This window comes from Oryx dammah, unplaced genomic scaffold, assembly GCF_014754425.2.
Source record: "Oryx dammah isolate SB20612 unplaced genomic scaffold, SCBI_Odam_1.1 HiC_scaffold_29, whole genome shotgun sequence".
Classification (NCBI taxonomy): domain Eukaryota; kingdom Metazoa; phylum Chordata; class Mammalia; order Artiodactyla; family Bovidae; genus Oryx; species Oryx dammah.
Window position 1 is genome coordinate 46,607,034 of NW_024070213.1, and position 71,928 is coordinate 46,678,961.

The window sequence follows — 71,928 nt, forward strand, 5'->3', positions numbered from 1 at the left end:
AAGTAAAATGTTCCTGAATGGAGTCAGGGTACCGTGGTTAGTTCCTCATAATTAAAGTGGAGGGAGAATACAAGAGACTATATTGTGAAGTTTGTTGGTTTCTACGATAATGGAGTCCATGTGTTATTGCCTGTCTGTGTGGTCCATGAGCAGAACTGCTACAAAACTCAATCTGGTGCTCCCAGATTTAGAGCAGTGGCCTCCAACCTTTTTGGCACCAGGAACCACAGGAAGACAATTTTTCGTGGACCAGGGGATGGGGAGGGGAATGGTTTCGGGTTGTTTCAAGTGCATTACACTTATCGTGCACTTTATTTCTATTATTATTACATCAGGTCCACCTCAGATCATCAGGCATTATCACATCCTGGAGGTTGGGGACCCATGGTTTAGCAAATTTTAGGCAGAAGTGTCGAAGTGATAGTTCTTCAGACAGAGGCAAGGCAACTACTGCGCTCTCGAATTCCATAACTGCCCCCAAAGTTGGAATTGTGGATCCTGTCGATATGCACAGTCCTGGAGTTGGGAGAGTGTTCATGGATTAGGATTAGGAAATTGGTATGACTTGTTAGAGCACGAGGACCGTTCATGGGCCCAGGGAAGGAATGTGGTGGGATGTACCTGGCGGGGAGTTAGAATAGGAAAGAGAACCTAGGACAGAGGTAGCTTGAGTCAGATGTTATATTGTCACCCTAGTTGGAGTTGTTTGTATTGAATTTTTAACTTAAATTCATAAGAATTTATAGATTTACAAATTGTAGATTTAGACAGACATTTCACTAAATGTGCCTCTGTTTTCACAATGAATGGATTAAACAGAACAGAGTACATGGGAGTTATTGGGTTTATATAAAGAGGTCAATAGAGCAGAGTGGTTAAAACCTGTGGCCCCTAGGGTCAAAGTCCCTGTTTCAAAGGTGGATTCTGGACAAGTTTCCAAACAATTGCTTTGCTTCTGTTTCATTTTCTATAAAGTGAAGATAATAATAGTAACAAATATTATGGGCTCATTGCGTATTATGTAAAATGAACAGGCAAAGCCTGATACATAAGAAATTCACAGTAAGTGTTAGCTATTAGTCTTGTTGTTGTTGTTTAGTTGCTAAGTCTGTCTGACTCTTTTTGACCCCACAAACTGCAGCACACCAGGCTTCCCTGTCCTTCTCTATCTCCTAGAGTTTGCTCAAATTCAAGTCCATTGAGTCAGTGATGCCATCCAACCATCTCATCCTCTGTCATCCCCTTCTCCTCCTGTCTTCAATCTTTCCAAGCATCATGGTCTTTCCAATAAGTCAGCTCTTCGCATCAGGTAGCCAAAGTACTGGAGCTTCAGCTTCAGCATCCATCCTTCCAATGAATATTCAGGGTTAACTTCCTTTAGGATTGACTGGTTTGATCTCCTTGCAGTCCAAGGGACTCTCAAGAGTCTTCTCCAGCACCACAATTCAAAAGCATCAAATTTTTGGCGCTCAGCCTTCTTTATGGTCCAACTCTCACGTCCATACATGATTTGCTGGAAAAACCAGAGCTTTGATTATACGGACCTTCGTTGGCAAACTGTTGTCTCTGCTTTTTTAATATGCTCTCTAAATTTGTCATAGCTTTCCTTCCAAGGAGCAAGTGTCTTTTAATTTCACTATTGTTTATAAATCAATAAATTGAGATTCCTCAAATGATGAAGTTATATATAATAGGATGAAATATTTGCATTTTTTTCTTAAGCTTCTAAATAATCACCTCTAGAGTAAAGTCTGTTTCTTTCTTTTGTGCTAGGGTAAGTTATTCTACATATTATGGGAATGAAATAATTAAAAGCGTATTAAAAACTCAAAATCAAGCTTGAAACAAAGTAAGCAGTTTTAATATCATTGCTTTTATTGAAGGAGGAAACAGAACAGGTTCTATCTTGAAAGCAGGGCTCCATCTTGGGCCGGACTATGGACTTTGAGCTATATGCCCAGTATCTATGGAAACGACATACCAAGAGGAAAACCAGCACCCCCGCCCCCCAACCAAGGAAGAGCCCCAGGGCTCTCCATCGCCTAAAAGAATACCCTAATTATCTGTGTAACCAAATAGAATCATACATTCTATTATGCTTATTGGGATATGACCACAAGCCTATTGATAATTGTCCACTGTTAACTACCTAGGCTTAAGGCTAATGAGTCTCGGGTTAACTTTGATTGCATCTTTCTTTTTCCTTTGTTCAGACTAGTTTCAGGGAATTTGGGGGAGGTGGCTTTGGGCACGTTCGCTTAGGGTGTATAAGGTTTTCACAAAAACTGGTCGGGGTCCTTGACTAAGAGGAGACTCTGCCTTGGGCCCACCGGTGTAATAAACTGCAATCCACTATCTACATTGTCCTTCTGAGTGAGTTTGTTTCCCAGAACTCCTGGCTACAAGATTATAAGGAATTCTTATTTGTAATTCCCATGAAGAAAATTCCTCCTCCTTCCCCAGGCATCCTGACTTGTAGAAAGAAATTTGAACAGCTATAGAGCCTCTTGTTTTTTCTGTTCTTATCTCCTGAGTTTCATTTAGATAGATTTAAGTAGGCTGATTAAATGAACTGATCTCCATAAATGTTTGATTTCTTATCTCTCCTAAGGCTAATAGGCTGGTTAATTTTTAACCAGAGAAAATTTAGGGCAATTGACATTCACATTGGAGTCCTTCCCTCTACACCCTTCTGGCAGTGAGTTGCTGGAGACCAGAATCTGATTATTGAAGTAAGTGGACTCCACCCTGGATCTATTCCTCTGAGCCACATCACAGCCCCAGAATGTGACCCCAGCTCCTCCCTTATTTTTCCTTCTACCTACTGAATAGGACTGGGTTTATGAGATTGGATTTTTTCCTTGGCATTCACAAAGGTAGCTAAAGAATTAAAGGATGCCAGTGGGAAAGGCATGAAAGCCACATGTCCTATGTGCATCTTGATGGCTGACATGAAATTGCCACAAATTTAGGAACTAAAACAGCATCCATTTATTATCTCATAGTTTCCATGAGTCAGAAATCTGGGTAAAACTGTAGGAGTGGGGGAGCACCATGTGGGTTCCTGGGCAGAGAAGCCTTTTTTTTTTTGTCCCCTGTTTCTTGTAGGCAAGATTCCAGCCTCCAAGACCTTCCCTGAATTCCAAAGGGTGGATTCCAACTGTTACTAATCAAGGGAGGAGCAGCCAAGAAACCACCCAAGGCAAGATTTAAGGGACCAGAGAAACTAATCAAGATTAGGAAAACAACCACCTCAGACTTGCACACACCTGAACATTGTCAGCAATGTCGCACTGAAGTATTGAATTCTTGGGTCGGGAAGATCCCCTGGAAAAGGAATGGGCTATCCACTCCAGTATACCTGGGCTTCCCTGGTGGCTCAGATGGTAAAGAATCTGCCTGCAATGCGGGAGACCTGAGTTCGATTCCTGGGTTGGGAAGATCCCCTGGAGGAGGGTATGGCAACTCTAGTATTCTTGCCTGGAGAATCCCCAGGGACAGAGGAGTCTGGCGGGCTACAGTCCGTGAGGTCACAGTCAGACACGAGTGAGCGACTAAGCACACACACAGTTTCAGTTGCAGCACGTGGGAATCTTCCATCTTCGTTGTGTTAGGACCAAACTGGAGCCAGGACAGGCTCTAAGGGGCAGGCTAGGCCTGAGGTTTAGTCTCTAGGAAGACTGAGGGCTGGAAACTCCCGCAGGCAGTGTAGCTCGACCAATCAGAAAAATCCCCGTAACCCCCCGCCCGTGCCAGACCCGAGCCAATCCGGATAGGGATGCGAGGTTAAAAGTCCTGCGCGCGCGTATGGTTTAGCCAATCAGCTATGCTGTTACAGGAACAAAGAACCGTCTGTATAAAAGTAGATGTGATTCAGAGCTCGGGGCTCTTGTCGGATTCCACTGTGCTGGATGAGACCTGGGCCCTAGCTCGAGCTAACAATAAATCCCTTTATGCTTTTGCATTGCTGTGGACATCTTATTCTCTCAGTTTTGGGGACTCGGACTTCAGGCACAACAGTTGCAGTATGCAGGGTCTAGTCCACTGACCAGGGATAGAACTCGGGCCCCCTGCATTGGGAGTGCAGAGTCATAGCCACTGGACCATTAGGGAAGTCCCAAGCTACCCTTTTCTACTTAATCTCAAACTCTGTCTTTGAGATTCAATTCAGCACAGGCGCACAGAGGCCAAGCTTTCGGCATCATGGGCATAATATAGACAAGAGGATTTCTCTGCCGAGAGTCCCAGGAGGCCAAGATCAATGTGCCCATAGGGATGCCTTCCTTTCTGAAGGAATCAGAAGGAAAACTCGGTTTCCAAGCTTATTCAGGCTGTTGGGAGAATCTGTTCCATGAGAATGTAGGTCTGAGGTTCAAGTTCAGGACCATCCTTAGCTCCTGAAGACTGCCCTTCACCCTCAGCTGTTCATTTGTCTGCCTTTCTCTTTTGCTTTCCTTTTCTGCTTATCAGGGCTCAGGTGATTACATTAGGGCTGCCCCAGACAATCGAGGATTATCTCCTTAAGATCGGTCTGTAAGCTGATAGGTAAGGGGTCTCTGGAGAAAGAGAACCAGGCAGGCTTTATTGACTTAAGAGAAGCCATTTTGTGATCTAAGCCTTGCTGCAGTGCTTGCCTTTGAACAGGTCTCAGTCATCAATGATCTTAAGGGAACAAAGGAATTCAGGAACAGAGAAAAGGCAAATGAACAACCCTATTGCATTGATAGGGCTTCCCAGGTAGTGCTAGTGGTAAAGAACCTGCTGCAGGAGACGTCAGAGTGCAGACGATCCCCGATTTGGGAAGATTCCCGGAGGAGGGCATGACAACCTACTCCAGCATTCTTGCCTGGAGAATCCCATGGACAGAGGAGCCTGGTGGGCTACAGTCCATGGGGTCACAAAGAGTCGGAGAAGACTGAAGCAACTTAGCATGCACACACGCATTGCACTGATAATTCCTCCTCAAGTATTGTACATAAGAATATATCTGAGTTCTGCAGGAACTAAAGGCAGAGCATGCAGGATGGAATGATGATGCTGACCCTTCTGACTTCAATCAACTAAAGCTGGAACTCTGTCAACTATGCCCCAATCATATGCTGAATTCTCCTCTGCTCAAGCACCTTCATGAATATGCATGTACCTTAGCTTAAAACTTATTCAGTTTTGCTGCTGGAGAGACATTGATTTGGGAAAGATCCCCGGTGTTCTACTTATTTGCTGCAAGTAATAATAAACCCTTTCTTCTCGCAACCTTTGGCTTGGCTGTGTCTATCAGCTCCACATCCACCAAAAGGCAGACCTAGTGTTCAGGTAACAAGTTGCACGTATGACAAAACACAATCACAGACGTGAAATCACATCCACAGAAGGCTGGGCATGAAATCCTGAAGGAATGATTCTCTCAGCCACTATATGTTTTAATTTCTCTCAGGATGGACACCCAAGATTGGAATTGCTGAATCATATAGTTGGTATGTTTAATAAAACTCCCAAACTGTTTTCCACAGCAGCTGTACCATTTTACATTCCTTCTAACAATGTGGGGGAGCTTCAGTTACTCTGCATCTTTCCTTAAAATTAATTAATTTATTTTAATTGGAGGATAATTTTTGCTCTGTATCTTTGTAGTATCAGTATTTTTTAAATTTTAATTTTCCTAGTAAGTATGTAGCCACGTCCCATGTTGACTTTAATTTGTGTTTCCCTAATGACTAATGGTGTTGGAACATTCTTCAATATACTTTTTTTAAGTTTCCATCTGTATATCCTCTTTGGTGAAATGTCTGTTCAAGCCTTCCATTTTGTAAAAGAATTGTTTGTTTTCTTACGCTTAGGTTTAGAGAATTTGTTGTGTACTCCCTTTACAAGTTCTTTGTCAGAAATTGCAAATAATTTCTCCAGTTTGTGGCTTGCTTTTCCATCTCTTAGCAGTGTTTAAGAGCAAAATTTTTCTTTTCCAGAAAGTCCCTTTATCGAATTTCGGGTTTTGTGATTTAAGTTTTCAATGTCATGTTCAAGAATGCTGCTGCTGCTGCTGCTGCTGCTAAGTCGCTTCAGTCGTGTCCGACTCTGTGCGACCCCATAGACGGCAGCCCACCAGGATCCCCCATCCCTGGGATTCTCCAGGCAAGAACACTGGAGTGGGTTGCCATTTCCTTCTCCAATGCATGAAGGTGAAAAGAGAAAGTGAAGTCGCTCAGTCGTCTTTGACTCTTAGCGACCCCATGGACTGTAGCCTACCAGGCTCCTCCATCCGTGGGATTTTCCAGGCAAGAGTACTGGAGTAGGGTGCCATTGCCTTCTCCATCAAGAATTCCACCTAGCCCAAGATTCGGAATATTTTTCTCCAATGTTTTCTTCTAAAAGTACTACAGTTTTACATTTTACATTGAGATCTATTATCCATTTAGAGTCAATATTTGTTTGAGGCATGAGGTTTTCAGTGGAAGGACTGATGCTGAAGCTGAAACTCCAATACTTTGGCCACCTGATGTGAAGAGCCTACTCATTGAAAAAGACCCTGATGCTAGGAAAGATTGAGGGCAGGAGAAGAGGGCAACAGAGGATGAGATGGTTGGATGGCATCACTGACTCAATGGACATGAGTTTGAGCAAGCTCCAAGAGATGGTGAAGGACAGGGAAGCCTGGGGTGCTGCATGCAGTCCATGGGGTTGCAAAGAGTCAGACTGAACTGTCAGACTGTTTAGTGACTGAACAAACAAACAACAAATGAGGTTTAGGTTAATATTAATTTTTTTGACCACCAATTGTTTCAACATCATTTTTAAATTTTTTATTGGAATACTATTGTTTTATAATGTTGTGTTAGTTTTTACTACACAGCAAAGTGCATCAGCTACACGTATACATATATTCCCTCTTGTTAAAAACTATCTTTTCTCTGCTGAATTAGCTTTGCATCTTTGTAAAAAATAGGCTGATCGTGTGTAATTTATGCAGACTTTCTTCTATGTTCCACTGGCATATGTTTATATCCCTCTGCCAATACAACAGTGTCTTGATCACTAACATTATATACTAAATCTTAAAATTGAGCAGATCATAAATCATATGATTATATCAATTGATGCAGAAACATAATTTGACAAAATTCAATACATATTCATAATAAAAACTCTCAGCAAACTAGGAATAAAGGGGAACTTCCTCAACTTGATAAAGAACATCTTCCAAAACAGCTACTGTTGACATCATATTTATGGTCTGAAAATTATGTCTGGTACATGTATGATCATTTAATTCTCTTCCCTGTGGCTTTGGCTCCAGCTGCAGCCACATCAAAACACATATCCTTAGCAAGGACTCTCCCTGACAAGAAGTACTTTCTCCAAATAGAATTTAGGGCACACATGAGAAGATAAAGTGTTTCCCCATCTTATTCTATGTACGGTCAAGTTCTAACCTTTCCTTGATGAAGGAAATCTCTATTATAATCAATTAGATATATCCTTAGTACAACATTGATTTAAAAAAAAAAGATCAATATTTTATTACACAAAAGCAAAGTAATGACAACGGTTCAACCCTCTGCTTGCAAAAAATATTCTAGAAGCGAAGTCAAAGGATTCACTCACCTACATGTTCTGGGTTGCTTACCGGGCATTTACAGTCCACTGCTAGATCAGACGAATTTATTCCCTTTGACAACCATTGATATGCCAGTTGGCCTTGCATCCTAGGCAAGTAGTGGTTTACAGGAAAATAACAAGCAGTTATTCACTTTTGAATTATAGTTCACCCACTTCACTGCATTCAGTGCTGAGCTGTCCCCTACTCTAACTCAGAACTAACTTCTAATTTATTCTCTTTATAAAAATGTCTTCTTCCCATACATTTATATATTTGATATAGATACGAAAGGAAACATTTGACCCAAATTTTAGAGTTCATCAAAGTTCAGGGGCATAAGAATTCCAGGGAGAAAGAATTTTAAAAGGGTAATAAGAATATGGCGGAGAAGGCAATGGCACCCTACTCCAGTACTCTTGCCTGAAAAATCCCATGGATGGAGGAGCCTGGTAGGCTACAGTCCATGGGGTCCCTGAGTTGGACACGATTGAGTGACTTCACTTTCATTTTTCACTTTCATGCACTGGAGAAGGAAATGGCAACCCACTCCAGTGTTCTTGCCTGGAGAATCCCAGGGATGGGGGATCCTGGTGGGCTGCCGTCTCTGGGGTCGCACAGAGTCGGACATGACTGCAGCGACTTAGCAGCAGCAATAAGAATATGGAGTGTTCTATAAATAGTTTGATTTGTATAAAATGTAATAAATTACAGATATTTTCCTTATAAGATTGTCATTGGGATCAAAAGAGGCAAGTGCCATGCATGTTAAAATAACGCGTGCATGCTAAGTCACTTCAGTAGTGTCCAGCTCTTCTCATTCCTATGGACTTTAGCCCTCCAGGCTCCTCTGTCCATGGGATTCTCCAGGCAAGAATACTGAAGGGGGTTGCCATGCCCTTCTCCAGAGGATCTTCCCGACCCAGAGATCAAGCCTGAGTCTCTCATCTCCTGCATTGGCAGGTGAGTTGTTTACCACTAGCACCACCTGGGAAGCCCATGGTAAAATAGTATCTAATATTAATTAGCACTGCATACTTTACATTTGTTTGACCACTTAATTATGTATCACAATGTTGGTTCCCCTAGTACATTATTCTTACTGGGAATTACCCTCAATTCTAGACTTCCTGCTCTGCATTTGGCCTTCTGTTCAGAAAATGGTCTGTGATGACTCCAGATCTGTGGTTAAACATAAGGAATAAGTCTTCAGAAAGAAGTCAGAACAGCAGAAATGACCTCCTTATCCCGGCCTTATATGTGTTGACAGCTGCTTCCATAATAGACCTGCTGGAAGGGAAATCTGAAAATGACTTAGGACTTCTAGTTGACAATCTTACTGGACCCAAGATCCAAATTCAGAAAGAGTGGGTGGCCTAAGTCCACCGTGTGATTAAATATTAATTTTGTTTTCTCAGTTTCAACCAGGGATAAATATTTGAACAGGCAGCTTCGTATCATTTAGCTAAGGCCTTGACGGAGTGAGCAGTGACCAGAGCCCAAGCCTCAGACACACAGCTAGGCATTTCAGAAAGAAATCTGAGAGACACCCATCCCACAAAGGAAAGGCTCTGTCCTGAGAATGGCTGGTAGGAGGTGGACGGAGGTTGTGGGAGGGGGGTCAAGTATTTGTAAGAGGATGGATGGAGTGTATCATTTTGTTAATGGAGGTGAATATTCTAGTGCCCAAAATAGGTTTTCTGAAATTATTTCTCTGGAAGACAGAAACATAACATAAACATAGAGTGAATACAATCCAAATCAAGCTGCTTCTTGTGGGTTGCTGTGCTATAAGACTTAGCTGGATGAGAAAGGTGAGAGCCAAGAGCAGAGGGTTTGGAGAAATGAGAGGACAGGGCCATCAGCTAACAATTAATTAACTAATTAAAAGCACATAGCTAAGAACGCTGATTCTTAATTCAGAATGCTTTGAATAAGAATCTTGCCTCAGACTGTAACTGGGGTTTCCCAGGTGGCTCAGTGGTAAAGAATCCACCTGCTAATGCAGGAGATGTGGGTTCAAACCCTAGATCAGGAGATCCCCTGGAGGAGGAAATGGCAACTGGCTTCAGAATTCTTGCCTGGAAAATGCCATGGACAGAGGAGGCTGGCGAGCTACAGTCCATAGGGTTGCAAAGAGTCGGATTCCACTGGGCACACAAGCACACACCCTCAGGTTGTAACTGACTAGCAATCTGGTTGGAAGTAAGTAGAATCACCTCTTTGAATCTCAAACCACTAATCTGTAAAATGAAATATAAACTTTCCCTTGTAGGGGTGTAATGAACAGTTCTAGGTACAGTTCTAGACCACCAGCTTCTTTGCCACAGACATCATGGTCCCAGGCATTTTCACTATAGACATTTTTGCCTCATAACTAAGTGGCCACAAGGCAATTTTGCTCTAAAAGATAAAAATAATGAAAGATAAAAGAGGGACACTTAAAAGGATATAACAAAACATTTAAGAAATGAATAATGAAATTTTAAAAACTTAATTGTGAAATACAATTATTTGAATACATTAAAAATGTGCAGATTCATGACAATATCATGCAAATAACTGATTTTACTTTGTAGGTTGTACTTAAGCATTTGTCTTTTTTTTTTTTCTTTTGCTTGTGGAGTTGTCTCTTCATTCAGCATTGCACTTTTTTGCTAACACTTCCTCCTTCAGTTTTCAAATACTAAAGGTGCATATTTGTAACTGACCTCTGTATTGCATTGTGAAATCCTCTACAGGACTGTTGCTCTCTTAACATTGTGTCACATGTCCAGTGACAGATGTTCCAAAGTTCCATGGGATATACTGGTTCAACTCTTTGCCTTCAAATCACCCAAGGATTTGCAAACTGATATGTTGTTATTTTCTAGGATGGTATGCAGTCTGACTTTGTACTATCTTATTTCACACTTGTAGTAAGTTTTACCCACTTATTTTCTATCAAGTCTTTATATGTAGCTGTATCGTCCACTGTTTTAAGATCACCACGCCTACTCATCACCATCAGGACCATCATGAGGACCAAGATTTATGTAACATAAAAATGGGAGTCCTGCATCCGTGGAGAAATGAAACCAAGCAACTGTCAGCCAGTTGAGACTGAACTGTCTTTTCGTTTATGGCAAAATTGCCTTATGGCAAATTAATTATGTAGCCAAAATGATTGTGGTGAAAATGCTTGGGGCAAAGATGCTTATGGCAAAAATACCAGGCATGTGATGACTTCTTACCGATATGATGTTTCTAGCCCACTGTCTTTTCCATAAGAAGCATTCAATATGTAGTAGGTTGGGGCTTCCCTCTTAGTTGATAAAGAAATTGCCTGCAATGGAGGAGACCTGGGTTCAAGTCCTGGGTCGGAAAGATCCCCTGGAGAAGGAAATGGCAACCCACTCTGGTATTCTTGCCTGGAGAATCCCATGGACAGAGGAGCCTGGTGGGCTACAATCCATGGGGTCGTAAGAGTCGGAAACGACTTAGCGACTAAAGAGAGAGAGAGAGATGTAGTAGGTTCTCATAAGAGTAAAGGATTTTGTATTTAAGAATTGTGTTTGAGTGCGTTCTGTGTTCTATCAGTTCAAGGACAGAAGAAGAAAAAATGTTGACCTTTCAGGATTCAGAAACAGTTTTAACTGAGTAATTATTGCTGTATATGAATGATAAGGAAATTTCAGGGAGTGACTTGCTCGGTTTACTAGTAAGGGCAAAGTTGTTATTTGAGTCCATGTGTTTAGTTCTAGACATGATACCTTTCCAGGGCCAGGTTGCAACTCTACCTATTCACACTTTATATATAAATTTAAAAAAAAAAAAAACAAAACCTCTTTGTTTCTTTAATCAAGATCTCCGGATATTGGTCAGCATCATCCTAATGGCAAATGCTGTCCTGGAGAAAGGAGGGTGTGCCGGACCTCCGGGGCTTCCAGGACTCCCAGGACCTCCAGGTATAGGAGGGCTTCCTGGTCCCAGAGGTGAGAAATACATTCTTCTGCTTTTTATTTGCAACTCCTGTTTCATGTTTTTGGTAGGAATGTCATAATCCTCATAAACTCAGGAGCACAACGCATTGAGGATTAAAAGAATGTGGAGGAAATGGTCAGCTGTAGGGCTCGTCCCAGGGCAGGGGAACCAGAGCTCAAATCACAGGGAACAAGAAAGACTGGCCTAGTTCTAGGACCAGGGTACTAGGATCCATGTGGGTTAGTCACAGTGGGAACATGTGCCAAGTAGAGTCAGTATCATGAATCAGACTGTCTGATAAACAGCAAAAAGGGGGGGTTAATAAGTGTAGCAGGGCATCATATATCATAAGAACATTGGGTTTCATTGAGCACTTAGAGCCCCAAACCTAGTTCTTTTGAAAAGGATGATGCCCAGGGAGCACCTGGGTACAAAGCAAGATTCTTCCCAGATTCTGTCTTGGTTACCAGGACTTCTTTGTAGCCAATGAGACCAGACCGAGAGGGGGGCGCTCAGGAAAGAGCACAGCTGTGTGTCATCTCTTATGGGGCCATTATCATGGGCCTTAAGGGGTAGATTTGGTAATCCAAAGGCTTTCTGGTCCCCAGACTTAGACACCCAGGCCTTTTCATTGTCTTCAAAGTAAGATTAGAATCATTAGCAAGAATTTTCCTTCCCAAGGTTGGGACGATCCCCTGGAGAAGGAAAATTTCTGCTGGGAAGATCCTCTGGAGAAGGAAAATTCTTGCTAATGATTCTAATCTGATCAAACCTGGGTCTCCTGCATTGCAGGTAGATTCTTTACTGACTGAGCCACCAGGGAAGCTGTAGCAAGAATTAGTCCCATCCGAATCAGGATGAAGTAATATATAGGAAATAATACATAGGCACCACGCATAAAAGGATGATGCCCAGGGAGCACCTGGGTACAAAGCAAGATTCTTCCCAGATTCTGCCTTGGTTACCAGGACTTCTTTGTAGCCAATGAGACCAGACCAAGAGGGGCTCTCAGGAAAGATCACAGTGTGTGTCATCTCTTATGGGGCCATTATCATGGGCCTTATCAAATAATACATATGCACCACCCATATGTACTATAAGTACCTTACGCACATTGTCTCATTACAACTTCACAATAAACACATGAGACGTCAATAATAATATTTTCAGATGAGGAAATACAGCCCAGAAAGGTTGATTAACTTTAGTAAGATTACACAGCTGGTCAGTTTCAGAGATGTGACTTGAAACCATTTAATCATACAGCAAAGATCAATCTCTTAACCATGATGTTATTTAACAAAAAAAAGTGGTGGTTTCACACATTGACTGGGTATCATCTTTTTACTGGATTCTATGACCTTCTTACTGTGTCTTGTCCGTTTCTCTAAGGAATACCAGGTTTACCAGGTGTGACGGGAATTCCAGGACCAAGTGTAAAATGCCCGTGCCAGAGAGAGTCCGCCTTCACTGTGAAGTTCAGTGGCCAGCTGCCTTCACCTTCAAAGCCTGTGCCCTTCACAGAGGTCCTGTACAATGCCCAGAGAGACTTACAGGAGGACACTGGGGTCTTCACATGCAGGGTGCCAGGAAATTACCATTTCCTCTTCGATGTGGATCTCCATCACTGCAAGGTGACTGTTCAGCTGATGAGGGACAAAAGTTCTGTCTTAGAAAAGCATCAGGTCTCCGCCAAAGAGCCCAGGAATCTCTCTGGCATGTTGACCCTGCCGCTGCGCGTAGGCGAGAAGGTGTGGCTGGAAGCAAAAGTGGAAACCGAGAAGCCGGAGCAAGCCAGAGTTACAATTTATTTCTCTGGTTTCCTAACATAGTTCTGGCCTCTTTCTGTAGCAAAAGCAAATCCCTTATGATTCTGCTGTCAAAAGCAAACAAATAAAATATGCACTATATCTTGGCCTCTTGGGCTTTCCTTTCCTTAGCATTTTGGAATTTTGGTGAATAGATTTTCTATTCATATGAGGGAACTGGTAGGTTTGGTCACAGTAGAACTGGACCTTTGAATTCTACTTCAGAAATCATGACATTATTTCACTTAAATCACTCTTCTGATAGCTTTCAGGGCCAAGCTGCCTCCCTGTCCTCAGATCCCCATTACTGGATGGACACCCTCTTATCCAAGAGAAATAGGCTCATGGTGCCTTCCATTCTCCAATCTACTTCTCCATCTAAGTGACAAGTTTCACCATGTGCGCCTCCTCATCTCTCTAATCCTTCCCTCTCTGTCACTCACACCATGAATCTGGTCATTTTTATGGTTAAAGAAGGTTGAAGAAAAACACACTGCCATCATCCTGCTTATGATAATGATAAGATTTATCCTCCTTCTGTAACAACAAACACTTGGGGAAATTTATATGATTTAAGGTAACACTGATGAAATGGGAAAAGAACTTAACTCAATAGAAGTTTACTTCTCACTTATTAAAATTCCAATATTGGTATTCCTGGCTGGAGGATGAATCTCTCCTGAACAGTGATTCTGGGATTCAGACTCCTCCGTTCTTTATGGCTCTGCTATCTTTGACACGTGGCTTACGAGCTTCCATTATTCTTACATCAAGAGAACCAAAGTGGAGAGATCCTGCAGAGTCCTGTGGGAGATGTTTTTTTAACTGCGGAATGCCAAGAGATGGGTCACAAATGTTTTGCTTGCATGCCGTTGACAAAAATTCAGTCATTGGTTATCCCTAACTTTACCTCCTTCACAAGTGTGGAGAATTTTGGTAAATAGATTCTAAACACTTAAAAATCGCTCTTCTCATAAAGTCACAGATGTAGAAAACAAACTTATGGTTATAAAGTGGGGGAAGAGAGGGTGGGATGAATTGGGAGACTGGGACTGGCTTATATAGACTACTATATATAAAATAGATAACTAACGTGAATCTGCTGTAGAGCATAGGGAACTCGGTTCAGTGCTCTGTGGTGGCCTAAATGGAAAGGATATCTAAAAAAGAGGAGACGTATTACGTATATGTATGGCTGACTCACTTTGCTGAACAGCAGAAACTAACACAACATTGTAAAGCAACTACACTCCAATAAAAATTTTTAAAACTCTCTCTTCTCACAGATAGCAAGGTCATCTTTCTTCTTGTCCCTAAATGCACATTACTGCCTGGAAGAATCCTTTATCATAGTTACAAATTAAATGAGAAAATTACATAGCCATTTAAAAGGACAATAAAAGCACATGATTTTTTAAAAAATCAGAACTTCTTAAAAGTTTAAAAATCTGTTAGGAAATAAAGAATAAAGGAGAATTTTCTCTTTTATATTTTAAATTTATTTATTTTTAATTGAAGGATAATTGCTTTACAGAATAGTGTTGGTTTCTGCCAAACATCAACATGAATCAGCCATAGGTATACATTTGTCCCCCACTCTTGAACATTCCTCCCATCTCCCTCCCCATCCCACCTGAGAATTCTCTTAATCTGATAGTGACGACTGAAAGGTTGCACCCTGGAATGTGAGCTTGCAGACTGAGAGCTAAAGTAATAAGCCCACAATCACTTCTACTCAGTACTGTACCGGAGATTTTCACCCACGGCATAGGCAGGAAGAAATATAAAGTAGGAAAGGAAGAATCAAAGTTTATCATATTACCAGTGTAAGAACTCAAGCAGAAGAAAAAAAACCACTTGTGTGTTGTTAAATTAATGAAAATTAACAAACATTTTGGATATAATTTAATTCAAAAATCAGTTGTGCTTTCTATAGCAGAATCAATTAGTCAGAATATATAATGAAACCATGCAATTTAACTAGCAACAAAAATAGCAAATATAGGTAACCTGGGCTGGGGAAGAGGGAGCCAAGCTCACCGAGTGAGCCGGCAGAGAAGAGCAAGAAGGGGTTGATCCAGTCGCATCTCCCATTGTTTGGAGGTTCTCAAGGCCACCTCTGCTCTGCCTCTGACAGGCCTGTGCCTGCTGACTACTGGGAGGAAGGCCCAGAGTAACAGAGAGCACAGTATCTTTTATTTTTTCAAGCAAATGTATCTAGGACGAGACCTAACAGAATTGTGAAACTATTATGGAGAATAGTATACATTTTTACTGAAAGGTTTTAAATAAGATAAAGAGAAACCCTGTTCGGGGATTGTAAGACTTAACATGCATGCATTTTCCCCAAAACTGGCTGATAGCATTCATCGATGGATTCCTAGTCAGATAAAGAAAGATATTATGGGGGAGTGTTTTGTACGGAATATGCCTAGAGTGTATCCTTAAAGAACTGGCAGACATATTGAACAGCAGGTAAGCGTGTTCGCAGTAGCATAGTAACAACTCAGATGTACCTTGACAGTAGCATAGAAACAGGATTCCAGGAGCACACATGTCACGGAGTGCTATACAATGAAATTAAATGAGCATTGCCCACATATGTTACACACACTGTGAAGCGAAAATACTATTGATTTAAAGGATTCTTACAATAATATCCCATGTTTATAAGTTTTAAAAACATGCAAACCAGGAACTCCCTGGTGGCCTAATATTAGGATTCTGGGTTTAATCCCCGGTTGGGGAAACTGAGATCCCATAAAAAACAGAAACAAAAACAACAAAAAAGCACGTACTAAAATTAATAAATAAACATTAAAAAAAAAAACACACAAACCTAGACTACATTTCAATTTTTTTGATTAGTTATTTATTTTTGGCTGGGTCGGGTCTTCATTGCTTCATGCGGGCTTTCTCTACTTGCCTTGACTAGGGTCTCCTCTTTGTTCTGGAGCACGGGCTCTAGGTGTGCAGGTTCAGTGGTTTCCGCTCTTGGGCTCTAGAGTGTGGGTAGTTGTGGCGTGTGGGCTTAGGTGCCCTCCAGCATGTAGGATCTTCCTGAACCAAGGATGGAGCCCAGGCCCCCTGTACTGGCAGGCGGAGTCTTGACCACTGGACCACCAGGGGAGCCCTAAACTACATTTTTAAATGATTGATGCGTGTGTATTAAGATGAAGAAAAATTAGCAACAAGTCCTAAAAGGAGCATGGGGTCTTTTAAAAGAATTCTGCCCAGGCAGTTATTTTATAGTCACTTATCACATTGTTCATTTATGCTTTGCACTTTTCGGTATTCAGGCTTTGTTCACAATTAGGAAATCGTTAGTATGCAGCCACAGTGATTTCAGTCTCAATTCAGGACCACTGATCACAATTAGATCCTTTGCGTTGCTTAGCAACTCCATGCTGTGTCCTTCACTCCCATTTGCAATTTCACACCCTCATTCTCTCTAAAGATCTCCAGCACCAACATTCAGCTGATTACCTTGCATTCTGTTTTGCCTAGAAAAATAAATAATTAGAAGCAAACTTTTCAAAGTCCTTCCATCGCACTGACTCACAGTTCTGCCCCTCAGCTGAATTTTCTGCCTCCTGGCTTGTTCCTCAGGCTGACACCTACACTGTGTAGGAATTCCACTTGTGCACTTGGTCCTGTTTTCTTGAGCTACTTGCAGACATAGTTTTAGTAAGTCTCCCCTCTCTCACCTAGTTTTGTTCTCTACTAGATCATTCCTTCTGTATGTAACCACACCAGGTTTCCATATCTTCAAAGAGAAAATTCTCCCTTGACACCAAAGCCTTCTCCAGCTACTGCCTGGTTTATCCTCTTTACACAAAATCTTCTCAAGAAAGTTTCTATGGGCTGAGTTATATATCCATGAAATTATCATGCTGAAGTCCCAACCCCTAGCACCTCAGAATATGACAGGACTTTTAAGGAGGAGATTTAAGTCATGAGCGGGGATCCTGATCCTATTATGAACTGGCAATCTGGACACAGGAAGATGCAGAGGGAAAAACATGTGAAGACTCAGTAAGAAGGTGGCTGTCTACAAGCCAAGGAGAGAGGCCTCAGAGACAGCCAGCACTACCCACACCTTGATCTCAAATATCCAGCCTGCGGAACCATGAGAGAAGAAATGTCAGCTCAATCACCCAGTTCCGTGGTCCTAAAACAGTTGTCTATACTTCAGGTCCTAATTTATCTTTCTTTTCAACATACTTCACTCAACCTTTCTGTACTGTCCCACCAAAAGTGTCATTATCAATGTCACGAATAACCCTGAAATTGGATCCAGATGATCAGTCAACCTTTTACTTGACACACTTGATCCCTGACTTGTTGCTACATTTCTCCTCTGATGCCTGTGTCACCGCACTTGCCTGATTTTCCTCCAACCCCAGAAGTTTCTCTCTCAATCCCCTATATGTTGGCATGTCCTGTTTTTTAGATTTGTTCTTTTTACTTCTTACCTCCTTTCACCCCAGGGCTTTCCTGGGGGCTCAGTGGTAAAGAATCTGCCTGTCAGTGCAGGAGACGCAAGAGACGTGGGTTCAGTCCCTGGGTCAGGAAGATTCCCTGGAGAGGGAAGTGGTAATCCACTCTGGTATCCTTGCCTGGAGAATCCCATGGACAGAGGAGCCTGGTGGGGTACAGTCCACGAGGTCACAAAGAATCGGACACAATTTAATAACTAAACAGCAACTACAATCCATGCACCCCACATGTGATTTCATCCCATGTTGTGCTTTTAAATAGCTTCTAGATGCTGACAGTTCCAGAAATGTCTCTTTCCAGACCAACCTCCTAGACGTCAAACTCCAGCTGAGGCATCAGACAGTGCTGAATGGTCAGCACAGTCCCATGAAATAGTAATTCTACAGGAAACACACTTTACTGAAGATGAGCAAAGAACACGACAGAGAAGCCATCACAAATACTTCAGAGACATTTAGGAGATTCTGAATATGTCAAGCAGAGATGATGGGATCTCTTTTCTCATCCCAGAAAATGATCACGTTCCAGAGTGCTGGCTGCTAACTGTGTGATCGGGACACGATGGCGCAGGAGAGACACTTCGTTCAGGGCTCTCTAGGCTTTTATGCCTTCCCTGGTGGCTCAGCATTAAAGAATCCACCTGCAGTGCCAGAGCTGCAGGAGACACGGGTTCAATCCCTGGGTCAGGAAGATCCCCTGGAGAAGGAAATGGCAACCCACTCCAGTATTCTTGCCTGGGGAATTCCATGGACAGAGGAGCCTGGCAGGCTACAGTCTATGGGGTCGCAAGGAGTCGGACACGACTGAAGCAACTAGACACGCATGCAGGGCTTTATACTTTGAGAGTCACCTGGGCCTTCTGGTCATAAGGGTTTCATGACCAGCTTTCACGTTTTATCAATATATTAGTAAGCTGCATATTTATTTAAAATAAACCACTCAAGAGCATTAGCTCTAAGGTTTAGAAAATGTCTGACTGGTTACATTTACAAACTTCCATGGGAAAGGTGAGGATCAAATGTCAGAGCAACTAACTATTCATCCTTTCTTTATTTAAAAAATAATTTTAATTGACATATAGTTGAATTACAATGTAGTTTCAGGTGTATAGCATACTGATTCAGTATTTTTACAGATTATACTCTGTTAAAAGCTGTTACAACATAGTGGCTATAATTCCCTGTGCTATACAATATATCCTTGTTGCTTATCTACTTTATTCATAGTAGTTTGTATCTGTTAATTCCTTACCCCTAATTTGTACCTTCCCTCTCTTCTTTGGTAACCATGAATTTTTCTACATTTGTCAGTCTATTTCTGTTTAGCATATATATTCATTTATATTTAAAATGAGCTGTTTAATGATTGTATATTTTGCTAAATGGGCTTTCAGAAAATAAACATCCTAGAAAGAATGATGGAAACTCAAAACTTGTTGAAATATATATTATAAATATTTTGTAAGAATTAACATTATACCATTTACATTTCAAAGCAAACTTCTAGTAGCTTGATGAATTATACTTATGCTGAATCACATAACATTTGTCCCAAGGATCACTGAGAGTTTATTTCTTTTCCTTCAATATTTTCTCGTTCTGTTTTTTGGATTGGGTAATTCCCTTGATCTTTAATTTACTGATCCTTCCCCCTGCCAGCTTTGATCTGCTTTTGACCTAATCTAGTTAATTTTAATTTCAGTATTTTCTTTTCCAGCTCTCAAATTTACTTTTTGAATGTAATTTTTATTTTGCTATTGCAATTCCCTCTCTAAACATGTATTTCCTTTATTTTTGAACATACTTCCCTTATGTAGAAATATATATATTTATGATAGTTACTTTTAAGTTTTTATTAATTTCAACATCTGGGCCTGGTTGAAGTGAATTTCTATCAACTGCTCTTTTTTCTTTGCTGAAGATGGGAATGTGTTTCTCATGCTTCTGTTTCTTGTAATTTTTTTGCTTGAAAACTAGTTATCATAGATAATACATTGTTGAGACTCTGGGTTTTGTTAAGCTGTTCTGAGGATTGTTATTTTCTATATTGTTTCTATTTATTTATAATATATAGATAATATATATTTCCATGTATTATATTTCAATATTATTTTCTATATTGTTCTATTAGGCAGTTAACATGTCTGAACTCTAGCTGCAAATATTTGCCCTGCGAATATTTCTGCTCTCTTTCTTGGGTTTCTAACTCTTGATTGATTTATTTTTGACCTGACCTCTGTGGGTTTTCCCCGATGCTTGCGTAATTTGGTGCCAAACATACAAGCAGAATTTAGAGAGAGATTGGGCTCGCCCTGTGGGCCTCTTGCCTGGGGGGATAGCCCAGTCTCCCACTGCAGGGCCGGCTCTACCCTCTACCACTTTGAGGCCACAAGGCTTCAGTGTTCTTCTGTCCAAACTGCATTGCTGTGAGATACGTTCAGTTGAAAAGGCAGAAAATCACAAGTCTTGTCCTGGGCTGCTGTGTCTTTCAAGAACAGGTTTCTTTCTTGCCTCTGCCTGCTTTTTCAGGAGGCCCTCTGTTGTCTCATGCATATGGAATTCTCAGCCAGTACTTGCTTAGAGTTCATACTCACACCTTGGGTCTAGAGACTCTCCAGCTGCCAATACTTACTTCCTTTAAATTTCCAGGTGATTCTTCCAGCTCTGAACTCCTCTTTCTGGCACCTTAGGTGGGTGGTAAGGCTACAGACTTCTCTGCTGTTTTTGGCTATATGGGATGTGAAGGGTTGGGGAGTGTGCTAGCCCAGAAAGGCACACTACTGCAATTCTACCCCTTCTAGGGGAACATTTTTGAGCATATACACTTTGCCATCCACTGTCTTATTTTGTATGCTTTCAGTGTCATTTCAGTATTTTATCAGGTTATTATAGTACCCGTGGCATAAACTTCAGGCCTTTTACTTTGATTGTTATCCTGACAGTCAATTAATAGATATACTTAAGGTAGCAGATCTTACATAAGATGTTAGATGGAAAAGCTTTACACCACAGCTGTGCAAACAAGTTAAGTGGAATGAAATCTGAGCCTCCCAGGTTCTTCAAAGCTGTTGCTGTATTTCAGGCCCTTTCTCTTCCTTCACAGTTTTACACTGATTCAGCTCCTCTTATTTTGTTATATACGCACCCACTTACTTTTTGGCTGGAAGTCTATCTTTTCAGATCTAAGGATTTTTTTAAAACAGTCTGTGTACTTGAAAATTAATTAGAGGGCCCTTCAAGATTGATTTCTAAAGAGGAAAGCTTATAAATGTTAAATAAGTAAAAATATATTAAAAAATATAATTATACATACAGTTTATATATATAATTGTATATAGGTAAAATTTTGTATACATATATATTCACACACATTGTGTAAGTTTTAGGATCATATATGTGTTTCTGTATGATTGTTGCAATAAGTTAGTTTGTATCTGTGTTATTAAAATCTAAAAGTATAAGGTGCTAACTCTAATATACATAAATAACTACAAATGATATAAAAGTAAGTGCTAGGAAGTTGAGGGTAAAATTGGACTATTTTTTGGCAACATATCTAAAAGTAGGGGTTAGGATTATGTTTAGGGACAAACCTCGGAACTCCTCACGGCTCAGTTCACCTGCAGTTCATCCAAATGGGACGAAAGGGACCTAGAGCATCGGCTGCAGGGAACAGAAAGACAGTCTAAGCTGGTCACGCTACTGAAATCATGTCCGTATTTCTTGTGAGACAAATGATGTGTATACTTTCTATTACACTGAAAGCAAACATTTAGCAGAGATGCATGGCCTGGTCAACATTTCCATACCCTAAAACCATGTCAGTGTTTAAACAAAAGGTCATTCATTCTGGATAGTAGAAGCTCTAATGTTTTCACCTTTCTTTCTGCCTCCCACCATTGTTAGTGTCAATTACAAATTGGCACTTGCCATCTTCCTCTACAAGGATTAAATCATGTGCTGCTGCAGCTGCTGACCTTCAACAGCCCCTGAAAGGAGTTCAGGGTAGAAAACAGAAATGAGGTACTCTGTGCTCAGGGAAAAACTGACAGAACAGGGCTTCAGATAGTTAGATATTTTCCAGAGCCAATTTTTTGAGCCCAATTCTATGTCTCATTTCTAGAAAGCACTAAAATCCTTCATGGTGACGACTGTTGCTCGTGACTAGCAAAAGCTTCACGAGACCAGCAGAAACTTTCTGGAAAAACGTGCTTGATTCCACGTAGCCCCTCTTTACCAGAATCACATATATACTGACCTCCCCCACCCTGACCCCTCCTCTGGAGCAGTCACTCAGAGCTGAGGTGCTGTCTCTTGGCTGCAGTCCTCATTTTTGCTCCAAATAAAACTTGGCTTGCAACTCTCACATTGTGTATCTTTTAAGTCAACGTTAGTAAGTAGAAATTAGTAGTAAATGTTTCTTTCCCACTCATGGGAAAAGCTATACTTACCTTCACGCCTTGGCTACACAGGTGCATGTGTGTATGTGGACATATGTGCACGCACACACACACACACATACACACTGGAAGTCAGAAGTGGCAAGTGTCAGTTTTGTGCTTTACATGTTTTTTCATCCCTATATAGTTATAAAAATGCCTTCTAAAAATGGTGAGAAACTGAGTGGGAAAATGTATATTAAAAGAATTTTAGATGGATCAGGTGCCTCGCTGATGTTCTTTACCATTAGTAGAGACTTCATATCCAGAAATAACTAAAATGTTTGAAAGGAATAAAATACAGTTTCCATCTTCCTTGCAATTTTTCAGAAATAACTAAAAAATATTGGTGAAACAATACGTCTTCTTTCAAAATATTCTTGGATATTATAGAGCCCCAAGTAAATTAAGATAAAAGCAGATTAATCTATTTTATTGAGAGTGAAGGGCTTGGAGCATAGTAAGTACTTAGTATGTATAATTTTGTTTCTTCTTGTTCTCCCTGCTGCTGCTAAGTCGCTTCAGTCATGTCCAACTCTGTGTGACCCCATAGACGGCAGCCCACCAGGCTCCCCCATCGTTCTCCCTATAACTCTGTAAATATCTGTCTACTGAATAAATGCATGAATGGTTTGAGTGAGTGTAGACTAAATCACACTACAAGTTATGATTGGAACAAAGTCAATTTTTAGTAACAACAAAATAACAAATCTGATTATAGCAAGTTAAACTTACCATGTGCTAACAACTGTGCTGTTTCTCTGCTCTCATTGTTTCAAAAACTATTGAGCACCTAGAATGTGCTAGACATATGCGGGATTTTGAGATTACAATAAAGACCAAAATAAAAGCTAGTTTTTGATATCATGAAACTCACAGTTTAGCAGAGGAGAGAGACATTAGTCTGAGTATTTTTTTAATGAAAGAATAAAGTGACGGCTGTTATTACAAAGAAGTAAGAAAATCATAATGTAAGAATGCATAAAAGGGGCCAGTTAGTTTATTATCAGTTCCTTTCTCAAGAAACTATTTCTGAATTCTGACTGAGCACAAACAATGTTGGTGAATATGGAGATAAGTGATCTAGGCAGAGGGTTGAACAGTGTAAATGCCCTGTGGCAGTGTGGTCCAATGACCATACATTATTTAAGAGACTAAAACTTCAGTGTAGCTGGAAACCAGTCACTAAGGAAAACTGTAGTAGGAAAAAAAATATGGAGAGGTTTAAAGTAAATCATATTAATAATTTATTTTTTTATTGAGGTATCATTGACAAAATGAAGTTATTTCCAGATGCACAACATAATGATTCAATATTTGCATATATATTGTGAAATGATCACCATAGTAAGCCTACATAACAACTGTTATCATACATAGCTACGGAATTTGTTTTCTTGTGATAAGAACTTTTAAGATTTACTCTCAGCAATTTTCAAGTATACAATTATAATTTGATTTTTATCCTAAGAAAAATGAGAAGCCATGAAATGATTTTGATCAGAGATTAATATGATAACCTTGTCTTTTGCACAATGAGCACTCACTGCTGGGACAGATAAATCCAATCAAAGAGGCACCGAGTGGAGGACTGGCCCACCAGTTAGCACAGTGACAGATGAAGATGATGGTGTTGCTTGTAGGAATGTAACGATGGAAATTGACTTAGCTTGGTGACAGATTGGACTGGGGAGGTGACATGAAGGGTGGTAGGCGGCCCTGATCAGTGGATGGTGATGTTCACGGGAAAGGAAACAATGGAAATACAGGAGGTGCTGGAGGAAGAAGCAGTCATGAACTCAGTTTTGGACACATCGACATGGCAACCCTGATAATGCCTCTGTGTGCCTCCGTGATCTCTGATCTCCAGTAACACATTACAGAGACGTGATTCGCTCTCGTGTCTGTGTGAACTAGAGTGGGATCGTTAAGGTTAGAGATCGTCTCTTAGCACAGCATAGATGTTTAAGAGATGATGGAAAGGAAAGGGGAAAGAGTAAGGAGATTGGACGGTAGGTGAAGTCTCTAGGGGAGAGCAAGTCTGTAAAGGAAAAGAACAGGTTTATCAGGGCTGCCTTTGGTTACATTTAACAGGAACCAGTCTGCACTGGCTTACTCAATTCAGGGATTGTTATTCTCATCTGTAAGTCTGGTGTGTCTGTGCAAGGACATTATCTGATATGTTTCCTACTCCTTCAGTCTGCTTAGCAATACATGTCTTTTGTCCTCAGGTTTGCAGAACTGCTGCTTCTGCCACAGGCATTGCATCTCCCTGGGTGTGGGAGTCGGGGAGGGGTGATAGGGGAAAAGGGAAGAGTAGAGGGCAAAGGATAAAAATCCAAAGAAGCAAGCCACTTGAGGATTTGTCTTTGAAAGAATCATCCAGGAAGCCCCACCTGACTATATTTCATTCTCCAGATGGTGTCACAGGTAACCCATGGTTTGCAAAGAGGGTGAAGATCATGCCCTTAACTAGGTTCATTGACAACCCAAAGTTCGAGCTCTGTTAGAAATAAATTTAACAAGTGATAGAATGGGTACTGCATAGTGTCTGAGGAGTATTAAGCAATAAAATAATTCCTTTAATCTGTACCATTGCTCCTTGCTCAAACCATCTTCAAAGTATGCTGTGGCTAAGTCACTTCAGTCGTGTCCGACTCTGTGTGACCCCATAGACGGCAGCCCACAAGGCTTCCCCATCCCTGGGATTCTCCAGGCAAGAACACTGGAGTGGGTTGCCATTGCCTTGTCCAATGCATGAAAGTGAAAAGTGAAAGTGAAGTCATTCTGTCGTGTCCGACTCTTAGCGACCCCATGAGCTGCAGCCTACCAGGCTCCTCCATCCATGGGCTTTTCCAGGCAAGAGTACTGGAGTGGGTTGCCATTGCCTTCTCCAGTATGCATCAAATCCCAAATATGTACTTGGTAGATTGTATTCATAGCTTAGTGTGACTTGAAGCAAATTTTCTTCATCTCTTTGGGATATTTGCTTTCCTAGTTATGCTATAAATTGTGAAATTGAACTGGTGTCAAGGGCTGTGATCAAGACTATTTTTTCCCCTCTGGTGAAAAACTATCAGAAAAAAACAAAAGGCATGATGACTTTCCTGGTTCCCCAGCCTCAACCAGCCCTTGTTTCCTGACCTACCCTCTCCCCAGTGTTCCTAGGATATAGCAGAATACATGAAATTTCATGGGCTTCCAATAAGAAATTGTTGACCAGTTAATGAATAAATCTTTACTGCTTTTTAGGGTTACATTCACATGGGTAAAATTGGGCATTCTTAATGTGATTTATTCAATGATCACTGAAAAGTACTGGGGCAAGGAGGGAAGTTTGCTGTGAGGTTTAGGACCACTTGAGGAATTCCAGTGTGCCATCACCCCTTAACCAGGATAATTTCCATAGAGCAAATACCCAAAGAACATACTTTGAACTGGTCCTTTCTCGGTCTCTGTTGTGTCTAGCTTGGATTCCAGCCAGACTCTGTCTCCCAATGTCAGCTGCAAGATGACATTTCCGGAAAGATGCCTATAATCGTCCTTGGCCTTGGACTCCTTCTCCAGGATTTGATTGCCATTCTTCATGAGCCCTAACTTCACAGCATGCTGGACTAGCTCTATGTCAAAGCCAAAGCGGTACACGCCAGGGATGGTGCAGGTGAACACTCCCGTGGTCAGATTGAAGTGGTCCTGGTCATTATGCAGGGCTTCCTTGAAGACAATGGGCTGGGAGGGGGCTGGGAGGGCATCACTCAGCTTCACTGCAAAGGCAGATTTAGGGGGAGACAAGCAACTCTCAGTGTCTCCCGGAATCCCAGTTGGTCCTTGCAATCCTGGAGGGCCTGGGGGCCCTAAACACCAAAGTAAAACAGAAGGAAGATAGAGGAGATTTGAAGTTCATACATTTCACAGTCCATAAATGTCTTTCCACACCACCCCTCCTACTAACTTACACTCTCCCTTCAAGGATCACCTTACACATCCTTTTCCCAGAAAGTGTCTCCTCTCTGTAATTACAGTGGCAGAATCCAGCGTTTACTTTGATGGTAGCATTTGCTTACCCTGAATAGTCATCTCTCCCATTAAGTACCTGTTTTATTTCCCTAAATAGATGATGAGCCAGTGCTCTACCTAATTTTGTTCCTAAAACACGATCTAATGATATCCAAAGTCCAGATGATAGGAATAGTATATTTTTGGAAGCAGTGATTAAATAAATAATTTCTTGAGTTGCCCTTTAAATTCGTTTCATAGGTATGATGTTTTTATTATCATAAACGCTAAGTAAGGAGCACTCAAGGAAGACACCAACACAGGGAACTCTAGGAATTGTAGCATTCCAGAGATAAAAAGGGGTATTAGAGCAATGTTTCCCTGGCTGGACTGTGCACGACAGTCAGCTGTGGAACCTGTGAACAGTAGTGTCTTAGTTAATAATACGTGACCATCTGAATTGGAATTTCAAGGGGATAAAACCTGGAACCTGAATATTAACCAATGTCCACAGATGATTTAAAGGCAGTCAGGTTAAGGAATCAATGATGCTGGATCACTCTGGTGAATAATTTCCCATGAGATTGAGATGGCAAAGTAAGTTCTCAGAATTGAGGAGAAAGTGCCTAATACCTTATTCTCATTTTTTTTTTCTACAATACCATTTTGCTCTTGAGTTTGCAGGAAACTCAACAGTATTCCAGTGTGAATCAAGGGTGAACACAGAGTACTTATGGGCTTCCCTGGTAGTGTGGCTGGTCAAGAATCTGCCTGTAATTCAGAAGACCCCAGTTCGATTCCTGGGTTGGGAAGTTCCCCTGGAGAAGGGATAGGCTCCCCACTCCAGTATTCTTGGGCTTCCCTGGTAGCTCAGATGGTAAAGAATCTGCCTGCCATGTGGGAGACCTGGGTTCGACCCCTGGGTTGGGAAGATCCCCTGGAGGAGGGCACGGCAACCCACTCCAGTATTCTTGCCTGGAGAATCCCATGGACAGAGGAGCCTGGTGGGCTGCAGTCCATGGGGTTGCAAAGAGTTGGACACGACTGAGCAGTAAGCACAGTACAGAGTAACCACGCCGTGTTAAAGAGTACATCAATATAATGTCTGCCTGTCATTTAGGTTCACATGGTGGCTTCTTCAGAACCCATCCCTGGAGTTTTTCTGGGGTAGAAACCTCATCATCTGCTTTAAGACTCTAGGTGTGTAGATGGGCTGGGAAGTGGGAGACCTTGGCAATTTCCCTCCAAAAACCATTGTCTCCATTGTTACTGACCATCAGAAGCATCTGGATATTTCTTTGAGCTTATAGATATTTCAGTCAGAAAAAAGTGACCAATGCAATGTGAAGAAAAATGTTTTCTCACCTGGAGGGCCAGGTAACCCTGGAAGGCCTGGAGGACCTGGAGGCCCTGGAAATCCTTGAGAATCACAGGACCCAGTAACTTCTGGAGAAGTGGCATCAGCCGTGACTGATAGAACAGACAAAGCTAAAATCCAGACATCTAGAGCAGGGGGTCAAACGGATAAATATTCACATAAGTTGAAAGATGGTGCTGCTTCTCTTGAAAGATTATGTTCCCAACACTGTCTAGGCAGCCAGGTCTCCCAATCTCAAGAAATAACTGTGAACTCAGTCATAGAGACTTCCCCCCACTTTCCTTCTTTTTTTTTTTTAAAGTCTTTATTGAATTTGTTACAATATTGCTTCTGTTTTATGTCTTGGTGTTTTGGCTGAGAGGCATGTGGGATCTTAGCTCCCTGACTAGGGATTGAAATCACAACCCCTGCATTGGAAGAAGTTTAACCACTGGACTGCCAAGGAAATCTGCCCCCCACCGCCCGCCTTCCTACTTAATGGGGTGCAATCAGGGCCAAAGATAATCTATAGTTTCCTTGTATTTGCTGTTAATATTCTTACTGAAATGTGAACTTCTGATGACCTAGGGGTTTTCTCTAGGACAATCAAACATCCAGTGTTTTTTACCCCCTGTCTCTTAAAGTAAATAGTCTTGTGGTATTACCCTTAGGACAGCTAGGCACCTGCAGCCCTTAGTAATTAAGCATGGTGTTTCCTCAAAAACAAGTCATTGACTGGGGGTTTCATTTATTGATTCTACACCGCTTACTAAATGTTTTCCTTGTATCTGCATGGTAAACTTCTTTTCATCCTTAAAAACAGTTAGGGTTCAAGACAGGGGGACATATGTATACCTATGGCTGATTCAGGTTGATTTATGACAGAAACCAACAAAATACAGTAAAGCAATTATCCTCCAATTAAAAATAAATAAATTTAAAAAAAAATTCAGAGTTCACTCATCTTGGGATATCCTCCATGATTTCCTCAAAGGGAACTAATTTGTTTTATTTTAAAATGCACAGAAAGAGAAGCTGTCAAATGAACAAGTGATGATGAACAAGTTTATGCCAAACAGTGGAATAACTTTCAATTATTTGGGGATCCAAAGACCTTTGCTTGATCCTGAAGTATTGAAACACAAGATGGTCATTGGAAATGATGTTGTTGGGTGTTTTGTGTTTTTTTTTTATCAGTAAAAAAGTATCATACTTCATTTTATAATGGTATATATGGTTATGTAAAATATATTCCAGGCCTAAGTGACAAAAATAATTGGCAAATAGATAGTATATCATAGCAAAATAAAAATCAGAGCCTGAGAAATTTAGTTTCTCTGAATATCTCTTTCCAAACCATGACACAGAGATAATGAGGGTTGTGGTGAGAATCACTTACAAATAAAGCATCTAATGCACTGTTGGCTGTAAAGAAAATGTGTAACCAGTAACTGAAAATATACGAACATGTAGGACTTTCACTGAATGACACCCCTTTACCTGCCTTAATTAAGCAGTGGTATTACAGCACAGACATGAGAAGAAAATCTGCTATGATAGGTGCCTCTGTTTATGGGTTGGCATATGTACAAAGAAAAATTATCCTAGAAAACTGAAATTCATCTCATCAATGAAACACTGATGAAGTAATTTTGTTAAGTATACATGTCCAAGTGTTAACATTTCAACAGGTAAAATACACTAAAAAACAACAACAACAACAACAATAAAAAACCCAGCTCTTTGTTGAGATATAGTTTGTATATCATGAAACTCTCATTTTAAGTGCAAAATTTAATGATTGTAAACAAGCTCCCACAGTTGTGTAACCACCACCACCATCCAATTTTAGGAGCTCCCCATCATCCTCAGGTATCACTTCCCTCTCAGTCTTCTGACCTTCCTATGAGTATACTATGCTGATTTCCCAGCAAAGGAAGGTTACCCCTCAAAGTGTTGATGGTCCCTAATATGACAACCCAGAGCATCCATCAAAGCAGTTCTACGATGGACATACAAAAATTGTCTATGGTGACTAGACATGTGTCTTTCACGTCTCTAATCTCCTTTTCTTGATATCTTGTGAAATGGGAAAGAGCTTGATATTGTATTCATCAATGTAGAGAAGGGAAACAGCAACACACATTCCACAGTCAAATACATGAAATGTTTGCATTCTCTCTCCTTCTGTTTACTTTATATCATAAGTCCCTTGTGCTAATTTGCTATTAATTAGGGCTATTTACAAACTGATAACATAAGCTTCGGTCCAAATCTAAGGGGGTAGAAATGGAAGTTACCACTTATATTTGCTGCATCTGATTGGAAATGCTGATATGAAATCTATCCTTTTGTCCTGTGTTCTGGGGAAATTGTATCTCAGAATTATCATGATCATAAAATGAATCACAAGTGTTGGCAGGAGACAGTCCTTTGGATAGTTCTTTGTAACAACATATGGAATCCGATTCTCTAGTGGTTACACTTACCTACACACACCACGGAGAGAGATTGTCCTCCTCTCCCAGGCATCCTGATGCAAAGATGGAAGTTGTTGTAAGGGGTATGTCGTCAGCTGTTCCGTTCCTCTTTCACTTGTTTGCCTTTCAAAGGTATGAGGAAGATGTTCTAATAAATCAATATTCTTTAATATTTAATTTTTTGCCTGTCTGAGGCCAATGACCTCAGTTGGTTTTTAACCAGAGTGAAGTTGTGCCAGCTGATGTTCAGACAGAAGCTCTGTGTGTTATTTGTACCTTCTTTTTTCTTTTACTAACTTCTGGAATAATTGAGAATTTAAAATTTTTATTGATTTATTTATTTAGGTGTTAGTCCTTTTGTATTTTTCCATACACATATGCATATAACTTTTCTATTTATTTTTGCTTTTTTTCAAATTTCTATTGTTTGTATATAGTATTGCACGCTGCTGCTGCTGCTAAGTCGCTTCAGTCGGGTCCGACTCTGTGCGACCCCATAGACAGCAGTCCACCAGGCTCCACCATCCGATATCCTGTTGGAGGAAGAAATGGCAACCCACTCCAGTATTCTTGCCTGGAGAATCCCATGGACAAAGGAGCCTTGTGGGCTACAGTCCATGGGGTCACAAGAGTCAGACACAACTTAGCAACTAAACCACAGACACCACCATGAATATCCTATGCTTAATGTAACTATTTCCTACTGAAGAGCATGTACACTGGTTATAGTGGCTCTTTAAATTTTTACTCATTTTTAATCGAATGAAAGATTCTTTAGATTTATAGTGCTTTACATTTTCAAAAGTTTCACTCACATGATTTCATATAATCCCATAATAACCCTTTCCTTTTTCTTAACCCCCTTCCCTCTCTCCACTTGTAACTACTAGTTTGTTGTCTGTATCTGTGAGTTTGCTTCTTTTTTTTTTATCCACTAGTTTGTTGTATTTTTTAGATTCCACATAAGAGTGAAATCATACAGCATTTGTCTTTCTCTGTATGGCCCTCCAAGTCACTCCATGTTGCTGCAAATGACAAAATTTCACTCTCTTTTATGGTTGGATAGTATTCCTTATACAAATTATATGTATATATATATATATATATACATTTTCTTTCTCTCCACTATTGGGTTATTATCTATGCCTTTGGTTTTATTGTTTTTTTTTTAAGTATGATTTTTGTAACATTCAGTGTATATATTTTCAACTTATCATAGGCTGACTCCTCAGATTTGTATCCATGAAATTTCATTTCCCAAAGATCAGGAAAATGTAAGTACGTTTGCCCTCACTCTTTTTCAACATAGTACTAGGCGTTGTAGCCATTGTAATAAACAGTTAAAGAAGATAAAAGGCATGCCAATCGGGAAACAAAAGAAATAAACCTGCCCCAGTTGTCTATGTTAGAATTTCAAGGACTCTATAAGAGAAACTCCTAGCACTAATTAGTGAGTTACACAAGGTTAAAGGAGACAAGGTCAGCACACACGCAAAAATCGATCATATTTCTGTTTACTATCAGTGAACTCATTGCAAATAGAAATGAAAAACACAATACCATATATTATAGCTCTGAAGAAATGAAATACTTGTGTAAAAGTCTAATAAGATATGTACAGGATATTGTATGCTAAAAGCTACAACCAGCAATCCCACTCCTGGGTATTTATCCTGGAGAAATGAAAATGTGTATTTCTGTAAAAACCTGTGCATAAATGTTTGAGATAGTTTTATTTGTTATAGCCCCAAACCAATGAGTCACTATTCGTGAATGGATGAACAAGCTGTGGTACATAATATAAAGAATACTAGGGAACAACAATGTCTTTTGGAGGGAAGGAAATGGTGAGAACTTCGTCATATGGATTGCTTCATTCCTTTGCAGGATGGAAAGAACCTACGTGACATCTTACCTCATTGGTGCTGACAAGAAAATTCCAAACTGGTTGATTAAGATCACATTTTGAGGGAAGATCAAAACTACAGTTAGGTTAGGTATTAAACCTAAGTTTGGTATCATGAGCTTTAGCACAAGTGATACCATTTTGGATCTGTGATTCTTCTATTAAATGGATCTTATGTTCATTATACTGAGTCTCAATCACAAAGTCACCCTAATATCCATCAGCAGCAGAGTAGATAAATGGTGTAGGTTAGATAGAGTAGATAAAAGAGTAGACAAATAGATAAATGGTGGCATATTTGTAATGGAAGACTACATTTCCACTCAATGAATCATTTCCTACTGTTACCACAGTGTGGATGGATTTCACAGACACGATGATGAGTGAAAAAAGACTGGACACACGACACTGTATATTGGATTATATCATTTACACAAAGCACAGGCATAGGCAAAGACAGCTTCCCAGGAGGTTCAGCGATAAGGCATCCATCCGCCAATACAGGAGACCCAGGAGATGCGGGTTCTATCCTTGGGGTGAAAAGACCCCCTGGAGGAGGAAATGGCAACCCATTCCAGTATTCTTGCCGGGACAAGCCCATGGACAGAGGAGCTTCAAAGTCTACTGTCCGTGGGGTCGCAAAGAGCCGGACACGTCTGAGCAGCTGAGAGGGAGCTTCAGTTCAGTTCAGTTGCTCAGTTGTGTCCAACTCTTTGCAACCCCATGGGCTGCAGCACGCCAGGCCTCCCTGTCCATTACCACCTCCCAGAGCTTGCTCAAACTCCAGGATGCCATCCAACCGTCTCATCCTCTGTCATCCCCTTCTCCTCCTGCACTCCTGAGCATGAGCATAGGCAAAGATAATTGATAAATGATGCTGACAGTCGGAAAAATAGATTCGATGATGCAGATGTGGTTGTGGATGGGAAGGGCACCGAGGAGACTTCTGGGATGACGGAAATGTTCTATGTATCAATCTGGATGATGGGTCCATGCTTGTATGCATATAAAATTAATTAAACAGTTTACTTTAGATTTGTGTTTTACTGTATTTAAGTTATACTTCAATAATAAAAAGAAACCCACCAATATTCTTTTATTTTTTCAAATATTAATTTATGTATTTGGCACTGGGTCTTAGTTGTGGCACACGAGATGGTTAGTTGCAGCATGTGGGATCTAGTTTCCTGAACAGGATTTGAATACAGTGCCCCTTCATTGGGAGTGCAGAGCAGAGTCTTAGCCACTGGACCACCAGGAAAGTCCCCAATATTCTTGTAAAAGTCTAGTCATCAGTAGCATAAAGTTGACTTATGTCAGTGTACAAAAAACATTGTTACTTTTATCCTCCTGCTCAACCATGGATTATGTGGCTTTGATTTAATGCCTGCAAGATGGTTGTTACAGCTGTAAGAACTGCATCTTCATTCCTTATAGAAGAAAAGGAGAAAGCAAAGGGCAGAGATCAAAGGCCAAAAACATAAGCCAGTTGAGTCATATCCCTTTTAAATAAGACTCCTGTAAGTACCATGCATTTACACCTCACCTGGAAGTGTTTTTTGTGGCCACCCTGAATGCAATAGTGGCTGGTCAAATTACTTTTTTTTTTTTTTTAACTGGGTTCATTGAGGCAATGCGAACAAAATTAGCTAAAATAGAAACTGCTAGAAGGGATATTGGGTAAGTAAGTAAATAAGTAGCAGCTTCGAGTAAATTAATTATTAATCTGAAAACTATGAAGCCACAGAAATTCCTTCACCTCCGTCTTTGACCCTCTGCCTTACGTACTATCACTCATCCAATTATCTTTAGGGCAATCATTTGATGGGAAGCATCTTCATTTGGTATTTTAAGCAAACTTGCTATCTCTGCCAGAGATATGTACTTGTATATTTACATCCTTAATTCCCAAAATAGATTTGAGAGCTTCAGTGAGGTTTTTGTCCCCTGGGGGTGAGGTGGGGTGTTGTTGAGTTGTTAAGTCATGATCCAGTTCTGTGATCCCAAGCCCTGTAGCCCATCAGCCTCTTCTGACAATGGGATTTCCCAGGCAAGATACTGGAGTGGGTTGCCATTTCCTTCTCCAGGGGATCTTCCTGACCCAGGGATCAAATCCACATTTCCTGCATTGGCAGGCGTATTCTTTACCTACAGTTGAGCCACCAGGGAGGAGGGGTGGGAGCAAGCAAAACAGGAGCTGAATGGGGGTTGTCCTGGTGTGTTTAACAGCAACCTGGCTGGGCAGCCTCCTACCTCACTTTGTTTTTTCACCCACTTTTTGCCACCCAGGATCTTGAAACTTGGAATCACAAGAAATTATTGATAAATTGATGAACCATGCATCTTTATTGGTTTCAGCAACTGATAATACATTCATTTTGTCCAAGTTGGCCATTACTGTTTTAGTGATTTGTTCATCATTTAGCAGTTCTAGATGAAATATTTGGGATGTAGGAAGCTTCTTTTCTTAAATTCAGAGTTACTTGAGGGAAAGAATCGTGCAGTTACCCCTAGCTGTCTTAATTTCCATTGAGCAAAAACCCATAAAACACAGTGTGAGTAGTTCCTTTTTCAGATTCTTCTCTGTCCAGCTTAGACTCCAGCCAGACCCTGTCCCCTTTCTCCAGCTCCAAGACGGAACTTCCAGAAGCCTGCTCGTGGCTATCTCCAGCTTCTGCTCGCTTGTCCCGGATCTGGGTGCCATTCCGCATGAGACCCACCTTGACAGCACTCTGAAACAACTCAATGTCAAAGCCAAAGTGGTACACGCCAGGGACGCTGCAGGTGAACACACCAGTGGCAGGGTTGAAGTGGTCCTGGTGGTTGTACAGAACTTCCTGGAAGACAATGGGCTGGGAGGGTCCTGGGAAAGGCCCACTCAGCTTGACGGAAAAGGCAGACTGAGGCACGAGTGGGCATTTCTCAACCAGTCCAGGAAGCCCAGGTCTCCCTCTTGGTCCTGGCATACCTATGGGTCCTAGATTCCAAAATAAACAGAAAATAGAATGATACCATTTAAGGTTTTGTATTTTGCATAGTAAATAAATTACTTCTTCCTTTCTATGCTTCTTGCCCTTCCAACTACTTTCTTCTCACTGGTCAGAGCCTAGCTCAAGCATCACTGCTTCCAGAAGGCTCGCCTCTCTCCTCTAGATTTGGAAAAGTTCTGTCTCCTTGTACCACATCTGGTATTAATTGTTCCCATAGTTATAAAGAATTACCACAAAGAATTATAATCCTTCCCTTAAGTGACAGCCTCATCCAAACCGGGAACAAGAGTCGTACTTCATTTTCTTCCTAAATGTCATACTCAGCATCATTTATAAAATTAGCACTCAAAACATGTTAAATAAGTGAGAAATTGAATTAATAAGTATATGAATGGATCTTTAGACATGTTCTGCCATGTCTTTTCTTTACTATAAGGCTGAGTATTAAGGATCATTATTGGAAGTTACCCAGATAAATCTACGGATCACACTATGACAGGACTAAATGGAAATTCTGAACAGGGGTATCCAGACATGCCTGTTTATCAGAACAGCTGTGGAACGCCATCCAACCAGAGTCCCCCAGTCACTCAGGGCTCGTCTACACTGCAGGCCTCTAGAGGACTCTCTGAGGATGGAGACTAGGAACCTACATGTTTAAGAAATCTGTGAGTGATTCTGATGCTTAGCCAGATTTCAAAACCATTGCTTTAGAAGTTGAATACAAGTCTTCAAAGCTGATGGGATCTCCATGGGAGCTTAACCAAATGTACTTCTCAGCAGATGACAAGGGAACAGGATGTCAAAGTATCTGCTGTTTCATATGCCTGTGATATCACTGGACGAATCTCAGCTTACACCTGCCCCGTGTGATGCCAACATAAGTGCTCTACACTTCTAGAGATGGGGCTGTATTCCTATGTCTCAACTTGCACTGCACACCCAGTATGTCTGAACAGCTGTTTGAGCATACAGATTTCTTGGGAGTTGGAGGCTGTCTTAGTAGATGAATCTTAGGACTCTACAGAATTGAGAAAAAGAGGCCATAGTCATTCGTTACCAAAAAATGACTTATCTCAATGATCAATATTCTCATCAGATCACCTGGAAGATTTCACTGAATCTATGAACAATGAAACCAAAGAGACACTATGGAGGCTAAGAGAGCCATTGAATTTTTTTCACCTGCATAACCAGGTGGCCCTGGAGGACCCCTGTGTCCCGGAGGTCCTTGGGGCCCGCGAGGTTCACACAGCTGAGAGTCTGCTGAAGACTTGACATTGGCCACAAGTAAGAGGACAAACTGAGCTAAAATCCAGAAACCTGGATCAGAAGAAAAATCAATGAAGTTTCAGATAGCTTGGGAGATGGTTCAGACTCTCTTAAAGAGATTGTGCTACAAATTTTGTCAACTGGCTGGATGGTTTTATGATTCCAAGAAACTGATATTATTTGATCTTTAGTTCCATAAAGTACTTCATGCACCAGTGCTGTGATATTTCCAGACAATATCAGGAAGCACTTTGAATTGAGATACTTTCATGTTGAACACAATGAAATTTAAAAAAAAATCTTCTAATTTATGCTATATGAAATCAATGTTGCTTTTTCAATCTTATACAAGCCTCTCATGGACTCAGAGCCTCCTGCCATCTGTTTAGCAGTGATCTTTAAACAATTGGTGAGAGTAATTTCACCAGAAGATATATAAGGAGTGGCTGTTTGTTGGTGAATGAATCGACAAATACCAAAGACTGAATCAGCCAACTACTACTTCCCACTACTTAAACTTTTTACTTGGTGCAGTAGCCTTCATTCCACTTTGAAGTATCAAGCTGATAAGATCAATATGCTTGCATTATACTTGCTCCTATTAATGCACTTGTTATATTGTCCCCTTTATGACACATTGAACCTTCTACCTCTGGTCCATGGCCCAGGGGTTGGAGATCCCTGATTTATGTCATAATGACCTTGATTTAATTTGAATGATTTGATATTGATTTCATAATGAAAGCAAAGGTCTTTCCCTGTCCCCCATTATCTTCTATTCCTTATACTCCCTTTGCAATATCCACTTGGCAAATTTGAAAAAGTGTTTTTATTTTTGTTCAGCATTATAGGCAGCTGCCTTCCAGAGATGTTCTAATTTTTAAAAAATAATATAAATCACATGCTGGGAGACTAAAGTGCTTTAGAAAGTGCTATTTACCAGTGCAATGGTTTAATTTAATTACAGTAGATATTAATAAGAAAATTTACCTGCAATGTTCATGGACCTGGCTCTTCCCCTTCCCCCAAGCATTGAAGCTCTTTCGTTGACCATCTTGTCACCTGTCTTATAACTTGATCATCTGCTTGTTTTTGAAAGTTTATGGTAGCTGCTTAATAGATTGGTTTTTTTTTTTTTTTTCCAGTATTTGATTTTCTGGTCTCCTGAAGCTGAGGTCAAGGTTAATTTTTAACCAGATCAATCAAACATTCAAATATGCCAGGAAAGCTCACAAATTGACATTCAAAGTGAAATACTTGTGTCCACCCATTTCTGGAAGTCATCTCTTCTTGTGATGGCCAAGCCTGGGACTATTAAGCTGATGAACTTTGTTTGTTAGAGATGAACCCACCTCTGACTCTTTCAGAATAACAGAAATATGAGAGATGGACTATTATCCCATTTCCTCTAGTCTAAATCCATAGCTTTATAGACTGTGATACTAGCCCAGGGAAGGAAGTGATTTAGTGGATAAAATTGGAGCTAAATATAGAATAATAAACACTTTTCTCCTACATTAGAGCCCAGGAGATTTTTCTTCTGCTTCTCTCCCTTACTCTCTATATTTCCTGAGAACGTTTTGCTTTTCTATAATAATCAATCTACTGACATCCTTGTGTGTGCCAACCAGGCACTCTGTGCTTGCCGAAGTGAACCTAAGTTAATAAAAATATAATTAATTGAGAATGAGACCTTGGAAATAGCTGAGGAAAGAGCCTGACAATCTTCTCTTTAAAAAACAAAAATAAAACTGGGCAAAACTGCCACACACAAAAATTGCAATTTTGGGAAATGATCAAAGTACAAAAAAAACTAAGAAATATTTATTTTAAAAGTCCACTGAATCTCATTAAGAACAGTGGATTCTATGGCTTCTTTATCAGAGGCTGCTGCCATCTAACTCCTAACTCTGGGCCAGAAGTTCTGCTGGAATGGGGAGGGCTAGGAGGACTGGTAGGCAAGGGGACTGACTTTATTTTGAGCAGTAGGTGGAAAAGCCCTGCCCGGGACATTGTCAAAATAGTGTTATAAGCATCCAATGATCAGGGAAAGCCAACACCACAGCTAGTCTGACATGGTGATAATAGTTAGAGCAAGCAATGGACTAGCCAGAAATTTTAAAGATTGTTGGGGGAATGGAACAGCCAACCAGGACTTTAATAAAATAGATCCACCAAGGCAATATTCTCTTTACACTCTTCGGTAGTTGGAAAAAGTTGGAAAAATTAGTTCTGTTCTTTCTTATCCTGATCTAATCACTGAGGAGCTTAGTCACTTTTTTCATAAGACTCCTCATCTTGGATAGTTCTGTCTTCATTGTCTCATACAGCAATTAAATGGCGGCTCCTATATGAACATATTAGAAAATACCTTCTGTAGGGAAAAACCAGCTCCTGTGTCTTAATTTCCCTTTTTACTTCTCTTACCTCTAAACTCAGCCTTGTGTCTTTCTTAACATATGTTAGCTTTGACATGCTATTAAGGCAACTCTAGCTATACATACAGAATATATCTATCCTTATGGATAGATGGATATCTCTATATCAGAGACTGGCTAGCTGTTCACCCAAACTGCTTCTCCTTCATCTTGGTTTCACATGGAAATCCTCTTCCTCTTGCAGTTAGCAGGGACCATGCAACTGGCTGCCAGTATCGGCACTCGTGACGGCAGTGGTTTCTCGCACGTACTCGCATCCATCTTCTTTTCTCCTCTGCCACTTAGAATATGTAGAACCTGGAAGGCATGCTGAGGAAGATGCCCATCCGCAATAAGGAAGGACCCTGGTTCTCTTACTACTAAAAAGAGATTCACTCTTTTTTCAGAAATACCCTTGCAGAGTGGTTGTGAACACTTTGTTCAGCTGTTGAGAGTTATAGGTGACAATGCTCCAGCAGCTATTGTCACTTTTTCTAATACAGTATTTTAATTCATCCTCATGTTTCAAGAAGAGGAATGGTCACAGTTTGTTAGCCCTCTATTATCGGCAGGGGAAAGTTCCAGTTTTGCCTCAGCCCCTTCAGTAGTACAAATAGGCTTGACAGAGCCTTGAGTTCGTGCTCAGTTGCTCAGTGGTGTCTGACTCTTTGCAACACTATGGACTGTAGCCCGCCAGGCTCCTCTGCCCATGGGGTTTTCCCAGGCAAGAATACTGGAGTGGGCTGTCATTTCCTCCTCCAAGGAATCTTCCCGACCCAGGGACTGAACCCTCGTCTCCTGCACTGCAGGTGGAATCTTTACCGCTGAGCCACCAAGGAAGCCCCTGACAGAGCCAACGGGTTGAATTACAGAAAATTATTTATATGGAAGAACGCACAGAGAATAAGATCTTCAGGCACAAAAAACCTCTTTAAAAAGATGGGATGAGAATAGGGAAAGTGGGGAGAATGTATTCATCACATCTTCCCAAGACAGATGAATTGGGGTCCAGTGGACTCTAGTCGGGGTGGTGTAAACAAGAATATCCTTGGTCTTAAGGATGGGGTTGATTGAGTTAATTTCCTGATTCTGATAACATCTTTCAAGCCCCAGTTTTAAAGAGAGCAGAAATGCCTTTTTTTTTTTTTTTAATGCAACCATTTTTCTCAGAAGAGGGCGAGGAATAAATCCAAGATTTTAGAAAGTGAAACCTGGCTTTATTCCTTTTCAGGTTGCAGACTCATATGAGGCTTAGAGTTTCAGGGATGAACTAAGGAAACCTGAGAAATAGTGACTTCTGCTTGCTTTTATCCTCACTTTCAAATGCTTCCAGCCACACCTTATCCCCCTTTTCCAGAAACATAATTATAGCATCAAAAATATTATCATACTCTTCTTTGGCCATCAGATGTTTTTTCCAAAACTTGAGTTTGGTTCGTCGTCAGCTAAACTTCACTTTGGAATATTAAAGCTCTACATCAAAGTTAAAATAGTAATTTTTAGGAATCCTGCAGGCTCAGTTCAGTTCAGTCACTCAGTCGTGTCTGACTCCTTGCAACCTGGCATGGACTGTAGCACACCAGGCTTCCCTGTCCATCACCAACTCCCAGAGCATACACAAACTCATATCTATCAAGTTGGTGATGCCATCCAGCCATCCCATTCTCTGTTGTCCCCTTTTCCTCCTCCTTTCAATCTTTCCCAGCACTCGGGTCTTTTCCAAGGAGTCAGTTCTTTGCATCAAGTGGCCAAAGTATTGGAGCTTCAGCTTCAGCATCAGTCCTTCCAGTGAATATTCAGGACTCATTTCCTTTAGGATGGACTGGTTGGATCTCCTTGCAGTCCAAGGGACTCTCAGGAATCTTCTCCAACACCACAATTCAAAAGCATCAATTCTTCAGCACTCAGCTTTCTTTATGGTCCAACTCTCACATCCAAACAATGACTACTGGAAAATCCATAGTTTTGACTAGATGGACCTTTGTTGGCAAAGTAATGCCTCTGCTTTTTAATATGCTGTCTAGGTTGGCCATAGCTTTTTTTGTAAGGAGCAAGCATCTTTTAACTTCATGGCTACAGTCACTATCTACAGTGATTTTGGACCCCCTCCAAAATAAAGTCTGTCACTGTTGTCATTGTTTCCCCATCTCTTTGCCATGAAGTGGTGGACTAGATTCCATGATCTTAGCTTTTTGAATGTTGAGTTTTAAGCCAGCTTTTTCACTTTCCTCTTTCACTTTCATCAAGAGGCTCTTTGGGTCTTCTTTGCTTTCTGCCATAAGGGTGGTATCATCTGCATATCTGAGGTTATTGATATTTCTCCTGGAAATCTTGACTTCAGCTTGTGCTTCATCCAGCCCAGCATTTCACAAGATGTACTCTGCATATAAGTTAAAGAAGCAGGGTGACAAGTAAGTCATTTAAGTCCTTCTGGAAAGATGACAATTGTGGAGGGTGGAGGAAGGCTTGCATTAAGCTTCACTGTGAAGATTGACCTTTTTCCACAAAGGCATTTTACATTTTGACTTGCAAGTCTTGGGATTCCTGGCTCACCTCTCAATCCAGTAGGTTCTAGGAGAAACACAGAGCAGTCTATGGGAAACTAATTCCTTAGAGGAGCCTGAGTCCTTCCAGAATGCACTCTTGGTGTTGTGATTTCACAGGCTGATTTTGAGATGCACTCCTCTCTGGGTTGTTCTGTCTAGATTCCAATATATCAGAGTTTCAACTTCTGTCCTAGCTCCCCTTGTGCTATCAGAGTCCTCAGTATAATGTTCCACTGAAAGCAACACTAGCTCTATTTCTGCCTGTCATTCCCGGATCCAGATGCTTACTGTTTCCTGGAACAGAGTCTTGAGGACTGCTATTCTGTACTTGGCCAGTACCAAACACTTCAGGACTGTTTCAGTTTTGTATTTGGGGACTCTTGTTCAGAGCTTGGAAACTCCAGCTTGTTACCCACTAGCTATCTCATCCTTGCTCCCCTGAGATTTTCTTTCACTTCTGTCTGAGCAAGCTATGCATCAATTAGAATGTCAATGTCACATTAGCCTTCCTGTGGGGATTAACATGCTATCTTGGTTGAGAGTGTGAGTTTTGGCTTATAAAGGAAACAGTGCAGGTCATATCTCATCCCTGGTCAAGCTTCTTAACATTTATAAGGGTCCATTTTTTCATCATCCACAAAAGCAAGTCATAATATGAACTCTCATTGGTCTGTTTTGAAATAATGTTAGCATTAAATATTATGTGAGTTATCTTACATAAATTAATAGTACAAAGTATAAAAATATAAGCAGGAGAAAATTAGAAGTAGACAAAAGACAAAAAGTAAAACCATACTAAATGGTCAATTAAAGTGCAGATGTGTGCACCTACCCAGTTTCAAAATTTTAGTTGGAAATATGAAGCTGAGTTTCCTGCGGGCAAAACAAAACAGAAAAAAGTCCCCTGATATAATTCTTGTTGTCAATAATGGGAAATATGCATTTTCTTTGGGAATTTGCAATACGGATAGGAAAAAATTATTCCCAAAGATTTCATATAGGAGCATTGCATGAAATAAGTCAACTGATTATTTAATAACACTTTCCAGTGGTGGTTACATTTTCTAATCAGTGGAAGTATTACAATATTGCTGAGAACAGTGCTATAGCACCTAACAAAAACTATAAAATTCACTCTTTGTTGCACTAGGCAACCTGTATTGAATGACTGTGTGTGTGAGAGAAAACTTTGTGTTTGAGAGCCAAGCAGGTATATGTCTGTGTATGTTTATTTGGGGGCAGGGGCTGTAGGGTACAGTTTAGACTCTGAACGTACAAGGTATTCCCCACTCATCTCCAGTCATGTGCGATTCAGCCGTAACTAAATAACAGCACAATCATCAAAGAGTAAACAGAACAATATCACAGAACAAAAGTTCCATCCTGTACAACAGTCTCAAAGAAGTCAAAATACTTTCCTTTCCTGGACTTCAATTTGAATGTAATGTTGAAACTTTCTCAGCCTCACAGAGAGGTCTAGAAAATTACAAAAATAAAATAAGGGCTATGGAAGCCTGAACACTTGGGATTTTTCTCATGACCATTTTAAAATTATTTAAAGATGCCCCAAGGCTTTCATATGAGAAACCATCAATAATTTCTGGTCATAAAGATGCTCAAATATGTACAGTCTTTTCATTAGAAGGCAGAGAGTAGGGGCCAGGGGCCAGGAGTTACTACATGGGACTGTTTGAGGTACCGTGCATCATGGCAGGCATATTTATGACATCATTCTCTTTTGCTTCTAAGCAATTCTGTGACTTATGTCAGAAATCATAGCACCACTATAGCTGAGGCTGAGAACGAGTTTAGTTATTTTCTTCAAGGTTGCACAGTTGGGAAGTGTCAGAGCTACCATGTGTGAAAATGTGTCTGACTTTGAGAAACAAATTCTCAGATTATTTTGATAAATAATTGTCTTGATTTACACTCATAATTATTTGACTTAACATTTTGTAAGTCATCAATGGAATCAGAAATTTCAGCCAGTTTTTATTACCAAGGATATGACTGGTGGCTTAGTTGTCTTTTAAAGCAAGTGTTAAGATTATCAAGATGACACAGACCTTAGACTTGTAATAACAGTTAGGACCACTCTGCCACAGTAGTTGATTTATCAGCACAGACAGAGCTTTCAGTCATTAGGACAACTAGGGACAATTTACTCTAGAATTTATATTTATTGTTGACCCATTTTGTTAGATTTAAGTCCATGTTCAGGCTTTGCTTTGTTAATGGGAATAAAGGATGTCAATCAAGGAAAATTTCTACCACCTAGATATACTGACAAGAAGAGCAATGGTCAGGATAATCTTACATAGGCTGTCAGCTTTGTGCCTTCATTGTGCTAAATACTTCATTATATTATCCCCAAATCCTATGCTACCCTCTTAGATAGGCGTAATTACCCCTTTATGTATAGGCGGAAAAACTAAGAAGAAATGAAACTAGGCAATTTCTCCACGGAAGAAACGTCAGTGCTTAAATGAGTGGACTTCAGATGCCAACCATCACAACTAAGACAAGTAGCAGGTGTGGCTGCCGGAGGCTTCAGGCCAGCTGAAGCAGAAGTGGGAAGAAGTGACCTTGGATTACAATAGGAAAGATCAGCAGGTCCCTTCTGCCTTCTCCAGGTCCCCTCTAGAGGGCATTTGGGATAACGCCCTTGGAACCTTCCTAACCTTCTCTGACCCTAGTCCCAGCATTGATGTGGATGCCTGCAGTAACAGATACTTCTTGGGACTGTGAGGGTTTGCATCCCTTTGATGGGGCGGGAATACGATCCCTCGAGCAGCAGCACTAGTTTGCAGTCTGTGAGAACTTTTTCTGTTACTCTTCTGCTCTAGGTTTCTGGATTTGGGCTCTGTCCATCATATCAGCCCTAGCTGATCTCAAGACTGAAGAAAATTCTGAACCTGTGAACCTTTGGGACCCTGAGGCCCCCCAGGCCCTCCAGGTCCTTTGGGAATACCTGGTGAAGATGGCGAGAGATAGTTTTCTTTTGCTTTTACTGGTCTTTCCTTCTCTGGCTGTAATGTTCACAGACCCAGTTAAACTCCCAAATGCACTTGATAAGATTACTGAAGCAAGGCATTTCTTCTTTTCAGTGCCTATGAATTGTTTTCTTAATTCTGATTATGCATCAGAATGTCAAAATTTCATCCTACAGTTACTGAATCAGGAACTTGGGAATAGATGCAAATTACCTATATGTTTAGAAAGCTCTCAGGATATCTGATGTACCACTAGAGACCCAAGGCTGTAACTCTAGTTGCTATTCATGGTGTGCGGAAAGGACAAAAACATGCATTAGGTTCATTTAGCGTATCTATAAAGAAATGTGGGAGAACTCTTATGGGTAAAAGTATCAGTAGCACAAATTCATTCCCATCCCCTCACCATCTTGTTGAGGCATGAACTGCGTTTGAGGCAGTTGGTTTGTACTTCAAAAAGATCTCCAAAAAAGGGATTCCATCTGCATATTGTTATTTATAGTAAGCTAAACCATTCAAAATTGCTATTTTGTGGGGCAAAATCAGGGAAATACTGACACTGCAAACATTTCAATCTAATATACATAAATTGGCAATGGGACAGGTGACACATAGTCAACTACGTAACAAGAAGTGCTCCCTAAATGGAATATTGATGTTTGGCTGGAAGCTCACTAAGAATTCACCCACCAGTACTGCAGCTCTTGGCTAGAGACCTGGTGTTTTCCCACCAGTTTAGTTCTTTCTCTAGAATTGGGAAAACGTAGTAAGGAAATTGAGATACATTTTGATTCACGTGGTAAGAAAGACCACTCAGTTAGCACATGCACGTGAACACATGCACGCACCCACACACATGCAAACACAATGTGAAAAATAACTCACTTGTAAAACATTTAGAGACAAGTCTTTTTTGCTAGATTAGAGAAAATGGCTGAATCTGGTGAATTGAGAGAGCATACCATACAAGACATGTATGAATACTCAGACTGTTCATTAATTTTTAAGTGTGGTCATGTATATGAGAGAATAAGTTAACTTTATATTCTAAAAAAGACATCGATAGTACCCATATGTTTGGTTATCAATAAGGATAATTAGTTTGAAAAAATAGCTTGACTAGTACTTTTGCAAATATCATTGTTATTTCCGTGCAGTGTGGCAGCACATATTTCACACTGAAGCAGTGGCGATTCTCACAAAATCAGAGGCAAGGTGGTATCATGGAAAGAAACCAATAGGCTGGGAATTAGGAAATCTCCATTCAGCTCTGAATATCTGCTCTGTCACTTGGATACCTGAGAACAGTGAGTTCCATCAGACTGACCAGTGTACATCATTAACCTCAGCTCCACAACCGGGGACTCAGGTTTAGAAGAGAGTGCAGAGAGGGTATCAGTGAGCATTTTGAGCTTCATGGGTGACTATAATGCCTACGTGGGTTTCAGTATCACTGACCTGTGTCTTTTAGCTATATATAGTACAATAAGGTTTCTGGATTTTTCTGCATTGATTCCTACCGAAAGTGGTCCTTAGATAGAAGGTTTATAATAAAGAAAACAAATGATTCTGCCTATGTGATAAGAAAAACAATTCATGCACTTATACATTCAGAAAATATACTTTGAATTCTGACTACAAGCTGGACATTTCAGTTATAGTCAAGGACACAAGTGCTTAGGAAGGAGTTATAATTCAGTCTGGTAAGAACTATGACAAAAGTAAGCATGGGATGCCATTCCCACAGACTAGAGAGAGAACCCTGAAGAGAACCTGTAAGATCATAACTAAAAAAGGATGGAAGGGAGGGACACAGAAATATGCTGATCATAAAATGCATGAGTTCAGACTTACTTCCTTCATTCCTCAATGAAGGAATGAAGGAAATAGGTCCTCAAGGTCATCCAGGAAAAATGGGACAAAGAAGGCCACCTGGAGCCTCTGAGAAGTGCCCATCGCCACCAAAATCTGCCTTTTTCATGAAGTTGAGTGAACCCCTCCCAAAGCCCTTCCAGCCCATTATTTTCAAGGGAGCCCTGTAAACCAACAAGACCGTTTAAATCTGATCACTAGTGTTTAGCTGCACCACCCCTTATGTGTCGCACAATTGTGGATGAGACAGTTTATGTAGTGTGCCAATGCAGTTTCATATTGTACCACTGCAATTGTGACTAGTGTCCCTTTCACACTTAAAATTGGATTATGAGAAAAGTCTATAATCTACACAACCTGCATGGTCAGTTTCATGTCTGACTCTTTGCCACCCCATGGACCATAGCCTGCCAGGCTCCCCTGTCCATGGAATTTTCCTGGCAAGAATACCGGAATGGGTTGCTATTTCCTACTCCAACACAATCTGTATTTATGTATAAATAAATATATATTTTGGAGCCATAAAAAGGCAAGAAATATTTAAAGAGGCAAAGAATCACTTTGCCATAACTTTTGAGCCCTTTATGAATATAGTAGGTAAGATAGTGGAGATCATGTATTCTGTTTTAATATTTTCCAGATTTTTTTTCCTAAGCAGCAACACCACTCAATGGTAGTGAACTGCCACAGGAACTTTGAAGTTCCAGAATCCTCCATGAACATTTTCCTGTGCAATCTTCAGAGCACGTTTTTTGAAGAGGCATTTTTTGGTTACATTAGGATGACAAACTGTTATGTGTCCAGTGATTCCCTGGTGACTGAGTGGTAAAGAGTCTGCCTGGCAGTGTAGGAGATGCCATTCAATCCCTGGTTCAGGAATATCCCCTGGAGAAGGAAATGGTGACCCACCAGTATTCTTGCCTGGGAAATCTTATGGACAGAGGAGCCGAGTGGGCTACAGTCCACAGGGTCACAGAGTCAGACACGACTTAGCAACTAAACAACGATAGCAACCAATGATTAGGATATGCCTATATCTTCGGGGTGGGGCTGGGGGGCACTAGTCAGCCTGTCTACCTCTCCTACAGACTTTAATCAACAGAAAAGAGAAAAGAGGGGGAAATCAGAAACATGTATTTTCCCTCACATCACAGTCCAATGGGTGGTTCTGAGCTGCAGTAGTTTCAAGGCTCCTTTGTGCTCATGTATAATCTAATGTCAGCAGTATCTACTGTAAATCTTTGATGGGCAAGGGAACATATGACTGCTTGCTCTCTTTTTTTGCCTTACTTCCAGTTTTATATGCAACCGGTGCCCTAACAGTGCACCCTCCAGTAAATTATCTGCACATAAAGGTTCTTCCTCAGCCTGGGTTTTCTGAGGATCTGGGCTAGATGTTTCCATTAACAAGAGCATTTATATGCAATTCACATGCAAAGAGGTCTTCTATCTTCCTCAAGGAAACCAACTTGAGAAGGAAGCTCTTCTGGTAAGTGATTCCTCAAATGCCCTGTTTTGTCTCACTCGTTTGTCTTTCAAGGTTTTGGTGAGGTGCATTATTAACCAATTTCCGTTATTATTTGCTAGTCTAGTCTCTTCTAGGCTTCCCTGATGGCTCAGTCAGAAAAGAATCCATCTGCAGTGCAGGAGTCATGGGTTCACTCCCTTGGTAGTGAAGATCCCCTGAAGAAGGGCACGGCAACCCACTCCAGTACTCTTGGGTGGAGAATCCCATAGATGGAGAAGCCTGGCGGGCTACAGTCCATGGGGTCACAGAGTCAGACAAGACTGACTACAAGTCAGACATCTAGTCTCTCCCAAAATGATACATGCAAGTTAGAAGGCTTTGCTTCTGTATCAGGGTGCAAGCCTAGATATCCAACTCTGCTAATTAGTGACCACTTATACTGATGATCATGGATCTTTTATAATTTCCTGATTAGGGCTATTTTCCATCTTCACATTGCCTAGCTTCCCAGTGGTTCCAGGGCAATAGTGTGTAAGAACAGAAAGACACCTTGAATATTACACTCCATCCCAATAAGTTTATAGATGGAAAGCCTGAGGCTTAAAAAGGAAGTGAGTTCCCACATTTGGGTAGCAGTTTTTAAAACGATTTATCTTTTTTATTTTTAGCTTTTTTGGTCACACCACCCAGCATGTGGGATCTTAGATACTCAACTTTAACCCATGCCCACTGTAGTGGAGGCATAGAGTCTTAACCATTGGACTGCCAGAGAAGTCCTGCAATTCAGCTTTTTTAAATGCGAAAATACTTTAAATTAACTACACATAAAATTATAAAGTATCAGTGCAATTACACTAATAATTAAGTGAAGAGTCATGTGTTCACCACCCAAGCCAAACAAATGTAGTTTTGCCATACACCAAAAGCCCCTGAGAATCCCCTCCTGCTTTCCCTTTATCCAAATAACTACTATCCTAAAATTTGTGTTCTTGGTGGTGCTTTAGTTACAAGTAGTGTCAAACTCTTGAGATCCCATGGACTGTAGCCTGTCTGTCTATAGTATTCTCCAGGCGAGAATACTGGAGTGGGTTGCCATTTCCTTCTCCAGAGGATCTTCCCGACCCAGAAATCGAACCTGGGTCTCCTGCATTGCAGGCAGATTCTTTACTGATTGAGCTATGAGGGAAGTGAAGTGAAGTGAAGTCACTCAGTCGGGTCCGACTCTTTGCGACCCCTTGGACTGTAGCCTACCAGGCTCCTCCCTCCATGGGATTCTCCAGGCAAGAATACTGGAGTGGGTTACCATTTCCTTCTCCAGGGGATCTTCCCGACCCAGGGATCGAACTCAGGTCTCCAGCATTCCAGGCAGATGCTTTAACCTCTGAGCCACCAGGGAAGCCCGAGCTATGAGGGAAGCCCCCAGATTTTTGTTAATTATTTTCTTTCTTTTATTTGTAAATAAAGTTACTAAGTACCTATTTGTATACTTTCATTAGTGCTCCTAGGCACTCATCTCGTATGCACTCATCTTTCCTGGGTATAATACACCCAAGAGTGGAATTACTGGGTCATAAGGAGAAGGCAATGGCACCCCACTCCAGTACTCTTGCCTGGAAAACCCCATGGACGGAGGAGCCTGGTGGGCTGCAGTCCATGGGGTTGTGAAGAGTCGGACACTGGGCGACTTCACTTTCACTTTTCACTTTCATGCATTGGAGAAGGAAATGGCACCCCACTCCAGTGTTCTTGCCTGGAGAATCCCAGGGACGGGGGAGCCTGGTGGGCTGCCGTCTATGGGGTCACACAGAGTTGGACATGACTGAAGTGACTTAGTAGCAGCAGCAAGGTGGGTACATTCAGCTGCAATAGAAATTGCTAAGCTGGTTTCTAAAGAGGTCATACTATTCTATACTGCTACCAGCAAGTGTTAAGAATTCAGGTTGTTCCACATGGCCACCATCGCTTGGCATCAATATTTTAAAATGTATCAATTTTGTTAAGTGTGAAGTGATACATCATTGTCATTTTACTTTGCATTTGTCTGAAGAGAAATTACTTGAGCACCTTTTTAACTATGCTTCCTGGCCACGTGGATACCTTCCTTTGAGAATGAGCTGTGTGTCCATTTTTAAACTGGATTATCTGTTTTTATTGATTGCAAGAAATCTTAAAGCTTTACTCTTACATGGTTTATCAGATACATATGAATTTTAAGGGCTTCCCTTGTGGCTCAGCTGGTAAAGAATTTACCTGCAATGCGGGAGACCTGGGTTCGATCCCTGGGTTGGGAAGGCTACCCACTCCAGTATTCTGGCCTGGAGAATTCTATGGACTGTATAGTCCATGGGGTCACAAAGAGTCAGACACAACTGAGTGACTTTCACTTCACTATGAATTTTAAATTTCTATTCTAATTCTCTGGATTACCTATGTACTCTGTTCATGGTACATCTTGAACAGATCAAAAGTCTCAATTACCTTCTTTTAAAGTTCGTCGGTTTGTGTCCCACTTAGAGCAGCTGCCTAACTGAAATTAGAAATAAACTCCTTTATGTTTTCTTTGATAAACTTAACAGTTTTAACATTCTCACTCTAAGAAATTTATTTCATCATTATCTTTCGGAAACAGAAATAAGGGAACTTCCCAGTGGTCCAGTGGTTAAGACTTTACCTCACAAATGTAATCCTTGGTTGGGGACCTAGGATCCCACATGCCTCAGAGTTAAACAAACAAACATAACACAGAAGCAATGCTGTAACAAATTCAATACAGAGTTAAAAAATGGTCCACATTTGAAAAAAGAGTAGAAACAGATATGTGTTCTGATTTTTGGTAAGTTGATCAGTTCAGTTCAGTTCAGTTCAGTCGCTCAGTCGTGTCCGACTCTTTGCAACCCCATGAATCGCAGCACGCCAGGCCTCCCTGTCCATCACCAACTCCCGGAGTTCACACAAACTCACGTCCATCAAGTCCGTGATGCCATCCAGCCATCTCATCCTCTGTCGTCCCCTTCTCCTCCTGCCCCCAATCCCTCCCAGCATCAGAGTCTTTTCCAGTGAGTCAACTCTTCGCATGAGGTGGCCAAAGTACTGGAGCTTCAGCTTTAGCATCATTCCTTCCAAAGAAATCCCAGGGCTGATCTCCTTCAGAATGGACTGCTTGGATCTCTGTAAGCTGATAATTCTTGCTAATTATTCAAGGCAAAATGGGGTCCTGAACTGGGTCTTATCACACTCTCCTCATCATTATTCACCACAGTACCCCTGCCCCCACCCCCTTTCCTCCTGCCGCTCACATTCTTCCCCTCTACATTCAGGAAATGTGTTGTTCTTCAGGTTTCTTTAGTGACAGGAGTGATGTAGATCTTTAAAAGAACTGAGTATGAGAAAGAACTGGAGATTAAACATTTGAGGATAAATTTTATAATTAAAATTGCAGGGACTACCCTGGTGGTCTCAGTGGGTAAGACTCTGTGCTTCCAATGCAGGGGGCCCAGGTTCAATTCCTGGCAATGGAACTAGATCCTATATACCGCAACTAAGACCCAGTGCAGTCAAAATAAATAATAAATATTTGAAAAACAAAAATAAAATATCATTCTGTGGTTCACTGTGCTTGAATAAGCTCTTCTCTTCCTTCTTCTGACAATTGAACAGGATATATTACCTAGATGCCCAAGAAGATAATTCAGGCACTGTGTTTAGTGAGTTCCTTAGCCCTGAGACATTGACCTATTTGGAATTCACTAGATTCAGTTACAGTCCCATTGAAAATTTTCCCAGTTGACTATCCGTGCTCAGGAACAGAAATCCTGTGTGGCTCGTTGTCTTCAGATCTATCTGGGGGCTGGGTATATAAGCAGCCAGAGAAGTGCATGCCATCCAGCCTCCCTCCCTTGCTCCCTGCTTCCGCATCTCACTCACTCCTGGCACACTTCACCTGCACCAGCAACAGAATGGTAAGGAAAGTCTGCTTCTCTCAAGGGTAACAAATCCCACTGATGTCTCTAGCTGTTGTTCAGTCACTAAGTCGTGTCCGACTCTTTGTGACCCCGTAGACATGCCAGGCTTCCCTGTCCTTTGCTGTCTCCCAAGTTTGCTCAAACTCACGTCCATTGTCTCAATGATGCCATCCAACCATCTCATCCTCTGCCACTCCCTTCTCCTCCTGCCTTCAATCTTTCCCAGCATCAGGGTCTTGTCCAGTGAGTCAGCTCTTCTAATCAGGTAGCCAAAGTAATGGAGCTTCAGCTTCAGCATCAGTCCTTCCAAAGAATATTTAGGGTTGATTTCCTTTAGGATTGACTAGTTTGATCTCCTTGCTGTCCAAGGGACTCTCAAGAGTCTTCTCCAGCACCACAGTTGGAAAACATCAATTCTTCAGTGCTCAACCTTCTTTATAGTCCAGTTCTCACATCAGCACATGTCTCTGGGGGGTGCTCTGAATCCAGCAGTCTACACGCAAGCTCACAAACCTACAGTGAAGAACACTGAGGAGCCAGAGAAAGAATAATGCAAAGAAGGAGCAGATAGCTAAAATGAATAGAGCAAAATCCTTTTCTCTTTGGGGAAAAAATCAGTGACCACTGAAGTTCTGGCTTGCTGGGCCCCAAAATATCACTCAGCATTTAGTATCCACCCAATAGGTAAACTTGAAGAGAAGACTCTTCAGAGTACCTTGGACTGCAAGGAGATCAAACCAGTCAATCCTAAAGGAAATCAGTCCTGAATATTCATTGGAAGGCCTGATGCTGAAGGTGAAGTTCCAATATTTTGGTCACCTGATGAGAAGACCCGACTCACTGGAAAAGACCCTGATGCTGGGAACGATGGAAGGCAGCAAGAGAAGGGACAACAGAGTATGAGATGGTTGGATGGCATCACTGACTCAATGGACATGAATTTGAGCAAGCTCCAGGAGTTGGTAATGGACAGGGAAGCCTGGCGTGCTGCAGTTCATGGGGTTGCAAAGAGTTGGACATGACTGAGCGACTGAACTGAACTGAACAGGTATCCTGAGAGATGGAACTAATCTATGCATTCCTCTGTGGGATAGTATTAGATATACTATGAATAATATATATACATATATATAGCATAAAGATAACTACCATTGTATGTACATCCGTTTTGTGTGTTACTTTGTTCGCAGTGCTTTCAGTTCAGTTCAGTTCAGTTCAGTTCAGTTCTTTACCCACACACTGTAGCTTATCCTAGCAGCAACACAATAGGATACATTTTATTCCATTTGTTTCATAGATGTGGAAATTGAGTTGCAGAGAAGATGAACAGCTTGACCAAAAGGAACACAGTGTATTGGTATTGTAACAAATTTCAAATTCATGTTTCCTCCCATACAGAATTCAGACCTTTTTTCAGGCTCTCAGAAAGTCCAAAATTGACTTGCTGTGGCTGCTGCTGCTAAGTCGCTGCAGTCGTGTCCGACTCTGTGTGACCCCATAGACGGCAGCCCACCAGGCTCCCCTCTCCCTGGGATTCTCCAGGCAAGAACACTGGAGTGGGTTGCCATTTCCTTCTCCAATGCATGAAAGTAAAAATTGAAAGTCAAGTCGCTCGGCCATGTCCGACTCCTAGTGACCCCATGGACTGCAGCCCACCAGGCTCCTCTGTCCTTGGGATTTTCCAGGCAAGAGTACTGGAGTGGGTTGCCATTGCCTTCTCCAAAACTGACTTAAGGTGCAATGATTTACACACATATTGCAAAATAGCAATGCATGATACAAATTGTTAAATACAATATATGGAAGTTTATCAGAATTTCAGGGCTAAATCTGACCTTAGAGGCCATTCAGTCCAAAGCACAAATCAATGTGAGTCAATCTTCACCATATGTTGAAGTGTCCACTGCAGTTTCTTCATGAATGGCTCAAATGAGAAGGAATCCCCTACTTTGAAAACACATCCTTCCACTGATAAACTACTGTCAGATTTTCCTTGTGTGAACCCAAAGCTGTTGTCCTGAAACTGGCAGCTGTATCTTAAAGGCATTATTTGAGTCTACACAGGACAAGACCATTCTTTATTTTATATAACAATATCTCACATTTACATGCCCATTAAGCTGGCCCTATCCCTAGAATTTCTCCAGGTTTTACAAAAATCCAAGTTCCTTCTCTATTACCTTATATATTGTAAGTTTCAGGTTTATCCACAATTCCCTTTGTCTTATTCTGGACACATTCACACAGATGGGTACCAAGAATGAGCAAATATCTATTTGTCACATACCAAAACCTCACGTATGTCCCATCCCCTGCAACTCTTTTCCAGACACCTCTTATGAGTTAATCATACACTTCTCAGGACCTCCTCTTTCTAAAGGCTTAATGGCACGTAACATTTCTGGGTTGTGATTTATACTTTCATTTATTTAACAAGGATTTGAAGGCAGGAACTATATTCATCTTTACAGCCTTAACAGTGTCTGGTACATATTGGATGTTAAAAAATGTTTCAGCTTTCTACATAGATTTTGTTCACTGATGTGTACCCATCACTTAACTGCAGCTTGGCTCTAGTCCTAAATAAAATAAAATAAAATTTACTGAGTGACTGCACACATAACTCAACACAGTGTTCCAGGAAAATCATTAAATCATGTGTTATTTTAAACAGTATCTGCTGAGCATATATTAGATGCCCAGCATTATTCTGTCCAAAGAGATTCCAAAATTGTAACCCAAAGTGTCATTTTATGATTTTGACAATTTGATATGTTCCAACAGTCTAAGGTTGTTTACCATAAAGGCAAGATGTTAGTCTTTTTTTCAGAGTCTGTTATTAAGCCAACTCTCTCACTTACCTTTTACCACTTTACGACAAACCTTGACAGTGTATTAAAAAGCAGAGACAACACTTTGCCAGCAAAGTCCATATAATCAAAGCTATGATTTTTCCAGTAGTCATGTATGGATGTGAGAACTGGGCCATAATGAAGGCTGAGCGCCAAATAATTGATGCTTTTAAACTATGGTGTTGGAAAAGACTCTTGAGAGTCCCTTGGACTGCAAAGAGATCAAATCAGTCAATCCTAAAGGAACTCCACCTTGAATATTCATTGTAACGACTGATGCTGAAGCTCCAATACTTTGGCCACCTGATGCAAAGAGCTGATTCTCTGGAAAAAGACCCTGATGCTGGGACAGACTGAAGGCCAAAGGAGAAGGAGGGGACAGAGGATGCAATAGAGTGTTACCTACTCAGTGGACACGAATTTGCACAAAACTTGAGGAGGTTGTGGAGGAGAGGAGCCTGCCATGCTGTAGTCCATGGTAGCAAAGAGTCAGATACAACATAGCATCTAAACAACAACAATGACTCACTTACCTCATTCTAGTGTTTGAAAGTTTGAAGGCTATGTTTTAGATTTACTGCTAGCATAATTCAACTTGCTCTTTTCTTCCCTTCATGCCAGCCTATTGATAGTTTTCCGAATCCTGATTCTATAATACAATCCATTGTTCTTCCTCTCAGCCTTGATACATTCTCAGATTTGATTAGAGAACTATCAATGCTCTCACATGAAACATTGATAAAAATGTTGAACTGGACAAGACCAAAGCCAGAACTCCTCAGAAGAGACCTTTGTTCCAGGTTGTCATTAATCAATTAGTCAGCAATCTCAGGACACAGTTATTCAGTGATGATTCCACTCAGCAGTGATGCTATCAATATTTGGTCATTTGTTCACAGAGGCATAACAAGATTTTGGAAAATGCCACGCTAAAATCCAGATGTCTCTAGTCATCCTCCCAACAGATCATGTATAAACAAACCAACAAAGAAGGTGAGTAGGGCTTGTTCTTGGTAACACTTTGATCCTTCTTTGTAACCACTGTTTTATCTTCCAAGTTTTCACATGCCATCTTCTTGGTATTCTTATCTAGTCACAAGAAACAATTGTCACCATGAAAGAGTTTAGTGCTTTTCTAGGTATGAGGCGGTATAAGAATTGGGCTCATGAAATTGGCTCCTGAGAATATCTAACTATCGGAAGACCTGTCCTGTCAGTTTTCCTGGAGCACTGCTGCTGCTGCTGCTGCTAAGTCGCTTCAGTTGTGTCTGACTCTGTGCGACCCCATAGACGGCAGCCCACTAGGCTCCTCTGTCTCTGGGATTCTCCAGGCAAGAACACTGGAGTGGGGTGCCACTGCCTTCTCCAATGCATGAAAGTGAAAAGCGAAAGTGAAGTCGCTCAGTCGTGCCGACTCTTAGCGACCCCACGGACTGCAGCCCACCAAGCTCCTCCGTCCATGGGACTTTCCAGGCGAGAGTACTGGAGTGGGGTGCCATTGCCTTCTCCATCCCGGAGCACAGAGGGCCTCATTTCTGCTCTCCACGCTGAACTCCTTCAGGGGTGTTGAAGGTCAGCAGCTGCAGTGGCACATGATTTAATCCTTGTAGAGGTAGACAGTGAGTGCCAATTTGTGGCTGACAAAACAGAACAAGGTTCAGGGATGTGAAGTAACTTTTCCAAACTAGCAAGTTGTAGAAATAGTTGTGTGATTCCGGGCAAGTCACTTTTCCTCCTCAATCTCAGTTTCTTCAGCTGTAAAATGGTTAATGTTACCTACACAGTAAGTGTGGGTGATAATTAAATGGCATAAATGCATATAAATCTCTATGCCAAGTTCCTGCCACAAACTGCTCAAAATAGTCCCTCTCAACAGTCTGAGAAGTTTATATTGAGCACACATTCTTTTAAAATCCACAAAAACAATAAAAACATTCCCATTTTAAAATGAATCTTCACATGCCATTTGTCTGAGCCATGCGACTTGAATGTATTTAACAGAGCAAGACTGTCTTTTCTTCTCTCATGGAATTTTATTTCTTTATTCCCTCCAACCAACTTCAGTTTCCACTCTCCTGACTCAGTGATTAATTTTCCTGGCAGGCAGGATGGAGGATAGGAACACTCAGGATACAGGCTGTATATCTTCTGTGGGCTTCTTGTGCCAAACTAAAAAATAGCCTTTCCATCCGCCTCGAGATTTTTAAGCTTTCTTTCCCCACCCTCTTCAAAGGCTTTCCCATGCACCCACCCCACTTGCCACCTTTAGGACACCCTCTCTTTGTCTCTTTGTGTCTCTTTAGGACACCTAATTCAGCTCACAAAAGCAGGCACACTGACCGCTTTAGACGACTTCCCTCCTCCCCTCTCTCCTTCTTCCCTCACCAGGACCATTTGTGCCTTTTAAGCAGGATTTCATTTTTGAAAGGGCTTGTTCTAGTACTCGCCGCCCATGCGGGTTGTTTGCTTTGCTGCTGCAGTGTGCCCTGAGAGCACCCTGCGCCACTGCTGCCACCACCAGCAACAACGACACTCAGTCCATCCTGCCAGCGCTCAGTGTGTGGCAGACGCCACGCGCCATTCGCTGCCTGCATGATCTCATTCAATCCCATGACAACTCGGGGACAAGGATGCTGTTATTATCTTCCATAAACAACTGAAAAACAAGCTGAGGCTCAGAAAGGTTATCCAAAGCCACAGGATGAGCACACGGAATCATCACCCACTTTTCTCTATACCCACCTCCATCTCCCCATCAAGGCTGCCACTCCATCACCGTCTAAACTGGGTCACCAGCCTCCCAGTTGGGCAGCTTGTCTCCAGGCTTGACCCTCCACCAATCTTTTTGTGACCCAGGCAAAATGAAGTTATAAAAACATAAATAAAGCCATGGTACTTCTTTGCTTAAAACCTTTGGGTGACTCCTCATTTCTTTTGTGATCATGTGCTAAGTCCTTATGCAGCTTTCAACTATCTGGGTTTGCCTGAGATTTCCAGCCTCAACGTACTTCCCCTCAATCCCTTCCCCATAGTTTATTGGAAGTCCAGCTCTATTGGACTTCATCTGTCCTGAGGCCTTGCACTGTCTATTCTCTCAGCTTAAAAAACTGTTCCTTGTCCTCTACGCTCTGCCCTGAAAGAAAACAAAGGCATGTCTCTTGCTTCTCTGCCCTGTACTTCCTTCAAAAAAAAAAAAAAAAGAATTTCCAGGTAATTCAATACATTTGTAAGTTTCTATTACATCATTTAATTCACCCCCAACCCTTCATAGGAGAGGAAACTGAACTGAAGTTAACCACTCAAAATCCGAGTTCTAGCAAGAGGCTGAGTTGGGATGTGAATGCATGTCTAACTTCAGACACTGTGATTTTTCCTGAGTTCTGTTGCTATGATGTTGTTTGAGGTTAAAAACAACAGTAGGCAAATATGGCTGGGGGTTGGGATTCTCTGGAGGCTGAAATTAATCTAGTGAATGGGGGAGAAAAGGAATCTTAGCCTATGCACTCGGGGGTAGGAAGGTCAGGCGTTGGGCTCTAGCTCGACGGTGGTTTTCTGTTTTTTTGAATCAGAGTAATTTTTTTTGCCTACCTTTGTGTGCTACAGTCACAGGATCTGTCTTATTATGGCCCTTGGCAAAGCCCAGCAAGATGATCTGTCCTTAGCAATGAAGAGGCAGCTGAAGTCAGGTCTACAGAGCCAGAGGCTCAGCAGGACACCTGCAGGTGACCAGAGAGGAAATCTGCCAAGGAGACAAGGATCCCAAGAAACCAGGTTTCAGAAACGCTCTCCAGAGAGCTCTCAACATCTCTCCCTCACCCCTTCTCTGGCCAGCACTCACCTACTACCTTGAAAGCTCTCTAGGGAAGGACGTGTTCTTCCTCTCTGACAAAAGACTTTGAGTTCCTGCTCTGCTGTGCGACTTTCTCCATGTCCTTTCACCTACCCAGCTTTAGTTTCATCATTTGTAAAATGTAATAAAAGTACTACCTACTGCACAGGTTTGTTTGTATTTCACTGAAACCATGATGTGTAAGAGGGACGTACACAGTGCCTGACCCAGAGAGGTTTTCTTCAGTTACTTATGTCGTCACTGCCCTATACTTAGAAAAATGAAATTAAGAAAATGCATGAGATGCCAGTGTAGAATGACCCAAGTCTTGCCTACAGCTTTTGGCCTAACCCCCCACCTGATTTCCTGAAAGACCAGCCCTTTATCTGAGTTCAGTCTCCTGTCCTACCTAACCATCAGTCTGCTCATTGTCACTGAGTTCCCTGCTATTTGCCAGACATTGAGAAAAGCAGAGATCAAAGCATCTGCTCCTTGCCTACAGCCCAGCAGATGGACAACTGCCCTTGTCATCCACTAGGGCTGTTTTAGCTATTAGGCTGCATGGTAACAGTATCTAAGACCTACAAGCTTTCTAAGGACCTAGGGAAATCTTTGAGATTTCAAATATGAAATCTTTGACCCTGAAATATGAAAGCAATAAAATCTAAATTAATATGTGTCTCATCTAGTATGTCTACAAAATGCATCATAAAAACTTTCATAACTTTATTTTTACAACTTATAACTTTATAATTTGTCATGTATAAATGCCATTTATCATGGGATGTGGGGCATTCTAATATGTTTGTGTGAGGAACCAAAGTCAGAATGCATAAAGCTAAAGATGGCCTTAACACAACCCGTAGTAGCACAACAGACAAATTCCACCTGCTTCTTGACATACCTTCACTCATAGTTTTCCTTTTCCCAAAAGGACTCCGCCCCTCTGTGCCACTGGTGCTAACAACCAGGCTGGGCCCTCTGCATCCTCAGAAGGCTGTCCTGTCTGTGATTCCATCATTCCTCTATCACTCTCTGTCTCTGTGGTACAACCTCACTACCCCTGATCATTAGGGACTCTCTTTGTCAAGGAGAGAGAGCTGTCTATGTCCTTGAGGTTCTCCCTGTGAAGCAGGGAATTGAACAAATCCACATAAAAACACAGCTTTAAGCCAGCTTTCCAATGGACAGTAGATTTCCTCGGGCTTTCTCTGGCTTGAGAATTACATGAATCTGTAGGACCTCTCAGTTCCAGGAGCTCTCTGAGCTGGGCCCATGCCTTCAGCAGCTGTCATGATTAAGGTATTTCTATGTAAGGTCCTCTATGGTGGGGAAATAGCTAAAACAGCCCTAGTGGATGAGAAGGGCAGTTGTCCATCTGCTGGGCTGTGGGCAAGGAGCAGATGCTTTGGTCTCTGCTTTTCTCAATGTCTGGCAAATAGCAGGGAACTCAGTGACAATAGCTACAATCAGCTCCTCCAATTGAATAATCAGATCTCAAAGGGAACTGGCATCTAGCCTGTGATAAAAGGTGTGATGCCTTGCTCCTGTCTTTGGCCTGATCCTGTTTAGCTTTTTAAAAAACATGCCAAACACACATCACACAGTTTTACCTTTATATAAGTCTTCTTTTTTAAGCAGAGTTTTTTTAATCTCTGCCTCACATGGAATTTTCCCTTTTGTTGTTTTATTATCTAAGCAATGCATATTTATTATGAAAGAATTAGACCAACAGATAAACAATGACTCAAACCACCATCCCCTTGGCATTGTGACTGATGATCAAATCTGCCGCTACAGCAGAATGCCAAAAGCCTCCTGCCAGATGGTAAACAACCTGAGTAGGAGAACCATGTCTGCAGCCAGGCCCTGTAGGAAAGTGTGGATTGGGGAGCCCACGATTTGGTCTTGGACTTGGAGCCCAGCTCCCTGCTTTGCTGGCTGTGCACAAATCTCTACTCAAACTGCTAGGAACAATAAGGACAATGATTGGCCCAGGGAACTGAAAGCTTCAGGACTGACTTAATCCCATGGTCTGGTTCTCCTGGTCATGCCCACCCCCTGCACAAGTCACACTCAGGCTGATGGTGAGGTGGCTGTGGTACCCAGACCCCAAACCCACACACAACAATGTCAGAGGATGAGATCGTCTCCTGCCAAGCCCTGCTCTAAAGATGATATTTACAGAAGAGAAAATTTTCCCTCACACTTTTTTGATTCAAATTGATGTTCATTTCTGAACTAATCCCATAGCCAACAGAATGCTCTGCGCTGATTGGCTTAGGCCTGGGTTCTCCCACTGGAAACAGGGATCTGAATTCCAAGGTCTGCTCTGCTTATCAAGTCCTGCCCTTGCAGATATTGTAGAGTGCACGTTGGGAAGTTGATAGTAATTGTGTGGTGTTGGAAAAGTTAGCCACTCCTCTGAGCACCAACTCTCTCACTGATAAAATGGGAATAATCATATACATTTTGTGGTGGAGAGGACCTGAGATATTTCATGCTGCTGCTAAGTCACTTCAGTCGTATCTGACTCTGTGTGACCCCAGAGACATTCTCCAGGCAAGAACACTGGAGTGGGTTGCCATTTCCTTCTCCAATGCAGGAAAGTGAAAAGTGAAGGTGAAAGTGAAGTCCTGTCCAACTCTTAGCGACCCCATGGACTGCAGTCTCCCAGGCTCCTCCGTCCATGGGATTTTCCAGGCAAGAGTACTGGAGTGGGGTGCCATTTCCTTCTCCGGAGATAAGTAAGTAAGTAAAGTCACTCAGTCATGTCCGACTCTTTGTGACCCCGTGGACTGCAGCCCACCAGGCTCCTCAGTCCATGGGATTCTCCAGGCAAGAATATTGGAGTGGGTTGCCATTTCCTTCTCCAGGGGATCTTCCCAACCCAGGGATCGAACCCGAGTCTCCTGCATTGGAGGCAGACGTGGAGATAATTCACGAGAAATGGCAAAATATCATGTCTGATGCTTAGGAGGGGGCTCAGCAGGTTAACAATGTTTGATGAATCCATTAACTTAGCAGCTTCCTGAAGGTGGTGATGACCAAATAGAGGATCATTTCTTCACTCCCCGCTGGCTGGACATTTCAGGGTACATAACTTCAGAAAGTCCTTGAAACAGAGTTAAGGTCAAAAATCTACCCACGCTTGAGCAACCAAACTTGGCTGCGTTAATGATGAAAAGCATGGGCTCTGTGGTTAGACTTCCTGAGTTTTGAATCCACAACTTACTGGCTGTGTGCCTTTGAAATCATGGCCTTTCCTCCCCAGGCCTCTTCTGCCTCCATGAGATGATGGGTCCATAAGAAGCAACACCTCTTAAACACTAGCATCACATAGGCATCATTCTAATCAGTGTACCTCTCTACAACCCCCTCATCTTGGCACTTTCATCACACCACTGCCTGGAAAGGCTAAGTTCTTGCCTAAAACTTTATATTCAGTAGGTGTGGAACAGGGATATTTAACACTAATAGGTTAAAAGTATGTTTTCATAATAATTGACTTCTATCATTATAACAGTATATACCTCACAGGATTTTTGTGATGATTAAATGATACAATGCATACATGGTGCTCAGTAAGCTCTATAAATATTATTATGATGATTATTAGTCATTAGGTGGTGATGAAAGATATTTTTACATTAGCTCAAAACTTCCACTATGAGAGCCCTCTTGATTTGATGCCCATAAGGGCAAACATGACTATTGGTTCTCTCACCTCCCAAGGAGAAAGTACAGTTCCTTCTTCAATTCTCCCCTGCGGCTCATCCCACCCTCCCCACAGGGCGCAGTGCCAAGCCTGCTGACATAAGCCTCCATTCTCCACTCAGCTGTTCCCTGTAATGGCACAATCCGCTATCTTCCCACCATGCTGATTGAACAGTGCCCTTTTTTTCTTTTTTTATTTCCCCCAGCGAATCACTCCTTCCTTTGCATCCAGGAGCCACTGGGTCAAGCTCTCCTTTGGTGTAGATTGTAATCAGTTTTCAGCTTCATCAGTTTAATGTCTGTCTCCCCCTCAGTCCTGGGATGGGACATCATGTCCCAGCCATCTTCTTTCCTCCAGGGCTTGATACAGCAGGATGCAAATTCAGTAGATGTTTGTTGAATGAATCACTGTATCACAACTAGGATGAGTACCTAGTGAGCACTGACTGGGTACTAGGTATCACCCTAGGTGCTTTTTGTGCTATATTATAGCTGTGGTTACAAATGACAAATGTGCAGTTTAGATAATCTTATATGGAAAAAGAGAAGAATCTGTCTGGCCACATAACCTGATTGGTGGTTACATAGTATTGTTTTATGAGAATTTTAATATTATATATTATATATATTTTCTTCAGTCTTCTGCATATATATGTTTTATTCATCTTCTTTATATGTGATATCTTCATTTTCACTTATTTTATTTTTAAAGCTTCAAAACAAAAGCCTGAAGGCAAAATACCTCATTAAGGAGAAAGTCATAAAACTGAATGAAGCCTCATGGTAGCTGAGAATATTAAAATATGTAATTAAATTTTGATATTTGCCTTAGAAGTGGTTCAAAATGCAATGCCATCAATAAATATTTTTTTAATGGTTGAAAGACATTTTGGGAATGCTGAGTACAGTAAATATATCAGATGATGAGCATAACAGGAGTAGAACTGTCACTCTCAGGAATTATTCAGTTTCTTACTCTTGGTATTGGAAGTAGTTTCTCAGTTGAGTGGCCTCCATCATTGTGTGTGAATTATTTTTCTTTCAATTATGGAGAGACTACAGGACAATTTGGAGAAGGAAATGGCAGCTCACTCCAGTACTATTGCCTGGAAAATCCTGAGAGGGTAATGGGCAGGAAGGCCAGGGTTCTCCAAACAGAGATAATAGCCTGCAATATCAGACATTTTTATCTCTCTTAAACGGCAGGAGGAAACTAGCGATATTTTTTCCTTCTCTATACAAATTTAAAAGGAGGTTTCTCTTAAAATTCTGTGTTGCCATAATGACACCAGGTTTCACCTGAAGTTAACTATTCTCAAACCTAGAGATAACCAATGCCTTTTTCTTATGGAAATGTTTATCTTAAGCTATGCTAATGTACTATGCATTTACCCCAAACTCTGTCTTCAAGTCGGTTCTGCCTTTTGGCTCAGAACCTACTTGACAAACCAGTATGTTATACTCAGATATTGTTCCTCTAATCTATGTAAATGAAACTATTTGCATGGTGATCTGCCCTTCTTCAAGATTCAAGTTAATCATTTTATGGCTCAGGATGAACCATTTGGTGCCAAGATTATCCCAAAATGCATCTTATGGGTGAGGGGCCTGGTACCATTCTGAATTTTAAGACATTCTTTAATTAACAGACTGCTAGTGACTATATAAAATCCACCTCAAGACTAGCATGGGGGTACTCTTTCTGCCCCCTTCTGATGCCTATGTCAGAAGCTTTCTCTATCTCCTTTATGCTTTAATAAAACTTTATTACACAAAAGCTCTGAGCGATGAAGCCTTGTCTCTGGCCCCAGATTGAATTCTTCTCCTTCGGGGCCAAGAATCCCGACGTCGTGATTCAACAACAACCTTTCAATCCCATGGACGGAGGAGCCTGGTAGGCTACAGTCCACGGGGTCGCAAAGAGTCAGACACGACTGAGCTACTTCACTCCACTCCACTCCACAGGACAATAAGTAACCCTGAATCATCCTTGAGGTCTGGAGAAAACTGCAAGGGCATTTAAATGTTAAATCATTGGAAGAAAACGAATTTTACTTCTCTGGTCATTTCATACTGATCTTTTTCTCAGTAAAGTTTTTTTTTTTTAATTTGGCTGGAGCATAGTTGATTTACAATATTGGGTTTCAGGTGTGCAGCAAAGTGATTCAGTTAAACATATACATATATTCATTTTTAGATTCTTTTCTCATATTGGTTATCACAGAATATTTGAGTTAGAGTTCTTTGAGCTATACAGTAGGTCCTTGTTGGTTAGCTATCTTATATATAGTAGAGTGTGTATGTTCACCCCAGGCTCCTGATTTATCCCCTCTCTGCCCACATTTCCCCTTTGGTAACCATAAGTTGGTTTTCGATATCTGTATGTCTATTTCTATTTTATAAATAATTTTCATTTGTATCAGGTTTTAAAAAACTAGATTCCACATATTGTTATGCCCAAGTCGCGAAATCTTCCAATGACCACCAGGGAGCCGATATCCGATGCAAAAGCAAGAGAGTTTTTACTACTAAGCTCAAGCTGGGGCTCCCACCGTTACCGACACAGCGGCTATAGGGAGGAGCCTCGGGTTTTGGATTACATTGCTTCTATAGGGAGTGTTCATGAAAAAAAAGAATTTCTAGGTAGGGGGACGTCTGATGGGTCACTTTCTTTCGAAGGGTTGTGTGTTAGTTTCTGATTGGTCCCTATTTCCTAGGTAGACCACAAGTTCCTGAACGTTAAGTCAGGAGATTCTGGTCTGGGGTCTGATTGGCTAGTGGGTGGTGGGGTGAGGTCAGGGGATTTCCAAAGGCTCTTTTCCCGGAACCCTACAAAATGGAGTTTTTCTGTTAACAAAATGGAGTAGCTTGGATTCTTCAATATGAGTGATATCATATTTGTCTTTCACTAATTATGATAATTTCCAGGTCCATCCATGTTGCTGCAAATGGCATTATTCATTCTTTTTAATGGCTGAGTAATAGTCTATTGTACATATGACCCACATCATCTTTATCCATTCTCCTGTCCATGGGCATTTAGGTTGCTTCCATGTCTTGGCTACTGTAAAAAGTACTGCAATGAACATTAGGGTGCATGTATCTTCTGACTGAGATGGGAAAAGTCTAGTAACAGAACTGAATTCCTACTGAAGCCCATTTGGAATGTTGTAGTCTCTTCCTCATTCTAAGCTCCTTGCATGTATCATTCAATCAGGGCTTAGTAAGAGTTCATACCGCTGGTCATCTTGTTGTCCACATCCTCATCTGCTAGAAATGAGTTCTTAAAGGGACTGTCTCCTCTCTCTTCTGTATCCCCAGCCGTTTCCGGGATGTTAGCACAGTAGAGGCGCCCAACAAGCAGGCACTGATGGAGCCTGGTTCAACTGAGCAACAACCGCCAAGGCCACATCAGAATTTCTTTCTCCACCTTTAACTTCCCATACCTGCGAGCTGAGGCCTAAGAGTGAGCTTGGAGACCTGGCATTTGGGGAGCTGCTCAGATAATCCAAAAGCATGCCAAAGCCAGACAGAAACGTGAAAATCATCTGGGTTTACGTTTCATTTTGTAACTGAGAGAAAGGACACCCACAGTGGTGGAGGGTGTTATCTGATCTGACACACCTGGTAAACAGTGAAGCTGGGACTAAACCTCACATTACCTGGCTTCCAGCACCTCCTCTTTGTCACCAGGCTTTGCCTGCCCAGAGGGATGGGTGCCCTTCTTTTAATGCTGGCACAGAAAGTTTCCAGGCTATGAAGCTCCATGCTGTCTGTACGAAGAGAAGCCTGCTACCAACCCGTGTTGAGAGTGAAAGTGTTAGTCACTCAGTTGTGTCCAACTCCCAGCGACCCCATGAACTGTGGCCTGCCAGTCTCCTCTGTCCATGGAATTCTCCAGGCAAGAACACTGGAGTGGGTTGCCATTTCCTTTTCCAGGGGATCTTCCCAACCCAGGGATTGAACCCAAGTCTCCTGCACTGCAGGCATATTCTTTACCATTTGACCAAGAGGGAGCCAACCTATCTTAGGAGAACTCATTTTTCAGGCTTGCAGCTCTTGGCATAAACAACTCGGACTCAAGGGGGATATTTCTTACAAGGAGCTGCCATGCCGTGATTGCTTCACTCGAAGAGCTGACTCACCCCTGCCTCAGCCTCTGGGCTTATTTTAGCCCCACGTTTCTGGAGGAGGAAATGAGAACAAGATCAAGGATCCTGTGGGAAGAGCCTGGGGCTTTGGATTTCTCATTGGGGGCCTCAGGCAGTGCCTCACAGCTCCAGCTTCTTTAGAAACTCACAGCCAATTCCTTCTATAGAATTAGGGTTGCCAGCCTGACCCAGTTATAGGATGCCAGGCTTTAAGAACCCCCCCCCCCCGGAAGTGAGAATTAGGCAAAAGGACTAAATTTTGAAGTTGATTACTGACCCAGCAAAGAGTTTCTTTCCTTTTTTCAGTGAACGGGGAAGAGTAGAACAAGTAAAGCTGTTGGATTCCCAGCTTCTGTTATTAAAGCTATGACACCTTGGGTCTGGGATGAACCTTACTGAGATTGGGGGACTAGGGGGTCTTCAGGGGAGGAGTTTGGGGCTGAGTCTTGAAAGACAAGTGAGGAAAAGGGAAAGGGTGTTATAGAGAGAGGAAGAGGAATATACCAGTTTCTGGAGGTATGAAAGTGTGGGGAGTCATCCAAAATGACTGCAGAAGAGGAAGGGGAAGCCAGCAGGGTCCCCAGCAGTGTCCTCACTCCTCACATCTGACTTTCTCCTGTCCACACACTTTTCCTTAGACCAATCCCCTTACCTAAAGTCTTTCCCTGTTCTCTCCAGCTCTCCAACCCTACCATCCATCCCTATCACGTGGTCCACTTCTCACTGTCCCAGGCCACGGGTCCCCTCGGCCGTCCTCTGGCACCACTTTCCTTCAGCCCTCCACTCAGCCTTTAGCCTTGGCACTGTGTAATCAATAATGTTTTTCATCTAGAACAGCAACAAAATTCATCTGCAGGGACTTCCCCCATGGTCCAGCGGCTAAGAAGCTATCTTTCTATGCGAGGGATGTGGGTTTGATCCTGGTTAGGGAACTAAGATCCCATATGCCAAGTGGCATGGACAAAAAAGAGGAAAAAAATTAAAAAGATTCATGTATGAGCTTTCCCATCACACCTATTCTCATGCTCCCTTTGTGTTAGGTTTCTATATTAGTTGCAAGTAACAATTTACTTGGGCTTCCCAGATGGTGACAGTGATGAAGAACCCGCCTGCCAATGCAGGAGGCATAAAGGACGCGTGTTAGATATCCGGGTATAGAGGAGCCCCTGGAGGAGCGGGGCTAAGGCAACCCCTCCAGTATTCTTGCCTGGAGAACCTTATGAACAGAAGAGCCTGCTCAGCTATAGGACATAGCATCGCAAAGAGCCAGACACGACTGGAGTGACTAAGCATGTACACTCGCAATTTACCGCAAACTTGGAGGTTTAAGACAGCACCCATTTCAGTTCAGTTCAGTTCAGTTGCTCAGTCGTGCCTGACTCTTTGCAACCTCATGAATCGCAGCACTCCAGGCCTCCCTGTCCATCACCAACTCCCGGAGTTCACTCAGATTCACATCCATCGAGTCAGTGATGCCATCCAGCCATCTCATCCTCGGTCGTCCCCTTCTCCTCCTGCCCCCAGTCCCTCTCAGCATCAAAGTCTTTACCCACTTACTAGCTCACAATTCTCTAGGTCAGATATTCAGCCACAGCATGGCTGGGATCTCTTCTCAGGGTCTCAAGAGGCTGAGATCAAGGTGTCAGCCACATTGTGTCCCTTTTCTGGGTGCTCTGAGGAGATAATCCACTTCTAAGCTCACTGAAGTTGTTGGTCAGAATCAGTTCCTGTGGTTGTGGGACTGAGGTCACAGTTTCCTTGTCAAGGGCTTCTCTGAGCTCCTAGAGGTCGCCCACATGCCTAGCCACGTGGCCCCCAAAGATGGTTCATGACTTCTTGCTGCTTCTTCCAGGCCACCAGGAGCACATCTCTCTCGCCTCTTCCTCAGTGGCCACCAAGAGAAAACCCTCTTCTGTGGTCTGTTTTGTTTGCTTTGCCATGTGGTTTATTTTTTTTTAATAATTCACATTATAAATAGAAACAAATGCATATTATACATTTATATTGATTACAATTTTAAAATTAGAAATTATACATATCTTAATTTTAATAGTTATTTGATGATGTTTCTAAAAAGTTTTAGCAATTCCTGTTATCATCAGCAATGTTTGAGAGAATGCTTCTCCCCATATTCAAACTAACAATTAAAGATGAGGGCTTTAAAATTTTTTCCAGTCTGGAAAAAAGTGATTGTATTATTATTTTAATATGTATTTCCATACTTCTGTGAAATCTATCATTTTCACATGTTTCTTGGTCATTCGCCTATTCATATCTTTTACTCATTTTTCTTCTGGGTTATTTATCTTTCTAGTCTACTTTTTAGAGTTCATTTTTCATTGTAAAGAAATATCATTATATGACCATTTTTTAAAAACTTATCTTTAGTTTTATTTCCATGAGGTTTTTATTTTAAAGGCTCAAATATATTTACATGTTTTTAATAACTTCTGGATTTCCAATCTTGGTTAAGATCTCCCCTCCTTGATATTGTACTCAGAGTCTCTTAGATTATACTATGAAACAATGATTACTATCACACTTATCTGTGTAATAGGTCCAGGTTTCTTTTAATGGAATAAGAGCAGGATTTTGTTCCTCATTTGCATAGCTAGTAGTGTCACCATCGTGTATTAAATCATTCACTCTTTTACATTCGGTAAAATCATAACTTTAGTCAAATATTAAATTATCAAATATACTAGGATCTACTTTTGGATTCTACATTCTATTCCACTGACTAATAAATAAGTCAATCTATAGCTATGCCAGTGCTATATTTGTGAAAACTCTCTGCTTTAAAAATGCTCACTTGATTAGGGCCAGCTTCTCTGGAATGATCTCCCTTTGTTAAAGTCAACATGCATGTAACATAATCTGATCACAGGAGTGAAATTCAGCATGCTCACAGTCCCAGGTACTATGCAGGGCATATACCCCAGGAGCAAGGATCCTAGGGGACATCTTAGAATCCTGTCTACCACATCCTGCAAGCTTCTCTCTAGTAAGACAGAATATTTGTATTCAGGATCAGTTTGTGAATTCTCCTTTGTAATCTGAGAAATGGACATATTCCCACCCAAAAGCAAAGAGAGCTAGAGCTACAACCCCTCTCCCAGTATATGGCAAGATGTGGAGTAGGCCAGGAGCATGAGCTTTCGGGAAGGAAGTGGCCCTGTGGACATCAAGACTGGAGGAAGAGGAAGTCACAGAAAACAGTTTATGTATGGAGGGATGGGCAGATGAGAGAGGCAAGGCTTAGGCCTACTGCTTAACTGGCAAACTGGGAGAAGAGGCAGGAAAAATCACAAGCTTGATTTTATTTTTTAGATATTTATTTATTTATATATGGACTGTGTCAGGTCTTAGTTGCAGTATGTAGGGTCTAGCTTGCTGACCAGGAATCGACCCCAGGCCCCCTGCGTTGGGAGCATAGAGTCTTAGCCATTGGGCCACGAACCAAGTTCCACAAGCTTGGCTTCAGGTCAAGATTTGGTAGGAAGGTGAGAATGAGAAAGGGAGTTGAGAGGAATAAGGAAAAAAGATTTTAAGAAGCTCTGCTTTGAGCTGTAAATTGCATCCTCTGGGACACTCTTCAAAGGAAGCCAGTAAAAACATAAATTTGTTTTACTAATGTTAGTTATTGGACTGTCTTTCCTTGGATAGGACTCTGTGCAGACTCGGTGATGTATCTTTCTGCTGCATAAGAAAAGACCTTATATAACTAGTTAAGTATTAAGCAGGGATGCCCTGTTATTGAACAGTGGTTCGTAAACCAACAGCCTTGACACCACCAGGGAGCTTGTTAGGAATACAGAATCTAAGTCACCACTTCCAGACCTAATGAGTCAGAATCTGCTTGTAACAAGGTCCCCAAGTGATTCATACACACAATTGGAATTTGGGTAGCCTGAGTCATATTATCTAGGCCAGCTTAGTCCAATAAAGCTTTCTGCGATGATAGAAATGTTTTATATCTGCACTGTTCAATAGAGTAGCCACTTGTGGTTATTAAGCACATGTGGTTAGTATGATTGAAGAAGAGAATTTTTTATTTTACTTAATTTTGATCTATTTATATTTAAATAGCTACATTTGGCTAGTGGTTATTTTATTGGACAGCACAGATTCTAAACTTGTCATTCCCCTGTGTTTATTTCCCCATGATCCAAGATAAGAAAGTCTTGTCTTAAAACAGCCATGTCAGGGAACTCAGGGGAAGGCTTTGTGTCTCTTCTCTGCTTTGGTTAGAGCATTAGAGAAAACAAGGAATCCTAGCACCAAAGGCATCCTGTGGTCTGGCTGATCTTGCTGTCTGCCTGATGTGCCTACGTACTTCTTCAACAGCCTGTGCACTCTCGTACTGTCATAGGTGTAGTAGTATCTTCTGTTTACTCGACTGTATTCATCACCAAATGTAAGACAGTAACCAAGCCTAAACATTAGGCAACTTCTATAGCCATCAGCATGCCTTCAGCTACCAGTAACAGAAAAATAGTTATCAGTAACTATTCACTGAAACACCCATTGCCAACCTTATTTTAAATCACCTCCCTCTTGCTCCATGCTTCTTATTTTTCTCCATACTATTCATTCTCATTCAACACACATAGGGAAGGGAAAAAAACCTTTTTCTGTACAGGCCTAGGTTCTCTAGGAGGCCAGTGCTGAGACCTTGCAGATGAAACTGACAAGAGACGGATTAACAAGAGAAAAAGAAACATTTTATTAACACATGCAGCATGCATGCATGTGGGAGAAATCCACTGATGAGTAACTCAAAGGAGTGGCTAGAATTTGGGCTTAAAAAGCATCTAAGGAAAGAACAGTAAATGTGCAGAGAAGTGATAAAGCAAAGAAAAAGGTTTAGGTTTCCAAGGGCAGCACAACTTGTGAAGAGAAGTACTGGGGGGAAACTAACGGAGAAGGTTTTCTTTGTGCAGACGCATCTCATTGCTGGTTTCCTGTCCTCCTCATGACTATGAACCTTTCCTGGGAGAGGGGATTTATGGTGGTCCTCATTTCTCAGAAGTCTCTGCTTTTAGTCAGATAAGCCAAGCTCCTTGAAGGAGTCTTTTTGCAGCTGTTGATTCTTATTTGCCTCCAGCACAAAATAATATGTATGTCAAAGTGACATTTTTTTGAGTGGGATACTTTGATCTTCTATACATGCTATATATTTAACTTATTTGTGTATGGTCTCACTTCAATCAAAGCTTTATGAAGGCAAATGTTAAGTGCTAGTAATAGAAGAATGAAAAATACATTCCAAGGGTTTCATAAATCCAGCTATCTAATAATAGCTACCATATAATTAAGTTTGTCACTATGCCAGGACTATTTGAAGCACTTGACAGACATCATGTCATTTAATTTTTACAGTAACCCCAAGAGAGGATAGTATCATACTCGCTATTTCAAAATGATGAAGAAAATGACCGTCAGAATAAGTGCACTCAGCTTCCTCTTACTTGACCTAAACTCTTAATTCTTGAGTTAGCTAGAGTCATATTAGAAATGATTGGGATAACAAAAGATATCCTTGTAGGAGGCACTGGAGCGCCTAGTGCTAAGATCCAGAGAAAAATGAGCTAATTCTCTTGGATAGAGGTGCCCGAAGAGGCTATTTAAATAAAGCACTCCTTACTGACTTATGCTTTTCTTGGGGGGAAAAAAAATTCACATTAAGCTTGATTATCTCTTCTGCTGCTCCTTCCTCCATATTAATAGTTTAATCTGCATGATAGGTGTTGGATGTGCACCTTGGGGCTGTTTACAGCAACTTGTGAAATACTTAACATTCTAAAGAAATTAGTTCTC

General features: G+C 41.4%; 3 protein-coding genes across 3 annotated transcripts; 1 reads left to right on the forward strand and 2 right to left on the reverse strand.

Moving 5' to 3' along the window:
- The first annotated feature begins 9,050 nt into the window (after positions 1-9,050).
- On the forward strand, positions 9,051-13,464 carry LOC120858599 (protein HP-20 homolog). The gene is made up of 3 exons (XM_040234779.1): positions 9,051-9,180; positions 11,437-11,565; positions 12,947-13,464. The coding sequence occupies exons 1-3, from the start codon at positions 9,174-9,176 to the stop codon at positions 13,384-13,386; spliced, it is 576 nt and encodes a 191-aa protein (XP_040090713.1). The 5' UTR covers positions 9,051-9,173; the 3' UTR covers positions 13,387-13,464.
- Positions 13,465-25,523: 12,059 nt separating this feature from the next.
- Positions 25,524-30,272, reverse strand: LOC120858600 (protein HP-25 homolog 2). Its single transcript, XM_040234780.1, has 3 exons — positions 30,143-30,272; positions 27,662-27,799; positions 25,524-26,154 (listed from the first exon to the last, which is right to left on the reverse strand). The coding sequence occupies exons 1-3, from the start codon at positions 30,183-30,185 to the stop codon at positions 25,688-25,690; spliced, it is 648 nt and encodes a 215-aa protein (XP_040090714.1). The 5' UTR covers positions 30,186-30,272; the 3' UTR covers positions 25,524-25,687.
- Positions 30,273-34,371: 4,099 nt separating this feature from the next.
- On the reverse strand, positions 34,372-37,445 carry LOC120858604 (protein HP-25 homolog 1). The gene is made up of 3 exons (XM_040234781.1): positions 37,292-37,445; positions 36,215-36,352; positions 34,372-35,016 (listed from the first exon to the last, which is right to left on the reverse strand). Exons 1-3 carry the CDS (start codon positions 37,353-37,355, stop codon positions 34,559-34,561), a joined length of 660 nt encoding a protein of 219 aa, XP_040090715.1. The 5' UTR covers positions 37,356-37,445; the 3' UTR covers positions 34,372-34,558.
- Between the last annotated feature and the right edge of the window lie 34,483 nt (positions 37,446-71,928).

What these genes read in the sequence shown, in the direction of transcription:
- LOC120858599 (XM_040234779.1), top strand. An exon ending in AGGGCTTCCTGGTCCCAGAG is followed by an intron (nt 11,566 to 12,946) that starts GTGAGAAATACA and finishes CGTTTCTCTAAG; the next exon opens with GAATACCAGGTTTACCAGGT.
- LOC120858600 (XM_040234780.1), bottom strand. Translation starts at nt 30,185, where the DNA reads ATGCCTGGGAGAGGAGGACAATCTCTCTCCGTGGTGTGTGTAG. An exon ending in TCTCTCCGTGGTGTGTGTAG is followed by an intron (nt 27,800 to 30,142) that starts GTAAGTGTAACC and finishes CCCCTGCTCTAG; the next exon opens with ATGTCTGGATTTTAGCTTTG. An exon ending in AGGGTTACCTGGCCCTCCAG is followed by an intron (nt 26,155 to 27,661) that starts GTGAGAAAACAT and finishes TTTGGTGTTTAG; the next exon opens with GGCCCCCAGGCCCTCCAGGA.
- LOC120858604 (XM_040234781.1), bottom strand. Translation starts at nt 37,355, where the DNA reads ATGGTCAACGAAAGAGCTTCAATGCTTGGGGGAAGGGGAAGAGCCAGG. An exon ending in CAGGTCCATGAACATTGCAG is followed by an intron (nt 36,353 to 37,291) that starts GTAAATTTTCTT and finishes CTTCTGATCCAG; the next exon opens with GTTTCTGGATTTTAGCTCAG. An exon ending in AGGGCCACCTGGTTATGCAG is followed by an intron (nt 35,017 to 36,214) that starts GTGAAAAAAATT and finishes TTTGGAATCTAG; the next exon opens with GACCCATAGGTATGCCAGGA.